We start from the raw sequence: 72,089 nt of genomic DNA, 5'->3' as shown, positions 1-72,089 counted from the left end.
CAAGTGTGATGAAGCTCCAGGAAGGGTCGGGGGTGCCCCTGTCGCAGGGTTTCTGTTCTCACACAGAACTGTGGACAGAGGATTGGAACCTCGGCGAATTAGGGTGCCCCAAAACTCACCTTAGTACTCAAAAACCCCTTAGCAAGCTAGGTACAGTGTCACATTGGAGATAACAAACTCTCAATGTTTAGACAATCCAGAATATGAACTTATAGTACCTCAGGATACGTGGAACTCATGAACAGTCGGTCGTTATATATTTCTTAGAAACCAGAACATGGAGTTAAGAAGAACACATGTGTATTTGAAATGTTGATTTACTAATGCCGTCTTCTCAGGCGTAGTATCTTAGATAATACAAGTACACATATTATCAGTAGCAAAATTACCAGCATAGTTACTAGTACATAAAAAGCGAATGGTGACAGTATGTTAACATGCTGTAAATGAATAAGAGTTATCAACACTTATAAGCAGCCACGGGCCGTGGAGGGAGTTACGGTGGGGCAGGGAGGCGGGGAGGGGGAGGGGCAGGGTGGAGAGGGCTCCACCCTGCCCCTCCCCCTCCCCGCCTCCCTGCCCCATCGTAACTCCCTCCACGGCCCGCGGCTGCTTATATCTCACCCTCCCTAATACACATATTATATTATTTGCTAAGAAGGTCTCTTTGTGTTGGTTTAGGGCGTGCCCATACTTTAGTGTCTTAGATTTGAAGGAATCACATCAGCATACACCAGCTCTCTCTTCATGTGAACCGCATCAAGTGTTGTGTATGTGTGTTCGGCAAAGCAATATAAAACCCGCCTCATGCCCAGAATTGGCAGAAGCTGCACTTATGTTATGAGTATGAAGTTGTGGAGATCAGACCTCATAACAATTCTGTATCGTGTTGTTCTTGAAACTTCAGCACTCGCTGTACAGATATAGTTTAACAAGTAAAGCAGATAGTAGAGCAATAACATATTATTCTCATGTAAATCACGATGAACTATTAGGTTGAAAGCTAAAGCAACAACTAAGTGTCGTGTGCAGAAGTTGCAAAAAAGGAAAAATGGCGTATAAACCGGTAATGAGCCCATGCTAACTTAACACGGTGTAAAGATATCCAGGACCTAGATGACACCTCCCCATGATCCGGAAACGAACTGAATAAGATAATAGAAGTGCCATCTCATGAGAGCAGATTGCAACTTTATATGTGGACGGTCCGCAAGGTAAAATATTAAAAACTAGGAAAATTTAATGCTAAAGAAAAATAAAACAGCCAAGTACTTTATCGAGTCTTAAGCCAATAGGCAAGCTAAATAATAAAAACTTGAAAATAAGTCAATGAATTGTCAATGAAATGCTAGTACTCAGCATATCAAAAATGAAAAAGGTCTATGACATAACTGTGTATGCAAAATAAGCTGCAACAGCCTCCAATAGGAAGTCACCGTCTTCATCCGAAAAGAGTTCAGCCATCCAATTTAAAAGCGGAAAAGAACATACGTGCTCTCCCAGCACCGGATCCTCTATCACCATCAGAGGACAGCTCGGTGGGTTTTCAAGAAAGCTCTGTTCCAAGAAAGACTGTGTTGCCGCCAGTAAATTCCAGGGACCAATTAGTCCATGCATCAATGCCACAGCCATAATCCTTTCGCCAGGACAAACCAACTCGTGAGTAATGATAGGAGTCATCAGCTGATTAAAGTCGACGTCAGGAGAAACCGGTCCGCAGAGACACAAATCAATGGCCCAATCGAAATCACAGGTCAGGCAGTGAAATACAGGCTGGACACAGGTGAAGTAGGAGAATCGAAAAGATAATGCATATGCCATGCTTAATATCGCCAACGGCATTGTGCCATAATATTCTAGCATGCGATTGCGGAACAGTGTCAGCAGCTGCAGGGCGGGAGGTTGCACAGGAGGGACATCCATATTTAAAAATGTAAAAAAGCACAAGAGGGTCCGCTGGTAATGCAAGTAAAAATGGCAATCCACGAAGCAGAGTGGAAAAAATAGAATGAAAGAAAGCAGGGATGACTCCAAAGATTTTCTCAAATGAAGTCACGAGACCACTGGTAACAACTTTAAAAAAGTGCGCCAGGGCCTTTGTGGAGGATGCGTTAAAGATAGTCCGAACCATGTCGCTGAAATGCAAAGGCGAATCAGTATTTAAAAGGGTCTGCACCTCTGTACGGGTGTTCGCTATGTGAAGCACGAAAGTTTCACGGGCCGAACTCAAGGCCACCTCTCTCTGAGACAAAAGAGCTCTTATTCTTGCCATGCCGTTGAAATCTGCTCCCAAGGTTGGTATTTGTGGCGAGATTGAAAACTCCCTATGTTCATGTGTGGGAGGAAATAGAACATTTCTGCAGCAAATAACCCGTTCACTTACTGTTACGATAAAAGGAATACTTTTAATTAACCCAGAACAATCTTCATTATTGAGCATCAAATAACTACCATTTTCCAACAACTTGAACGTGGGGATGATAGCAGGAACTGGCGTGCCTTGCAACACGCAAGCCATATTTGGTCGGTGTTTGTTGCATGAACCGTGTAACTGTATGTGCCTACACATTAGTGAATGATCTGGCGTCTCAGTGCATTCCTCTCCATTCAGATAAACTTCTTGATCATCTTTGAAACATCTGTATGTGTATGGAAGCGACCAGACCTCATGAAGAAAAGCACTACCTAAAGGTTCATAACGACCTATTGGTATATATTTCATACAATTTGAAAACTTATATAAAGCAAAAGGCAGCGTTATTAAACCGTGGATAAGGCACGTTGCCAAAAAACCCGCAATCCTCTGCTGATGATGTCACTGAGCATGTCATGAATGATGTAATATGTGACATCATCAGCAGTGGATTACGGGTAATAGTATCTCTAGTTTACTCCCCTATAGCTGTCTTTCTTTTAACATAAGTGTCTGTTTCGTTCCCTTATACTTACTGGTTTTGGTTCGCTTCCGGTTCGCGTACCGGCGAGCGAACTGGGAAGCGAACTAAGAGAAATAGAGGTTGGCACAGTTCCAAATATTGTACCAATTTTTTAATAACGGGGAGGTAGTTCTGAAAAGAACTTTTTTTTTTATTGTTTTTGTTGTTTTATATTTTTTTTATTATTTTTCTGAACATTTTTTTACTTTTTTTGAATTTTTCTGAACAGTTTTATATTTTTTTGGGTTTTTCTTGGAGGGGGCAATGAAAACGATTCATTGTAAAGGGCTCAACAGGAGCAACAAAACAAAAAAAAAGTATTTATTATTTTGGGCGTTTCGTACAAACTTGCATATGATAGTCAATAGCTCTGTTGATCAGAGTGATGCTTCTTTCTCCGTAGCAAATGAATCCATCGCAATGTACGCAGACGTGTTTTACTTCACAAAATCTCATTTGTATATTTGGCACTATCTCCCTGCCCTCTGGTCCCGTTACTTCCGGTACAACAGATCTTCTGGCCATAATAGGGAGATTATCTAGGTCGTTCCGAAACTGTGCAGCACTGTAGTTGTTAGGATGCCACCTAGTCATATGGCGATGCATTGTGTAGTTTCCGAAACTGTATTTTTTCTCGGTCCCTCTGGACAGTCTATCTTGACATATAAGGCAAGTTACGTATCTTGCATTTACTTTTTTCTGACCTTTGGGAATTTTAAAAAATTGCCAAATGAAGTTTTCTTTCCGGTGAGACGTCCTGGGCTCCTCAGGCAAAAACTGCCTCTCTTCGTGCTCGTCGTCCTGTTCCTCTTCTTCCTCTTCTTGTTGAATTATAACTTGAGCAGGTGGTCCACTCTTCCTTGGATGTGGTGGAGGTGGTGGGGAAGCACCAGCTGAAGCTACTAAAGAAGCCATTGCTCAGTGATCACAAAGGGTCTTTCTCTCACAATGATGAAAGTCAGAGTGAGGAAAGAAGGAGGGATTTTCATCATTTGGGAAAAACAAGAGTTCTCAACCAATGAAAAGTGTTCATTTTAGATTATATGACCTAGTCTTACATCATTAGGAAACCAAAAGTGAAATGAACCAATGAAAAGTGTTATTACCAAGTCACATGACCTGCTGTGTTTACGTTAAGCGCTTTGCAGGGCCTCCCGGTTTGCTTCCAGAAACCTGCGCTTTGCGACTCGCTTCGCGTACCAGTTCGCTAACGTAGCACGTCATATGACGTATCACGCGACAACGTGAAACGTCATGCGGACGGGAGGCGTCACGATGTTGTTTTCTAACGCGGCAGTTGCGGTAAAGAAACGTTTACCGGCTCGCGGTCTATTTCACGGCATCAAGGTCAGCTAACGGGAAGCTTCCCGATTCGCGAAGCGGGAACGAAGAAAAAAAAATATTTTAAAAAAAAATTATTCATAAACATATAAAATATATTTTGGGATTTAAAGAAGAATACATTTTACAGCTACAGATATTAGCTGTTAAAAAACCAATGAAATTCACTGAAAAAACCATAGGTTATAGACCATATATAGTTAGGAATTAGCATTTACAAAACCTTGAAAATTCACTGAAAAAACCATAGGTTATAGACCATATATAGTTAGGAATTAGCATTTACAAAACCTTATTTTACTCACACAAAACCATTGAAATTCCATATATAGTTAGTTGCACTAACTATATATCGCGCACCCGCAATCCACTGCTGATGATGTCACATATTACATCATTCATGACATGGTCAGTGACATCACTGATGACATCACTGATGACATCTCAAATGACATCACTGATGACATCACTGATGACATCTGATTTGACATCAATGACCACATCACTGATGATATCATTCATGTGACAATACAATGCATCTCCTCACATTTTAATATAACCTCTGTTTCACCCAGTGTTAAATACAGAGTATAATTTTTGAAACCATTGACACACCAATACTAGTTACTACATACGCACTCACTGATTCCTATGTCTACACACACATTCACTCATTCACCCATACAATCATTCATACATACAATCACTCATCTTTACAACACTATCATATGCACTCATACACCCATACAGACACTCACAGTCTGCCACTCATCCATGGAGTTACTCACACACGTAGTCAGTCCTGTTAAAGAATCAATGACACTTCCATTTTCTTGTCTATACAGTTAAACATAGAGTAGCTTACATTTTCAAACATATACTAACACATACTTACCTTCTTATAGAATCATTGATACAAGTACACATTGATCTGCACAGAGTCACACACCTCCCAGCCAGCCAGCCACACACACACTCAGTCTCCCATACAAATACTTGGACAATCAATCAGTAACCCATATAGTTAATCATATAGCTACTGATCAACACATGCAGCAGTTTACAGAACAACAGACATAATGATGCTCAAATTAAGATAGTTTAGTCACTAACCCATGCACTCAGTGAGACACATTTAATCACTCACTCATACATTCAGTCATGCACCTACTAAATCCTTTGTCCAGACACTTATACTTCCACTCATTCTTCAATATGTAAGACACATTTTAACTTTACAGAAACACACAGTCACTGGATGATGTCATCAGTGATGTCATCAGTGATGTCATTTGAGATGTCATCAGTGATGTCATCAGTGATGTCATTTGAGATGTTATCAGTGATGTCATTTGAGATGTCGTCAGTGATGTCATCAGTGATGTCATTTGAGATGTCATCAGTGATGTCATCAGTGATGTCACTGACCATGTCATGAATGATGTAATATGTGACATCATCAGCAGTGGATTGCGGGTGCGCGATATATAGTTAGTGCAACTAACTATATATGGAATTTCAATGGTTTTGTGTGAGTAAAATAAGGTTTTGTAAATGCTAATTCCTAACTATATATGGTCTATAACCTATGGTTTTTTCAGTGAATATATATATATATTCACTGAAAATACCATAGGTTATAGACCATATATAGTTAGGAATTTGCATTTACAAAACCTTGAAAATTCACTGAAAAAACCATAGGTTAGAGACCATATATAGTTAGCTGGACATTTTATTGACATAAAACCAATGAAATTCCATATATAGTTAGTTGCACTAACTATATATCGCGCACCCGCAATCCACTGCTGATGATGTCACATATTACATCATTCATGACATGGTCAGTGACATCACTGATGACATCACTGATGACATCTCAAATGACATCACTGATGACATCACTGATGACATCTCAAATGACATCACTGATGACATCATCTAGTGTCTGTGTGTTTTTGTAAAGTTTAAATATGTTTTACATATTGAAGAATGAGTGGATGTATGGAAGACTGAGTGTGTGTGTGGCTGGCTGGGAGGTGTGTGACTCTGTGCATATCAATGTGTACTTGTATCAGTGATTGTATAAGAGAGTAAGTATGTGTTAGTATATGTGTGAAAAGTATGGTGTTCTGTGTTTAACTGTATAGATGAGGAAATCGAAGTGTGATTGATTCTTCACAGGACTGACTAGGTGTATGAGTGCATATGATAGTGTTGTAATAATGAGTGACTGTATGTATGAGTGATTGTATGGGTGAATGAGTGAATGTGTGTGTAGACGTAGGAATCAGTGAGTGCGTATGTAGTAACTGGTATTGGTGTGTCATGATGTCATCAGTGATGTCATTTGAGATGTCATCAGTGATGTCATTTGAGATGTCATCAGTGATGTCATCAGTGATGTCACTGAAGTATGGTGTTCTGTGTTTAACTGTATAGATGAGGAAATGGAAGTGTGATTGATTCTTTACAGGACTGACTAGGTGTGTGAGTAACTCCATGGATGAGTGGCAGTGTGTGAGTGTCTGCATAGGTGTATGAGTGCATATGATAGTGTTGTAATAATGAGTGACTGTATGTATGAGTGATTGTATGGGTGAATGAGTGAATGTGTGTGTAGACGTAGGAATCAGTGAGTGCGTATGTAGTAACTGGTATTGGTGTGTCATGATGTCATCAGTGATGTCATTTGAGATGTCATCAGTGATGTCATCAGTGATGTCATTTGAGATGTCATCAGTGATGTCATCAGTGATGTCACTGACCATGTCATGAATGATGTAATATGTGACATCATCAGCAGTGGATTGCGGGTGCGCGATATATAGTTAGTGCAACTAACTATATATGGAATTTCATTGGTTTTATGTCAATAAAATGTCCAGCTAACTATATATGGTCTCTAACCTATGGTTTTTTCAGTGAATTTTCAAGGTTTTGTAAATGCAAATTCCTAACTATATATGGTCTATAACCTATGGTTTTTTCAGTGAATTTCATTGGTTTTTTAAAAGCTAATATCTATAGCTGTAAAATATATTCTTTATTACGTGACGTATCACGTAGCGACGTGAGACGCCTCATGACGCGTCGCATAACCGTGACGTATCGGCTCTGCAGCGCAAACAAAACCCGTAACGTAAGCGTGCCGGAGCACGCTTACAGATATATATATTTTTTTTAACCTTAATTAGACAAAATCCACACGTGCACATATCTTGAGGCCTTGCAAAGGCACATCAAACAAACAGTCCCTACAATTTTGCCAAGTTTGCTGGAAATCTATTCCCTTAATTTTTTTTTTACTGTTTCTCTTGGTTTTCCCCTTGTTACGCTTACCGGGACGCTACCCGGTACGCGAACCGGACGCTCCAAAAACACAAGATGGCGGACTCCCGTTACGCTGCCGGTTAGCTGCCCGGTTCGCGTACCGGGAAGCGCCTCTACCGCGAAAAATCGCGGGGGACTTTAATATCCCCCTCATCAATCCTAGGGGGTCCGGAGGGGTTTACCTTGCCCCCTTTCCTTCATTTCCCCCTTCTTTTTTCACCACATCTTGTCTCTCGAACCTACCGAGAGACAAGAATGCGGCCGCTCCGGACTGTTTACAATGTTGACAGCTACGCTGCCGGTTAGCTGCCCGGTTAGCTGCCCGGTGAGCTGCCCGGTGAGCTGCCCGGTTCGCGTACCGGGACGCGCCTCTACGGCGTAAAATCGCAAAAAAAATGTTTTTTTTATTTTTTGCCCCGCGGGGCACTTTAATATCCCCCTCATCAATCCTAGGGGGTCAGGAGTGGTCTACCTTGCCCCCTTTCCTTCATTTCCCCCTTCGTTTTTCACCACATCTTGTCTCTCGATCGTACCGAGAGACAAGATGGCGGCCGCTCCGGACTGTTTAGAATGTTGACAGACACCGGAGAGCCAATCAGCTTCGTTTCGCGAAGTTCCGTTACGCGTCAGGTACGCGAACCGGGGCGCTAACCGGAGCGCTGTCACAGATATATATATTTTTTTAAACGTTAATTTCTCAAAATCCACTGGAGCACATATATTGAGACATAGCAAAGGCACGTCGGGCAAACCATATCTACAATTTTGCAAAGTTTCATGTAAATCTATAAAGCCGTTCGAGCTAAAAGTGAGTCCAACCGCCCTATGGAAAAATGTATGGGAAAAACGTGTTTTGGGACCCCCCTTTTTTCTCGGCCCCCCCTTGACGAAACCCCTTCCAAATTTTCAGGGGCTGCTCAGAAACAAAATGTGCCATTTTCCTGAAAATTTCAGCCAATTCCGTCCACAAACGCCAAAGTTATTAGACATAGAATTTTCAGCAATCCCATAGAGAAAAAATCCTACCTATATATACCCACTGGCTATCGCCAGTAGGTAATATACATATATAAACATATATAATCTGCATATCTATATAAATATAAATGCATGCATACATATACATATATGCATACATATGCATGTTATTTACATGAAAGTTTTAAAAACACTAATAAAAGCAAAGCTAAAAAGCCACCTCATTACAAACAGAATGGCTTTAACTTAAACGAGGGCGAGATCTATTGCATTTTCAATGCTTGTTTACTTTGGTTCTATCAAGAAGGCATTCAGATGTGTCACACATTTGCCATAAATTCTGAATGTTAGCACTCTAGTTGCTCATTAGATCACTGTAGTAAAGCTAGTGCTCACCAGGGAAGTCTGCTGCTAATCATGGTTTGCAGCCATTTTCCCGCATTTTTTATCCCGCAGACTTTCAGTCCGCATACCATTATCCCGCAAGGTCATTGACCTCGCATACCATAATCCCGCATTTTTTCAAAACGCATGTGCATTTATCGCGCATGCCTTTACAAAGAATTACGTTTTAAAGGCATGTATGGTAAATGCATTTGCGTTGTGAAAACCACGATGACGAGAGAGGTAAGTGGGTTTGTGTTAATTTTTTCGTGGGTTAGTGATTGTGTAGTGTAGTGTAGTGTTGTGTAGTGTAGTGTTGTGTTAGTGTAGTGTAGAGTTGTGGTGGTTGTTTAGTGTAGGGTCATGCTGGGGGTAGTGTTTTAGGGTTTAGGGTTGTGTTGTAGTGTTTGCGTAGTGTAGGGTCATGCTGGGGGTAGTGTTTTAGGGTTTAGGGTAGTTTTGTAGTGTTTGCGTAGTGTAGGGTCATGCTGGGGGTAGTGTTTTAGGGTTTAGGGTTGTGTTGTAGTGTTTGCGTAGTGTAGGGTCATGCTGGGGCTAGTGTTTTAGGGTTTAAGGTAGTGTTGTAGTGTTTGCGTAGTGTAGGGTCATGCTGGGCGTAGTGTTTTAGGGTTTAGGATAGTGTTGTAGTGTTTGCGTAGTGTAGGGTCATGCTGGGGGTAGTGTTTTAGGGTTTAGGGTAGTGTTGTAGTGTTTGCGTAGTGTAGGGTCATGTTGGGGGTAGTGTTTTAGGGTTTAGGGTAGAGTTGTAGTGTTTGCGTAGTGTAGGGTCATGCTGGGGGTAGTGATTTAGGGTTTAGGGTAGTGTTGTAGTGTTTGCGTAGTGTAGGGTCATGCTGGGGGTAGTGTTTTAGGGTTTAGGGTAGTGTTGTAGTGTTTGCGTAGTGTAGGGTCATGCTGGGGGTAGTGTTTTAGGGTTTTGGGTAGTGTTGTAGTGTTTGCGTAGTGTAGGGTCATGCTGGGGTGTAGTGTTTTAGGGTTTTGGGTAGTGTTGTAGTGTTTGCGTAGTGTAGGGTCATGCTGGGGGTAGTGTTTTAGGGTTTAGGGTAGTGTTGTAGTGTTTGCGTAGTGTAGGGTCATGCTGGGGTGTAGTGTTTTAGGGTTTTGGGTAGTGTTGTAGTGTTTGCGTAGTGTAGGGTCATGCTGGGGGTAGTGTTTTAGGGTTTAGGGTAGTGTTGTAGTGTTTGCGTAGTGTAGGGTCATGCTGGGGGTAGTGTTTAGGGTTGTGTTGTGGTGTTTGCGTAGTGTAGGGTCATGCTGGGGGCAGTGTTTTAGGGTTTAGGGTTGTGTTGTAGTGTTTGTGTAGTGTAGGGTCATGCTGGGGGTAGTGTTTTAGGGTTTAGGGTAGTGTTGTAGTGTTTGCGTAGTGTAGGGTCATGCTGGGGTGTAGTGTTTTAGGGTTTGGGGTAGTGTTGTAGTGTTTGCATAGTGTAGGGTCATGCTGGGGGTAGTGTTTTAGGGATTAGGGTAGTGTTGTAGTGTTTGCGTAGTGTAGGGTCATGCTGGGGGTAGTGTTTAGGGTTGTGTTGTAGTGTTTGCGTAGTGTAGGGTCATGCTGGGGGCAGTGTTTTAGGGTTTAGGGTTGTGTTGTAGTGTTTGCGTAGTATAGGGTCATGCTGGGGTGTAGTGTTTTAGGGTTTTGGGTAGTGTTGTAGTGTTTGTGTAGTGTAGGGTCATGCTGGGGGTAGTGTTTTAGGATTTTGGGTAGTGTTGTAGTGTTTGCGTAGTGTAGGGTCATGCTGGGGGGTAGTGTTTTAGGGTGTTGGGTAGTGTTGTAGTGTTTGCGTAGTGTAGGGTCATGCTGGGGGTAGTGTTTTAGGGTTTTGGGTAGTGTTGTAGTGTTTGCGTAGTGTAGGGTCATGCTGGGGGTAGTGTTTTAGGGTTTAGGGTAGTGTTGTAGTGTTTGCGTAGTGTAGGGTCATGCTGGGGGTAGTGTTTTAGGGTTTAGGGTAGAGTTGTAGTGTTTGCGTAGTGTAGGGTCATGCTGGGGGTAGTGTTTTAGGGTTTAGGGTAGTGTTGTAGTGTTTGCGTAGTGTAGGGTCATGCTGGGGGTAGTGTTTTAGGGTTTAGGGTAGTGTTGTAGTGTTTGCGTAGTGTAGGGTCATGCTGGGGGTAGTGTTTTAGGGTTTTGGGTAGTGTTGTTGTGTTTGCGTAGTGTAGGGTCATGCTGGGGTGTAGTGTTTTAGGGTTTAGGGATGTGTTGTAGTGTTTGCGTAGTGTAGGGTCATGCTGGGGTGTAGTGTTTTAGGGTTTTGGGTAGTGTTGTAGTGTTTGCGTAGTGTAGGGTCATGCTGGGGTAGTGTTTTAGGGTTTAGGGTAGTGTTGTAGTGTTTGCGTAGTGTAGGGTCATGCTGGGGGTAGTGTTTAGGGTTGTGTTGTAGTGTTTGCGTAGTGTAGGGTCATGCTGGGGGCAGTGTTTTAGGGTTTAGGGTTGTGTTGTAGTGTTTGTGTAGTGTAGGGTCATGCTGGGGGTAGTGTTTTAGGGTTTAGGGTAGTGTTGTAGTGTTTGCGTAGTGTAGGGTCATGCTGGGGTGTAGTGTTTTAGGGTTTTGGGTAGTGTTGTAGTGTTTGCGTAGTGTAGGGTCATGCTGGGGGTAGTGTTTTAGGGATTAGGGTAGTGTTGTAGTGTTTGCGTAGTGTAGGGTCATGCTGGGGGTAGTGTTTAGGGTTGTGTTGTAGTGTTTGCGTAGTGTAGGGTCATGCTGGGGGCAGTGTTTTAGGGTTTAGGGTTGTGTTGTAGTGTTTGCGTAGTGTAGGGTCATGCTGGGGTGTAGTGTTTTAGGGTTTTGGGTAGTGTTGTAGTGTTTGCGTAGTGTAGGGTCATGCTGGGGGTAGTGTTTTAGGGTTTAGGGTAGTGTTGTAGTGTTTGCGTAGTGTAGGGTCATGCTGGGGGTAGTGTTTAGGGTTGTGTTGTAGTGTTTGCGTAGTGTAGGGTCATGCTGGGGGCAGTGTTTTAGGGTTTAGGGTTGTGTTGTAGTGTTTGCGTAGTGTAGGGTCATGCTGGGGTGTAGTGTTTTAGGGTTTTGGGTAGTGTTGTAGTGTTTGCGTAGTGTAGGGTCATGCTGGGGGTAGTGTTTTAGGATTTTAGGTAGTGTTGTAGTGTTTGCGTAGTGTAGGGTCATGCTGGGGGGTAGTGTTTTAGGGTGTTGGGTAGTGTTGTAGTGTTTGCGTAGTGTAGGGTCATGCTGGGGGTAGTGTTTTAGGGTTTTGGGTAGTGTTGTAGTGTTTGCGTAGTGTAGGGTCATGCTGGGGGTAGTGTTTTAGGGTTTAGGGTAGTGTTGTAGTGTTTGCGTAGTGTAGGGTCATGCTGGGGGTAGTGTTTTAGGGTTTAGGGTAGAGTTGTAGTGTTTGCGTAGTGTAGGGTCATGCTGGGGGTAGTGTTTTAGGGTTTAGGGTAGTGTTGTAGTGTTTGCGTAGTGTAGGGTCATGCTGGGGGTAGTGTTTTAGGGTTTAGGGTAGTGTTGTCGTGTTTGCGTAGTGTAGGGTCATGCTGGGGGTAGTGTTTTAGGGTTTTGGGTAGTGTTGTAGTGTTTGCGTAGTGTAGGGTCATGCTGGGGTGTAGTGTTTTAGGGTTTTGGGTAGTGTTGTAGTGTTTGCGTAGTGTAGGGTCATGCTGGGGGTAGTGTTTTAGGGTTTAGGGTAGTGTTGTAGTGTTTGCGTAGTGTAGGGTCATGCTGGGGTGTAGTGTTTTAGGGTTTTGGGTAGTGTTGTAGTGTTTGCGTAGTGTAGGGTCATGCTGGGGGTAGTGTTTTAGGGTTTAGGGTAGTGTAGTAGTGTTTGCGTAGTGTAGGGTCATGCTGGGGGTAGTGTTTAGGGTTGTGTTGTGGTGTTTGCGTAGTGTAGGGTCATGCTGGGGGCAGTGTTTTAGGGTTTAGGGTTGTGTTGTAGTGTTTGTGTAGTGTAGGGTCATGCTGGGGGTAGTGTTTTAGGGTTTAGGGTAGTGTTGTAGTGTTTGCGTAGTGTAGGGTCATGCTGGGGTGTAGTGTTTTAGGGTTTTGGGTAGTGTTGTAGTGTTTGCGTAGTGTAGGGTCATGCTGGGGGTAGTGTTTTAGGGATTAGGGTAGTGTTGTAGTGTTTGCGTAGTGTAGGGTCATGCTGGGGGTAGTGTTTAGGGTTGTGTTGTAGTGTTTGCGTAGTGTAGGGTCATGCTGGGGGCAGTGTTTTAGGGTTTAGGGTTGTGTTGTAGTGTTTGCGTAGTGTAGGGTCATGCTGGGGTGTAGTGTTTTAGGGTTTTGGGTAGTGTTGTAGTGTTTGTGTAGTGTAGGGTCATGCTGGGGGTAGTGTTTTAGGATTTTGGGTAGTGTTGTAGTGTTTGCGTAGTGTAGGGTCATGCTGGGGGGTAGTGTTTTAGGGTGTTGGGTAGTGTTGTAGTGTTTGCGTAGTGTAGGGTCATGCTGGGGGTAGTGTTTTAGGGTTTTGGGTAGTGTTGTAGTGTTTGCGTAGTGTAGGGTCATGCTGGGGGTAGTGTTTTAGGGTTTAGGGTAGTGTTGTAGTGTTTGCGTAGTGTAGGGTCATGCTGGGGGTAGTGTTTTAGGGTTTAGGGTAGAGTTGTAGTGTTTGCGTAGTGTAGGGTCATGCTGGGGGTAGTGTTTTAGGGTTTAGGGTAGTGTTGTAGTGTTTGCGTAGTGTAGGGTCATGCTGGGGGTAGTGTTTTAGGGTTTAGGGTAGTGTTGTAGTGTTTGCGTAGTGTAGGGTCATGCTGGGGGTAGTGTTTTAGGGTTTTGGGTAGTGTTGTAGTGTTTGCGTAGTGTAGGGTCATGCTGGGGTGTAGTGTTTTAGGGTTTTGGGTAGTGTTGTAGTGTTTGCGTAGTGTAGGGTCATGCTGGGGGTAGTGTTTTAGGGTTTAGGGTAGTGTTGTAGTGTTTGCGTAGTGTAGGGTCATGCTGGGGTGTAGTGTTTTAGGGTTTTGGGTAGTGTTGTAGTGTTTGCGTAGTGTAGGGTCATGCTGGGGGTAGTGTTTTAGGGATTAGGGTAGTGTTGTAGTGTTTGCGTAGTGTAGGGTCATGCTGGGGGTAGTGTTTAGGGTTGTGTTGTAGTGTTTGCGTAGTGTAGGGTCATGCTGGGGGCAGTGTTTTAGGGTTTAGGGTTGTGTTGTAGTGTTTGCGTAGTGTAGGGTCATGCTGGGGTGTAGTGTTTTAGGGTTTTGGGTAGTGTTGTAGTGTTTGCGTAGTGTAGGGTCATGCTGGGGGTAGTGTTTTAGGGTTTAGGGTAGTGTTGTAGTGTTTGCGTAGTGTAGGGTCATGCTGGGGGTAGTGTTTAGGGTTGTGTTGTAGGGTTTGCGTAGTGTAGGGTCATGCTGGGGGCAGTGTTTTAGGGTTTAGGGTTGTGTTGTAGTGTTTGCGTAGTGTAGGGTCATGCTGGGGTGTAGTGTTTTAGGGTTTTGGGTAGTGTTGTAGTGTTTGCATAGTGTAGGGTCATGCTGGGGGTAGTGTTTTAGGGTTTAGGGTAGTGTTGTAGTGTTTGTGTAGTGTAGGGTCATGCTGGGGGTAGTGTTTTAGGGTTTAGGGTAGTGTTGTACTGTTTGTGTAGTGTAGGGTCATGCTGGGGGTAGTGTTTTAGGGTTTAGGGTAGTTTAGTTGTTTAGTGTATGCTAAAGTCATATTCGTTCTAAAAGTTTTCGTTATTTTAATTTGCGGCCAATAGTACATGCGGGATTTTTTTTGCGGACTGATGGTATGCGGGATTTCGTCATATATTCGCTAATCATACTTTCTATGGCAAAATGAACCCCCTCATTTTGTTCCTTTTTAAATTAAATGTTTTAAGAGTTACCACTTTATTCCAATCAAGATGGCTTCAGGTGTGCCATACCTTTGTAATAAGTAGGACTGTTAGCACTCTAGTTGTTCTTTAGAACACTCTGGGACATTCTGTCATTGGGCTATAGTTGGGCTACATCTGGCTGATATTTGGGCTACATTTGTTTTTTTTGTCTCTGGTGGCCATCTTTGGGCTACATTGGGCTACATTGGGCTACATTGGGCTACATTTGGGCTCCAACATATATATAGCCCAATGTAGCCCAATATATATTTTTCAAAGTTAATGTTCGTAAAAACCACTGGAGCCTATATCTTGAGACCTAGCAAAGGCACATCGGGCTACCAGTCCCTACAATTTTGCCAAGTTTGGTGTAAATCCATTCAGCCGTTCAGGCTAAAAGTGAGGCCAACCGCCCTATGGAAAATTGCATGGGAAAAACACGTTTTGGGACCCCCCTTTTTTCTCGGCCCCCCCTTGACGAAACTCCCCCAAATTTTCAGGGGCTGCTCAGAAACAAAATGTTCCATTTTCCTGCAAATTTCAGCCAATTCTGTCCTCAAACGCCAAAGTTATTCGACATTGAATTTTCAAAAATCCCATAGGAAAAAAATCCTAACTATATATACCTACTGGCTATCGCCAGTAGGTAATTTATATATATATATATATTTATATATATATATATATATATATATATATATATATATATATATATATATATATATATATATATATATATATATATATTTATATATATATATATATATATATATATATATATATATATATATATATATATATATATATATATATGTATATATATGTATATATATATATATATATATATATATATATATATATATATATATATATATATATTTATTTATATATATATATATATATATTTATATATATATATCGCCAGTAGGTATATATAGTTAGGATTTTTTCTCGATGGGATTTTTGAAAATTCTATGTCTAATAACTTTGGCGTTTGTGGACGGAATTGGCAGGAAAATGGAACATTTTGTTTCTGAGCAGCCCCTGAAAATTTGGGGGGGGTTCGTCAAGGGGGGGCCGAGAAAAAAGGGGGGTCCCAAAACGTGTTTTTAACATTGAGTTTTCCATAGGGCGGTTGGCCTCACTTTTAGCCCGAACGGCTGAATGGATTTGCACGAAACTTGGCAAAATTGTAGGGACTGGTAGCCCGATGTGCCTTTGCTAGGTCTCAATATATGTGTTCCAGTGGATTTTGAGAAATTAACGTTCAAAAAAAGATATATATCTGTAACAGCGGACCAGGCAGCGCTCCGGTTCGCGGACTTTACGCGTTACGGAGCTTTGTGAAGCGAAGCTGATTGGTTCTCCGGCGTCTGTAAACATTCCAAACAGTCCGTAGCGGCCGCCATCTTGTCTCTCGGTAGGATCGAGAGACAAGAGGAGGCCAAAGCGAAGGGGCAAATGACCATAAGGGGGCATAGTAGATCCTCCCTGACCCTCTAGGTTTGATGTGGAGGTTTTAAAAGGGCCCCGCGGGGCAAAAAAAATAATAATAATAATAATCGAACGGCTGAATGGATTTGCACGAAACTTGGCAAAATTGTAGGGACTGGTAGCCCGATGTGCCTTTGCTAGGTCTCAATATATGTGCTCCAGTGGATTTTGAGAAATTAACGTTCAAAAAAAGATATATATCTGTAACAGCGCTCCGCTTCGCGTACTTTTCGCGTTACGGAGCTTTGCGAAGCTGATTGGTTCTCCGGCGTCTGTAAACATTCCAAACAGTCCGTAGCGGCCGCCATCTTGTCTCTCGGTAGGATCGAGAGACAAGAGGAGGCCAAAGCGAAGGGGCAAATGACCATAAGGGGGCATAGTAGATCCTCCCTGACCTCTTAGGTTTGATGTACCATTTTGCCAAGTTTGGTGTAATTCCGTTCAGCCATTCAGGCTGTAGACGTATCTAAATGTCCTATGGAAAATTGCATGGGGAAAACACATTTGAAAGTGTTGAAATTTAGAACCAATTAAAATGTTACTTTGGTTTTGTATTTGTGTGTGATGAAAGTTAATTGGTTATGTATATATCTAAAATGAGAGGAAACCACAGCCATTTTGTGATACTACTGTCTGAGGTACATTTGTGAGGAATTTTTGGTGGTCAATTTCTGGTGTTTGATTTACACAGTACTAACACTTCTCCTACTTTTAAAAAGGTGAGTTGTTAATTTGTAAGGGGAACTATGTTGTACACTTGAAGATAATTTGAAAAATGTTTTCTGTTATTTATTTACAGTCCTTCTGTTATACTAAATACTTGATAAAGTTAGTTTTATATTATGTATTACTAAAAACGATAAATGAAAGTGATTATTTTTTTCTGCAATTTACAGTAAGCAATTTCAAAATAAAATGGCTCACAATGAAGAGACCGTGGCAATTTCTTTTGAATTATCCACTACATGTATTGAAATTGAGAGCACCAATAATGAAATATTGTCACAAGGAGGAGATGACTTGAATGATTTTTTGGATCAATCTGTTGATGGCGAATTTATCGAATGTTTGGAGACCATAGAGTTAGAAGAATCATCATTGCAGACTTTTCATGAGGAGATTCCAGATAAGATGATTGAAGAGGAAATTCCTGATGAGGACATGTTACTAGTTCTTTCAAATTTTGAAAATTCAGAAGAATAAATTTATATTTAGAAATCAAAAATTGTTTGAGACATTATTCATTTTTATTTTTAATTTATGAGGTTGTAGCGAAGTGATTGTAGTATAAAATGAGACTTATTTTTTATGTTACATGGTAAGTTTACTCATATTTACTTTCCTTCTCCCACTATATTATCTCCAATGTGTATTTGACATCTCTTCTTCATCTCCGGCCTCCTTTCTCTCACTGTCTGTCTCTGATGCATCTTATCGCTGCCATTTTGTGTAATTACAGAAGAGAGTAAAAAAAATAGTTCGGAACGTGAAAAGGGGGCAAAGTAGAGTACCCCTCACCTCCTAGGCCTTCTCAGGCGGTCCCAAAAGGATCAGTTTCTGCTTTCCTGAGAGATTATGGTATGAGTTCCATATACCACAATAACTTGCATTACAACATGCAAGATATCTATCTCCTATTACCAACTTTTGGAGATATTCGCGCTAAGCGCGAATATCTCCAAAAACTAACACGTGCCCTGAGCAGTTCTTAGCCATGTTATCCAATGGGAGGTGGATAACATGGGTAAGAGCATTAGCTCGGTAATGCATGAATATCGCTGACTTTTTAGCGATATTCATGCATTGCGGCCGTTTTTTATCGCATTTGCGATAAACCTTGATAATAGCAAGGTTTATCTTCGATAATTTCTGACGATGCTTAGCGGTAAAAAATTCGTTGCTAAGCATCGTTAGCGATAAATATCGCTTAACTTTGGTAATATGCACCAACGTCTGTTAACGTTCGATTCGAAGGAAATGAGGAAGTGTTGAAAAACATTGTCTGCGCCATCTTGCCTTTTTTGAAATGCCACACTTTTGTCGTGCACGGCAGCCATTTTAGATGCCTTGACCAGACCCACTCTCTGCACGCTGTCGATCCTTAGCATGGCTCCCCACCTTCGCAAGCATCTTCCCCAGGCACTGGTGACCCCCGCTCTCTGTGTTATGCATGGGCAATAAACCTCCCCCCATCTGTGCTGCTCCTCCTTGAGAATCACACTCTGTGCCTGCCCGACACCTCCCTTTCGCCCTATTCACTACCGCACCCTCTGACACTCCTCTTCCTCTGTGTCCGATTGTCCAGGCTATCAGCTAGCCCTGCAGATGTAGTTTATGGCCCCAGCTGTAAAGAATCACCCCTCTTCAAAGGAGTTATAGTAGATCAAGGCCCACACCCGATGAGATCCGTCACACCACACGTGTTCCTACTATCTGAAAACCATCCTGTATTGTGATTGGGGAGGGGACCGAGCCTGAAGCGGAAGATTCCAGGGATGACTCTTTGTACATCAAAGTTTTTACAATTATGTGTCATATTAAAAATATATAGCACTCCAACAAAGTAGTAGGATTATAAAACTTTAATAACTTATAAATATATACAACAAAACAAAAACAGTAAAAACATTTAAACAACGAAGAGACCGTGGCAATTTCTTTTGAATTATCCAATACATTTATTGAAATTGACAGCACCAATAATGAAATATTCTCACAAGGAGGAGATGACTTGAATGATTTTTTTGATCAATCTCTTGATGGCGAATTTATCGAATGTTTGGAGACCATAGAGTTACAAGAATCATCATTGCAGACTTTTCATGAGGAAATTCCTGATGAGGACATGTTACTAGTTCTTTCAAATTATGAAAATTCAGAAGATGTTGCCTGGGTGCCGCACTGATTTGGGTATCCGGCGTGGGGCGTCCCGGGGGGTGGATTGTCAGTAGCGGTCTGTTGTGCGAATAGTTCCAAGGCAGCAGAAAGCGATGAAATCTGGATGTCACGAAGGTGATGTCTAGTAAGTTGCCGCCCAGCAAATAACGGCGTGGGGCGCCGCGGGGGTGAGTGAGTCCAGTAGGCACCACAGCTATACTTATCGGCATTGCAGAATTACTGCTGGGGACAATGCCTGTGCTGTAGCAGGGTCACAGCAGAAACAAAAAGGATTCTGTTGAAGATGTTGTTGGTTTTCAATTTGAAAACAGTTCTGGTGTCAACTGCTATGCTAATGTAGTGGTTAATGTTTTGTTTTCTCTAGAAAATGTAAAAGAGGGGGGGGCAGTCCATAGTTCCGGTAAAAGGGCAAAGGAAAGGATCGGTGGTTTGAACTATCAGTCAAAAAGGGGAGGGGGTGCAACAATTTTTCCTACCGGGTCACACTGTGCTTTCACCGGAACTGAGGTCTGCAGGATTCTAGTCATTCAAACTGAGGCTGGTGGCAGCATGGGAGCGCCGACGTCCCGCGGCTACAGTTTCGTCACTCCACGGGCGATCATGGCAGTCATTCCCCATCGGGGGTGTCTGCGGGGGTCGGAGACTCCCGCGGCTCCTCTAGAATCTTCAAGGTCATGGAGGACTACGGTGGTGGAGTCAACCAGTGATCGGGCCATTTCTTTATGCTGGGCCCGCTCTTGCCAGGTCGACCGCCATTTTGAGAGTTCGGTAGCTACTGGCGATCGCGGGGTCAAATGAGCGGACGGGCTCCACCCTGCCGGGCGAGACGTTGCAGCATCGCCACAGTGGAAGAACCCTTTTCCGGGCGCCTGGAGCGCTGAGGGTGCAGCTGGGAAGCCTTCACCTGGGGAGGCGGGAGAGGCCTGTTCGCATCGTCTCTCCCTCCCAGTGCACCCCACGGCGTCTCGCTTGACATTTGTTATGGCCGGACCAGGCGATGAGGATGAGGGGGGGGTCGGAGGCATGTGCAAGACATCCCCCCCCAGTGTTGTCGCAGCCATTATAAAAGAAAGAAGAAATGTCCCGTCCGTTTTTGGGCCGCACCTCCGGTGGATGGCGGCCGGACGCCCTTTGCTCTGGCCCCATGAACGGGTTCCTTGGCTCATCGGCTGCAGCCGGATCCCGTCGGCCCCAGCCCCCGGCCGTTGGTGGCCGGACCGGGAGAGAGTGTGGAGGGACAACCTGCAACTCTCAAGGGCCACCGCGGCCGGACTGGGAGAGAGAGGGGAGGGTCGAGGACAGGGACATTCCCCCCCCTGAAACTCTCCAGTGTTGTCAATCCCCCTGGCCGGGTCCCGCTGGCCTCGGCCTCTCCTCCGGCTACACCCTACGTGATGATCTCCTGGCCGAGGCGTGGCAGCAGGACCCGCCTTATATGTGTTGCTTCCGGCTGGGCGTAGCCGAAAACCTGTTGCCCTTTGGAAGTTTCTAGAATGGGGCGGATGTCTGCTGACTTCTATCTTTCCCAGTTTGCCGTTATTTGGCCGTGGCAGGCGGTGGGACAGACACGTTTTGGGGCAGTGAGGGGCGATGTTTTCAGGTTTCTTATTACGGGCTTACTTCTAACGTTTCTTGTTTCTAGGACAATAATAGGTTTTATCATTACGTATTGTTATCGTTTCTTTGTTTGTTATTTAATAAAAAGTTCATCAGTGGCCTACTGATTTTCGTTTTCCTATTCTTTTCTTTCCAGGTTGTTTCATGCTAAAGTTTCTGTTAACAGGATACAGTGATCACTTCGTTATTATTGCATATGTCCTTTTCACTAGGGGTGCTCTCTGGTCGGGCCAGATGACCTATCTCTAGTAAATGGTCTGGGTGAAACAGGTGCATCAATCAGTGGGGAGTAGATAGGCATGACAGATTACAACGGGGGAGAAAGGTCCGCATTACGTACCCTTTCACTACTTGCAAAGATTTTCCTACGTTTATTTGCAAACAGGGAATACCTCCAAAAAGAACTAATTCCCAAACAGTCAATGTTCGGACAATCAATCAATCAATGAGGAATGAAATAGGTACGACGTGTTAAAGGCTTGCGTTACCTACCCTTCACTATCTGCAAAGGGAGAGAGAATATTCCTATTCTTCCTCGTTTGCAGGCAGAGAAGATCCTTAAGAGAACCAACTTCGAACAATTTAATGCTCGATTCAAACAATCAACAAGGGGTACTGTGAACAGAAATGAACGCCGCTTATGTACATACACATTGCTATTTTCAACAGGTTGTTCCTAATGTTTCTATTTTAGCGAGGTCAAAAAGAGATCCCATTAGTGGCCTACTGATTTTGCTCGATTCCTTTTGTTTTTTTACACGATTTTTCGCTATCTGCAAAGACTAAACAGAGTATTGCGACTCTGTGCTTGTTTGTAAATAGAGAATGAACCAAAGAGAACAATCAATCAAATGGAGAGAGAAGCAGGCACGACGGATTACAACGGGGGCAAAGGCCTGCATTAACTACCCTTCACTATCTGCAAAGAGAGAGTACTCCTAATAGAAATGAGGGGTGGGGGGCAGCATTGAAAGCAGATCAGTGTGCATAAACACGAAAATGTTTTTACTTACCACGTACTTGACATTCGACAGTGTATGATATTTGCTATTAAAAAACCATTGAAATTCACTGAAAAAACCATAGGTTATAGACCATATATAGTTAGGAATTAGCATTTACAAAACCTTGAAAATTCACTGAAAAAACCATAGGTTATAGACCATATATAGTTAGGAATTAGCATTTACAAAACCTTGAAAATTCACTGAAAAAACCATGGGTTATAGACCATATATAGTTAGGAATTAGCATTTACAAAACCTTGAAAATTCACTGAAAAAATAATAGGTTATAGACCATATATAGTTAGGAATTAGCATTTAAAAAACCTTATTTTACTCACACAAAACCATTGAAATTCCATATATAGTTAGTTGCACTAACTATATATCGCGCACCCGCAATCCACTGCTGATCATGTCACATATTACATCATTCATGACATGGTCAGTGACATCACTGATGACATCACTGATGACATCTCAAATGACATCACTAATGACATCAATGATGACATCTCATTTGACATCATTCTTGTGCTAATACGATAAACCTCTTCAGACTCTAATATAACCTTAGATACACTCAGTGTATACAGACACTCACACACTGTCACTCATCCATGGAGTTACTCACACACCTAGTCAGTCATGCAAATAAACAATCTCACCTCCATTTCTTCAACTATACAGTTATACACACCTTACTTATTCAAACATATACTAACACATATTTACTCTCTTATACAATCCCTGATACAAGTTCACAATGATCCATACAACCACTCACACATTCAGTGGCTCTCATGCACAGTTATTTATATATGCCAACTCTCACATGTACTGTGTTTTACATATGTACTTACTATGACATGTAGCATTGAGATATCCATTCACTCATCAATACACTCATGCACACAGTCAACTGCCCATGTAGCTGTTTCCACATGCACTCTTGAACTCATACACCTAGTGAATCAACTGCTCACACATCTATGCACAGAGTCACACACCTCCCAGCCACCCCTACACAAACTCAATCTCCCATACAAATATTTGGGCAACCAATCAATAACACATATAGCCTCTCGTATAGCTAATGATCAACACATGCAGCAGTTTACATCACAACAGACATTATGATGCACAAATTAAGACAGTTTAGTCACTAACCCATGCATTCAGTGAGACACATTTAATCACTCACTCATACAGTCAGTCACGCACCTACTAAATCCTTCATCCAGACACTTATACATCCACTCATTCTTCAATATGTAAGACATATTTTAACTTTACAGAAACATACAGTCACTGGATGTTGTCATCAGTGATGTCATCAGTGATGTCATTTGAGATGTCATCAGTGATGTCATCAGTGATGTCACTGACCATGTCATGAATGATGTAATATGTGACATGATCAGCAGTGGATTGCGGGTGCGCGATATATAGTTAGTGCAACTAACTATATATGGAATTTCAATGGTTTTGTGTGAGTAAAATAAGGTTTTTTAAATGCTAATTCCTAACTATATATGGTCTATAACCTATGGTTTTTTCAGTGAATTTTCAAGGTTTTGTAAATGCTAATTCCTAACTATATATGGTCTATAACCTATGGTTTTTTCAGTGAATTTTCAAGGTTTTGTAAATGCTAATTCCTAACTATATATGGTCTATAACCCATGGTTTTTTCAGTGAATATATATATATATATATATATATATATATATATATATATATATATATATATATATATATATATATATATCTCCTCACCAAATGTTGCTCTCTGGGTTGCAGTGGCCCCGAGGGAGGTGGCGTGTACACAGGCCGAGCACGCCGGTAATCTGATAGATCCAAAAGTTCCAACGTAATACCACACGCTCTCAGAGAAACAAAGCACAACACGAAGCCAGCAAAGTCCAAGGGTGTTTATTAACACCTACAACATGTTTCGGCTTCCACGAAGCCTTGATCACGTAAGTGCCATATGGTGCAAGCAAGTTTTAATAAATTTTCAAACAGTGACATAGACACAAAAAGCGGACTGTGATCACAGTCAAATTCATGGCAGCCATCTTGGAACAGTCAGGTAACACAAACAAATGAAAGTTACTACCTATAATGAGTGCAAAACCAACATAAAGTTAATGTTTTGTAACCACAACACATTACAGAGGTGCAAATAAATACTTCGTAAATGGCAGTGTCTGTTCTCACGACCAGGTGTAGTTCGAGCACAAATTCCAGAGCTCGTTGAATTGTAAAGACAAAACAAGGATGACTGCTCCGTGAAAATAGGTCAGTTGTCATGGTAACAGACAAGACATTGCAGTAACTCGCATAACTTTGAAATGGTCGGCTCAATGATGTGGATGGTACTATGTTTGCGCTCAAACATCAGTGTAACAATGTCTGCATGCAAGGGGGGAGAAACAGTGCTCCACGGAACAAGACAAACAGCACCAAAGTGAAGTGGGGATTTTGTTGGTATTCTCCACCAACGAGTAAATACAGCGTGACCAATCTAGATCAAATCTAATGCCTGCCTAGGAATAGGCGGAGCCAGGCAAACGCATGAATGTCTGAAAATGCCTGCGCGTGCCCCAGTGTCCAAAAATAAGGTTACCAGGTAAAATACCCTGGAGCCCTCGGATCAGAGCCTCTGGAAAAAGTATAAAGGCAAAATGACATACGCTGGTGAGAATGTGTCCCGGATGGCGAGATGGCAGTCCTGGAGGCTCGTCTGAAACCCAATGCCCGCTGTAGTGTCTTGATGCTCATGGTGATGCCCAGAATGGGCGTGCTCTTAATGTGCTATCAGGAACATGATTGACGTAGGGCCTGGTGCAAAGTGCAGAGTGCACTGTTGTACTCCTGTGAATTAAAAGAACAAAATTTAAAATCAAACATGACAACATCGTACGTATACAATTAATAAACAAGCTCATAATGCATGGAAAGAAGGGTGGCCTACAAACAGATCATGGCTAATTGGCAGAATAATATGAATTAAGAGTAATCGTCTTTTAAGTGAACTGCCAGTTCTTCATCGTGGTTCAAGCCCCCCGGATCCTTGGTTTGGAAATTAATGATGTACTTAGATTTCATTTGTCTCATCTTGAGCACTCTGTTCCCACCCCTAGGGTTCCTGTTGGTCTGCTCTAGTATGAAAAATCTCATGAGTGCTGGATTGGAAAAGTGATGATCACTAAAGTGCCTTGCCACGGGATATTTGGCATCCCTGTGGACAATGGCACGATAATGCTCCAGTATGCGTTTCTTGGCATGGGCGGTTGTACTGCCGATATACCATAACCCACAGGGGCAAACTATCACACAAACCACGAACATGGTGCTGCAGGTAAGAAATTGGGTGATCTATTTGGCTATGCCGTTGTATTCAACTCTCTTGACCAGGGTACTGTGTTTACAGGCTTTGCAGTGGCCACACGGAAAAAACCCTTTCAATCCGAGGCCTCGGTTGTCGGAGTAATCCGTGATGTCACTGTGAACGCAAAGATCTCTTATGTTCCTGCCCTTCCTGTATGTGATGCTCGGTCTGTCAGGGATCAGATTCCCTATAATGCAATCACTTTTTAGGATATTCCAGTTTCTGGCTACAATCTTCTGTATCTGCCTAGACTCCTTGTTGTATGTCAAGATGAGTCGTGTATTGTTGTCACCTGATGTGGTGTCATCAGGGGTCTTCTCAACCAGAGTGGCATTGCGCATGACAGCGTCTGCCTTGGCTTTGGCTTTTTTCAACACCCATGCCGGATAATCTCTTTGTTTGAAATGATCAAGCATTTCCAAAGCGGCCTGCTGATAACTGGCCTCCGTGTTGCAGTTTCTCTTTGCCCTCAGCAGTTCACCGTAGGGAATGTTCCACTTGAGCGGTTCCGGATGACTGCTGAGGGCATGGAGAATGCTGTTGCCGGCAGTCTCTTTCCTAAAAAGAGAGGTGTAAATCCTGTTGTCTATGATATCAATCCTGACATCAAGATACTCAGCCCTGATTTTGCTGATGGTGCTGGTGAGTATGATGTTGCTGTCATTGATGTTGAGAAGATCGATGAAGCGGGAAGCTTCCTCCTCCGTTCCTCTCCACACCAGGAAGAGATCATCAATGTACCTCAACCAAGTGGCGATGTGACTCACCTGGTCTGCCAGCGATGGGTCCGTGAAGATCTTCTGCTCCCAGTACCCCATAAAGAGGTTCGCAAAGCTTGGGGCAAAACACGAACCCATCGCCGTCCCTGTCTCCTGTTTGTAAATGATGCCATCGAAGAGAAAGAAATTGTTTAGGAGGCAAAATTCCATCATTTCAAGGAGCATTTTGCTGTGCTCTCTGAAACGCAGTGGACGTCTGTCCAAGAAATGTTTGCATGCTTCCAGGCCCTGTTTGTGATTAATGATGGTATAAAGGGCCTGGACATCCATGGTGATGAGAAAACAGTCCTCATCCCATGTGAGGTTCTGTAGTTTGGACAAAAAGTCTTTTGTGTCCTTGACATAACTGGCTAAACCCTGGACCCACTCCCGTAGATAATGATCTACGTACTTGGATACATGTTCCGCCACACTGCCTCTCGAAGAAACGATGGGTCTCCCAGGGTTTTGTTTCCTACTCTTATGGATTTTCGGTAAGAGATATAGGACTGGGAGGGTAGGGTTGTCGTTCTTCAAGAACCTGTACTACTCCCATTCCAGAATACCCTTCTCCCTCCAAACCCTCAGTTTTTCCCATAACTCGACAACACTGTTATTGTATAGCTCAAAAGTGCTAGTTGTCATCAGAAAGTTGTCTAATGGCTTCAGCTACATATTGGTCTCTGTCAAGGATGATGATATTGCCCCCTTTGTCGGCGGGACGTATGTCAATTGTATTGTCATCCATGAGAGATTTGAGTGCGTTTCTCTGAGTCATGAACAGGTTGTCACGCCTGGATCTATACTTCTTTTTCTTATCCCTATAGGTACTGAATTGTTTACTGACACATTCATGAAACGTGTCAATCGCATTGTGCGCCATGGTAGGGATGAAAGTAGATTTGGGCTTGAAACCTGAGGCTGTGCTACTGTCAGTGTCAAAACCTGCTTCGCAGAGAAGCTGTGTGTTGTTGCTGTCTGCTTCTACACCCTCCACAGGAGAAGACCCTGTCATAGGCCGTTCCCTGTCACTTTTTTGTTCAAGTTGAACAATATTGATAAGGGCGTCTACATCACTGATCCTGAAGGTGTCAACTTCATTGACCAGTGACGCTGTGGTGTTCTGTCCCCCTCGACCTCTCAGTTTATACCATTTCTTCAGTTTTAATTTCCGAACATATTTAAAAAGATCAATTCTAGATTCACTATAATTGAAGGACATCGAGGGACAAAATGATAACCCCAAACTGAGAGTGTTTTTTTCAATGTCAGTGATTGTCATTTTGGATAGATTGATGATAGTTTTATTTACCAGCGTGGGATCCATTATTGTCCTTTGTTGGAGCGAGTGTTCATATTTCCCATATTGCCCCTTGCATTGCCTCTTTTTCCACCTCTGAAGGAGCCTCTTCCCCTGGTTCCTGCGTTTCCTCGTCCTCTCGGTCGTCCTCGTCCTCTCGGTACATTGGGTGAAGGTGCCGGAGTCTCCTTGTTCGTCCGTCTGCTCCGGCGCAGGTGACGATATTCGTCTAAAAAATTAGCCTTGCGGGGGGTTTTATCCATTTGATTGGTTTCTTCTGTGGACACATTAGACACATCTGACTCTGTCTCGCTTAGTACCAGTGAGTTCTCGGGGGGTGAAATTTATTAAGACATGCAAGCAAATAACATGTTATTTGCCTGCATGTCTTAATAAATTTCACGCTGCAAAAAGGAATTACTGGGCTCAAGCGATTCTTTGTGCATTATTGGAGGAATCTGAGTTGGATATATATATCATAAGATCATGATAGAGTGACACCACATGGTTGCATATGGTTTGTAAATGTATGGACAAATGGAGGATACAATGAAGAATTGTCGTCCTTCAATTGGCCATTCAGGGCTTAATTTTAATATGGCAATCACCTATTGCTTCCTCTGATAAGATTATGACACAATGATATAAATTTGTTATATATTGTTTGTAAATATGTGGAACCGCTTTTCGGCCAATTTTTGTCTGTGCATATGTATTTAACAAAGTATTTATGGGTTTTCATAAAAAAGAACGTTATAAGATGGCCGCTGTGAAAAATTTGAAATTGAAAGTTATATGGCCATCTTTGCTGTTTATGAACTTTCTTAACTGCACTGTGCACTTTAAATATGGTGGAATGTTTACAAACAGCTGATACCGAGGAAGGCGGTAACGCCGAAACGCGTTTTTCAGCAAGGGGGAGAGGGTTCCTGCACCTGAATTAAAAACACCTTTATAAAGAATTCCCGCGAGTACCATCTAAATGTTTGAGCCAGGATTGCTTTAACAGTGTGGACATATATATATATATATATATACATATGATCATGTACTGAGAAAGAAATGATTACAACTAAAGATTTATAATTAAACAACTTTTTATTCTTGCTGTTCGTTCTGTTTTCTAAACTGGCTTGGCTGTATTTCTTTTTTTCTGTTAAAGTGACTTGGCTGTATTTCTTTGTTTCTGTTAAAGAAGATTATGTATCAAGTTGATGATTGAAAACAACGTTGACCAATTCAATTGAATGTTTAGAAAATGGAATGAATTACAAGAATAAAAAAGCATTTGCAATGCAATCAGTGTCGCCTTTGGGACCTTATATGTATTTAGCTATGCAGCACATTAGCCTGGGTGCTGAAGCATCTTCTGTTCTTTAACATGGATTGAAATTAAGCACAGACTTGGTGATACGCCTGTCATGGGAACACATGGAGAGAAATATTGCCTTTCAGAGGGAAATGGTATATTCCAACGCTCTGTTTTTAATAAAAAATCAGGGCCTTCAGTGGTCATATCACTGAAAATACAAGATTTGAAAAAAATAGTATTGTCTATGGGTGCTTGTGGAAGACAATTTCTATGGACTGGAATCTAGAGAATGCTAAAGTGATTCTGATATTTTACTGACCTCAGCTGGTCGTTTTCTATCAAGAAAGTTAAATAGAGGCAGTTACCAGAAATATTTAAAAAAAGGAAAGTATCTCAGCAGAAAGCAATTCGGGTATTTTTCTGACCTCTGCTATCCGTTGTTCATCAAGACAGTTAAATAGAGGCAGTTGACCAGAAATACAAGTCCCTAAGCAGAAGCAGACAAGTACTAGGACTGATCTCCAGATCCCACCAAGTACATACACATATAAGTATATACTAAATTATATAGGTCAATACTAAAGTATATGCAAGAGGTCTCGAATGCTCAAACCAAAAATTATTTCATGGACAAGTTTAAGTTGTAATCGTATCTTTCCCAACATTATCTTATGTACTTCCCTGAAAGGAAAACGGGGAACTGAGAAGTAGCGCTGGGCAACTTTTCTCTATTTTTCCTTTGCTTGCACCAATATATATATATATATATATATATATATATATATATATATATATATTACCTACTGGCGGTCGCCAGTAGGTATATATAGTTAGGATTTTTTCTCTATGGGATTTTTGAAAATTCTATGTCTAATAACTTTGGCGTTTGTGGACGGAATTGGCTGAAATTTTCAGGAAAATGGCACATTTTGTTTCTGAGCAGCCCCTGAAAATTTTGGGGGGGTTCGTCAAGGGGGGGCCGAGAAAAAAGGGGGTCCCAAAACGCGTTTTTCCCATGTTAATTTCCATAGGGCGGTTGGCCTCACTTTTAGCCCGAACGGCTGAATGGATTTGCACGAAACTTGGCAAAATTGTAGGGACTGGTAGCCCGATGTGCCTTTTGTAGGTCTCAATATATGTGCTCCAGTGGATTTTGAGAAATTAACGTTTAAAAAAAGATATATATCTGTAACAGCGGACTGGGCAGCGGCCCAGGACGCGTACTTGTCGCGCAACGGAGCTTTGTGAAGCGAAGCTGATTGGTTCTCCGGCGTCTGTCAACATTCCAAACAGTCCGTAGCGGCCGCCATCTTGTCTCTCGGTAGGATCGAGAGACAAGAGGAGGTCAAAACAAAGGGGGAAATAACTATAAGGGGGCATAGTAGATCCTCGCTGACCCCCTAGGTTTGATGTGGAGGTTTTAAAAGGGCCCCGCGGGGCAAAAAATAATAATAATAATAATAATCGAACGGCTGAATGGATTTGCACGAAACTTGGCAAAATATTAGGGACTGGTAGCCCGATGTGCCTTTGCTAGGTCTCAATATATGTGCTCCAGTGGATTTTAAGAAATTAACGTTCAAAAAAAGATATATATCTGTAACAGCGCTCCGCTTCGCGTAACGGAGGTTTGCGAAGCTGATTGGTCATTCTGTCACTGGGCTATAGTTGGGCTACATCTGGCTGATATTTGGGCTACATTTGTTTTTTTGTGTGTCTGGCGGCCATCTTTGGGCTACATTGGGCTACATTGGGCTACATTTGGGCTCCAACATATATATAGGCCAATGTAGCCCAATATATATTTTTCAAAGTTAATTTTCGTAAAAACCACTGGAGCATATATCTTGAGACATAGCAAAGGCACATCGGGCTACCAGTCCCTACAATTTTGCCAAGTTTCGTGGAAATCCATTCAGCCGTTCGAGCTAAAAGTGAGTCCAACCGCCCTATGGAAATGAAGGAAATGAATGGGTAATTTGTAATTAGCAAATAGCTCATCGCAAACTAGGAATGGTAAAGAATCGCTATTTATTCCTTAAAGTTCGCTATTTAGGAAATGCAAAAAACTTTGATGATACATATGGCGGTTCATCTCTAACAAGATAAGAAGCATAGGGATACATTTATGATGACTGGCGCATCACCAGGGATGTGTTAGTCATTCTGTGCCGCTGTTCCGTCACCTATGGTGTGCTGCATTTACAATGCGGCGCATCATGGGGCAAAAACAGCACAGATGCGTGATGTATCTGTGCCGTAAAGGTGGCGCATTGCTGGAGTTGTATCGCAAGTGTGATGAAGCTCCAGCAAGGGTCGGGGGTGCCCCTGTCGCAGGGTTTCTGTTCTCACACAGAACTGTGGACAGAGGATTGGAACCTCGGCGAATTAGGGTGTCCCAAAACTCACGTTAGTAATCAAAAACTCCTTAGCAAGCTAGGTACAGTGTCACATTGGATATAACAAACTCTCAATGTTTAGACAATCCAGAATATGAACTTATAGTACCTCAGGATACGTGGAACTCATGAACAGTCGGTCGTTATATATTTCTTAGAAACCAGAACATGGAGTTAAGAAGAACACATGTGTATTTGAAATGTTTATTTACTAATGCCGTCTTCACAGGCGTAGTATCTTAGATAATACAAGTACACATATTATCAGTAGCAAAATTACCAGCATAGTTACTAGTACATAAAAAGCGAATGGTGATAGTATGTTAACATGCTGTAAATGAATAAGAGTTAGCAACACTTATAAGCAGCCGCGGGCCGTGGAGGGAGTTACGGTGGGGCAGGGAGGCGGGGAGGGGGAGGGGCAAGGTAGAGAGGGCTCCACCCTGCTTCTCCCCCTCCCCGCCTCCCTGCCTCACCGTAACTCCCTCCACGGCCCGCGGCTGCTTATATCTCACCCTCCCTAATACACATATTATATTATTTGCTAAGAAGGTCTCTTTGTGTTGGTTTAGGGCGTGCCCATACTTTAGTGTCTTAGATTTGAAGGAATCACATCAGCATACACCAGCTCTCTCTTCATGTGAGCCGCATCAACTGTTGTGTATGTGTGTTCGGCAAAGCAATATAAAACCCGCCTCATGCCCAGAATTGGCAGAAGTTGCACTTATGTTATGAGTATGAAGTCGTGGAGATAAGACCTCATAACAATTCTGTATCGTGTTGTTCTTGAAACTTTAGCACTCGCTGTACAGATATAGTTTAACAAGCAAAGCAGATAGTAGAGCAATAACATATTATTCTCATGTAAACCACGATGAACTACTAGGTGGAAAGCTAAGGCAACAACTAAGTGTCGTGTGCAGAAGTTGCAAAAAAGGAAAAATGGCGTTTAAACCGGTAATGAGCCCATGCTAACTTAACACGGTGTAAAGATATCCAGGACCTAGATGACACCTCCCCATGATCCGGAAACGAACTGAATAAGATAATAGAAGTGCCATCTCATGAGAGCAGATTGCAAGTTTATATGTGGACGGTCCGCAAGGTAAAGCATTAAAAACTAGGAAAATTTAATGCTAAAGAAAAATAAAACAGCCAAGTACTTTATCGAGTCTTAAGCCAATAGGCAAGGTAAATAATAAAAACTTGACAAATAAGTCAATGAATTGTCAATGAAATGCTAGTACTCAGCATATCAAACATGAAAAAGGTCTATGACATAACTGTGTATGCAAAATAAGCTGCAACAGCCTCCAATAGGAAGTCACCGTCTTCATCCGAAAACAGTTCAGCCATCCAATTTAAAAGCGGAAAAGAACATACGTGCTCTCCCAGCACCGGATCCTCTATCACCATCAGAGGACAGCTCGGTGGGTTTTCAAGAAAGCTCTGTTCCAAGAAAGACTGTGCTGCCGCCAGTAAATTCCAGGGACCAAGTAGTCCATGCATCAATGCCAGAGCCATAATCCTTTCGCCAGGACAAACCAACTCGTGAGTAATGATAGGAGTCATCAGCTGATTAAAGTCGACGTCAGGAGAAACCGGTCCGCAGAGACACAAATCAATGGCCCAATCGAAATCACAGGTCAGGCAGTGAAATACAGGCTGGACACAGGTGAAGTAGGAGAATCGAAAAGATAATCCATATGCCGTGCTTAATATCGCCAACGGCATTGTGCCATAATATTCTAGCATGCGATTGCGGAACAGTGTCAGCAGCTGCAGGGTGGGAGGTTGCATAGGAGGGACATCCATATTTAAAAATGTAAAAAAGCACAAGAGCGTCCGCTGGTAATGCAAGTAAAAATGCCAATCCACGAACCAGAGTGGAGAAAATAGAATGAAAGGAAGCAGGGATGAGTCCAAAGATTTTCTCAAATGAAGTCACGAGACCACTGGTAACAACTTTAAAAAAGTGCACCAGGGACTTTGCGGAGGATGCGTTAAAGATAGTCGGAACCATCTTGCTGAATTTGAAAGGCAAATCTGAATTGAAAAGTGTGTGCACCTCTGTACGGGTGTTCGCTATGTGAAGCACGAAAGTTTCACGGGCCGAACTCAAGGCCACCTCTCTCTGAGACAAAAGAGCTCTTATTCTTGCCATGCCGTTGAAATCTGTCCCAAGGTTGGTATTTGTGGCCAGATTGAAAACTCCCTATGTTCATGTGTGGGAGGAAATAGAACATTTCTGCAGCAAATAACCCGTTCACTTACTGTTACGATAAAAGGAATACTTTTAATTAACTCAGAACAATCTTCATTATTGAGCATCAAATAACTACCATTTTCCAACAACTTGAACGTGGGGATGATAGCAGGAACTGGCGTGCCTTGCAACACGCAAGCCATATTTGGTCGGTGTTTGTTGCATGAACCGTGTAACTGTATGTGCCTACACATTAGTGAATGATCTGGCGTCTCAGTGCATTCCTCTCCATTCAGATAAACTTCTTGATCATCTTTGAAACATCTGTATGTGTATGGAAGCGACCAGACCTCATGAAGAAAAGCACTACCTAAAGGTTCATAACGACCTATTGGTATATATTTCATACAATTTGAAAACTTATATAAAGCAAAAGGCAGCGTTATTAAACCGTGGATAAGGCACGTTGCCAAAAAACCCGCAATCCTCTGCTGATGATGTCACTGAGCATGTCATGAATGATGTAATATGTGACATCATCAGCAGTGGATTACGGGTAATAGTATCTCTAGTTTACTCCCCTATAGCTGTCTTTCTTTTAACATAAGTGTCTGTTTCCTTCCCTTATACTTACTGTTTTTGGTTCGCTTCCGGTTCGCGTACCGGGGAGTGAACTGGGAAGCGAACTAAGAGAAATAGAGGTTGGCACAGTTCCAAATATTGTACCAATTTTGTAATAACGGGGAGGTAGTTCTGAAAAGAACTTTTTTTTTTATTTTTCAGAACATTTTTTTACTTTTTTTGAATTTTTCTGAACAGTTTTATATTTTTTGGGGTTTTTCTTGGAGGGGGCAATGAAAACGATTCATTGTAAAGGGCTCAACAGGAGCAACAAAACAAAAAAAAGAAGTATTTATTATTTTGGGCGTTTCGTACAAACTTGCATATGATAGTCAATAGCTCTGTTGATCAGAGTGATGCTTTTTTCTCCGTAGGAAATGAATCCATCGCAAAATACGCAGATGTGTTTTACATCACCAAATCTCATTTGTATATTTGGCACCATCTCCCTGCCCTCTGGTCCCGTTACTTCCGGTACAACAGATCTTCTGGCCATAATAGGGAGATTATCTAGGTCTTTCCGAAACTGTGCAGCACTGTAGTTGTTAGGATGCCACCTAGTCATATGGCGATGCATTGTGTAGTTTCCGAAACTGTATTTTTTGTCGGTCCCTCTGGACAGTCTATCTTGACATATAAGGCAAGTTACGTATCTTGCATTTACTTTTTTCTGACCTTTGGGAATTTTAAAAAATTGCCAAATGAAGTTTTCTTTCCGGTGAGACGTCCTGGGCTGCTCAGGCAAAAACTGCCTCTCTTCGTGCTCGTCCTCCTGTTCCTCTTCTTCCTCTCCTTGTTGAATTATAACTTGAGCAGGTGGTCCACTCTTCCTTGGATGTGGTGGAGGTGGTGGGGAAGCACCAGCTGAAGCTACTAAAGAAGCCATTGCTCAGTGATCACAAAGGGTCTTTCTCTCACAATGATGAAAGTCAGAGTGAGGAAAGAAGGAGGGATTTTCATCATTTGGGAAAAACAAGAGTTCTCAACCAATCAAAAGTGTTCATTTTAGATTATATGACCTAGTCTTACATCATTAGGAAACCAAAAGTGAAATGAACCAATGAAAAGTGTTATTACCAAGTCACATGACTTGCTGTGTTTACGTTAAGCGCTTTGCAGGGCCTCCCGGTTTGCTTCCAGAAACCTGCGCTTTGCGACTCGCTTCGCGTACCAGTTCGCTAACGTTGTACGTCATATGACGTATCACGCGACAACGTGAAACGTCATGCGGACGGGAGGCGTCACGATGTTGTTTTCTAACGCGGCACTTGCGGTAAAGAAACGTTTACCGGCTCGCGGTCTATTTCGCGGCATCAAGGTCAGCTAACGGGAAGCTTCCCGATTCGCGAAGCGGGAACGAAGAAAAAAAAATATTAAAAAAAAAAATTATTCATAAACATATAAAATATATTTTTGGATTTAAAGAAGAATACATTTTACAGCTACAGATATTAGCTGTTAAAAAACCAATGAAATTCACAGAAAAAACCATAGGTTATAGACCATATATAGTTAGGAATTAGCATTTACAAAACCTTGAAAATTCACAGAAAAAACCATAGGTTATAGACCATATATAGTTAGGAATTAGCATTTAGAAAACCTTATTTTACTCACACAAAACCATTGAAATTCCATATATAGTTAGTTGCACTAACTATATATCGCGCACCCGCAATCCACTGCTGATGATGTCACATATTACATCATTCATGACATGGTCAGTGACATCATATGGTCTATAACCTATGGTTTTTTCTGTGAATATATATATATATATAAATATATATATATATATATATATATATATATATATATATATATATATTTATATATATATATATATATACACACCCTCCTCCTCTCAAAGAAGCAGAGGCCACAACAGGGGACAGTGAGGAAGCAACTTTAATAAAACCATGGCGAATGCATTTCGGCATAAAATGCCTTCCTCAGCGCCCAAGACTTCAGGAGGCTTCCTTCAAACTGCCATCACAGTCCTGCAGCCTTAACTAATACAGTGATTATAGGCTCCGCCCTACACGATGTTCTCACACCTGTTGCTGTTCTCGATGATGTCGCGAACTGCAACACCCAGAATGCAGTGTTCTGCTGCCATGTGAGTGCTGTGTGGAAGAGCTGATACAGCAATTTGTCGGGTGGTTCGCAGGGCTGGAATGTTGTATATATATATATATGCCAAACCTCCATTTCCCTCGCGCTGCCGCCTCACACACAGCCTCATTCAGGAACCAGGCACGAACCAATTTTTAAAATGCAGGCAGCCGCGGGCGGTGGAGGGAGTTACGGTGGGGCAGGGAGGCGGGGAGGGGGAGGGGCAGGGTGGAGGGACCTAAAAACTGGCATATGGATAATTGCAGGTAAGTACACAATTTAATTAATAAACTGAAATTCGTAGCGCGCACAGCATCGCATTTTGCGATGCAGTGTGCGCTACGAAATTCGTTTTATTAATTAAATTGTGTACTTACCTGCAATTATCCAGATGCGAGTTTTTAGCTCCCTCCACCCTGCCCCTCCCCCTCCCCGCCTCCCTGCCCCACCGTAACTCCCTCCACGGGCCGCGGCTGGATGCAGGTATTATTTTATTGCTGTCGCCGTAACGTTTCACTCTCACGAGCTTTGATCACATGACAGCGTGTCATAAAGGTGAATGTGCTTTTAAAGTGCAAATGCTACAATCTCATTGGGTCACAGTTTAGTAGACATGGTAAACAGACCTAATACATGATCATTATAAAATAAACAATATGTACAAGTTAAAACCACACGTCAAAATGCAGGTAAAATACCAACACTGAATTACTAATGTTGCACAACCTTAGCAAAAAAATATATAATAATAATCCTTGTTATACACTTGTGCTTTTTATCGCATTGTAACTCAAGTGCGTCACATATATATTTTTGTCAAGAAAATAATGGGTTAAATCCCCTAAGGTGAAAGTGCAAAGTGCAGTCATATGTTTAAACTATACAAGATATTCACAATTGACCCATATCAAATGTGCTAGAAAAATATAAAAGTGCAGAGTGCATTGTGCAAAGACATGTTAAACATACAGCTATCATATTTAATTGGCGTGTGTTCAGACAGACTGAGCCCAGCCTGTCTATACCAATAGATTTTGTGCTGCCATATATGCTCCCTTTATGAATCATCAAGGATTATCACAGTTAAGTACCAAAGAATACATCATTTAAGAAATAGGCTAAGATATGGAGGTAGATAAATTCACTGTAGATAGTATTCAGAGGAATATTTTGGTCAATTACTACTAATAACTCAGATGGTACGGGGAAAGTAGTGCAAACTGCGCAATAAATAATTGATTAATTATACTACAAGTGGATTAACACGTGGTGCAATAGAAAATAGTTAAAATAGATGTCATATTAAAACAATAAATAGTAATCAATCCCATAAAACACTGTTTAAAAGAACTAGATTCACTCTAGCACCTTACATTTACTGAAATAATCCAATTGCTGTCCTACAGAGCATAGTGTAGACACGTGTATAAATCCTCCGTGAGGTTTAGCCCCCCAGGCTGCTTGGTGTTGAGCTGTAGGATGTACTTTGTTTCTAATTTGCGCAATTTAGACTCTCTATTTCCCCCACGTCTACTCGCCAGAACTGTGTCCACAACATAGTATTTGAGTCCCTTATTATTACTTTGATGATGTTGTTTAAAATGTCGTGCAACTGGATAGGTATTGTCTTGGGAAGTGATGGCTCTGAGGTGCTGTAATATACGTTTATGAACGGGGAGCTTAGTGCTCCCCACATAACGTAATGTACAGGGGCATTCAAGGATGTAAACCGCAAATTCGGTTTTACAAGTTAAAATTTTCTAATCTGATGTTCCTGATTGCTAAAACCATCCTTGTAGGTCAATCTATTAATGCCCTGTGTGGCTACATTGGGCTACATTGGGCTACATTGGGCTACATTGGGCTACATTGGGCTACATCTGGGCTCTTAACATATATATAGCCCAATGTAGCCCAATATATATTTTTTTAAGTTAATTTTCGTAAAAACCACTGGAGCATATATCTTGAGACATAGCAAAGGCACATCGGGGTACCAGTCCCTACAATTTTGCCAAGTTTGGTGGAAATCCATTCAGCCGTTCGGGCTAAAAGTGAGTCCAACCGCCCTATGGAAAATTGCATGGGGAAAACACGTTTTGGGACCCCCCTTTTATCTCGGACCCCGCTTGACGAATCCCCCCCAATATATATATATATATATATATATATATATATATATATATATATATATATATATATATATATATTATATATATTACCTACTGGCGGTCGCCAGTAGGTAGTTATAGTTAGGACCTAGTTTCCATAGGAAATCCTCAACATTCTATTTGGATTAACTTTGGCCCTGGTGGATGAATCTTTGCGAATTTCTCAAAGAAGATGGCTCGGTCCGCTGCGCTCCTTCCCTGAAAATTTGGGGGGGATTGGTGAAGTGGGGGCTGAGATAAAAGGGGGGTCCCAAAACGTGTTTTCTCCATGTTATTTTCCATAGGACGTTTAGACACGGCTACAGGTCGAACGGCTGAATGGGTTTATAAGAAATTTGGCAAAACTGTAGAGTCCGGCTTGCAGATTACGCTTTTTTTGGAATGGTGTAAATCTGTTCAGTAGTTGCTGAGAAAATTAAAGTTAAAGTCAATTATATATCTATAAGCGCGCACGGGTGCGCGTACTCAAGCGGCTGCGCGCGAGCGGAATTTTTTTTTTGCTGCGTGACGTCTGTTAACGTTCGATTCGAAGGAAATCAGGAAGTGTTGACCGCCATTTTGTCACTGCGAGTAAATATATTGTCATTTCAAAGCATTGGAACATGGAAAGGGGAGAAGGTAGAGATTGTTTTGCTGCGTAGGTTTTCTCAGGGTGTGCATTAAGGACCTTAAACGCGAAAATATATATATTTTTATTTTTTCGAAAAAAGTTGCGGGGTGCGCGCGAGTAAATATATTCTCATTTCAAAGCGTTGGAACATGGAAAGGGGTGAAGGTAGAGATTGTTTTGCTGCGTAGGTTTTCTCAGGGTGTGCAGTAAGGACCTTAAACGCGAAAATATATATATTTTTTTTCCGAAAAAAGGTGCGGGGTGCGCGCACTCGGGCGCGCACAACTATTTACAAAAGTGTGAAAATGGAGATAAATCAGAAGTTTGAGTGCTTTGATATAAGGTGGCTCTGAAAAGAGCCCTTGTGTTAATTGAGTTGTTTCTGCATTTATAAGTAAGTACCGATGCAGAGTCTGATATAATATTGTTGGCAGCATTTTGAAAGGAAAGACAGGGGCCCATTTTCTGGTTAACAGGCGACCAGGCCAACTTTTCACGCCAGGCCCATTCCTGCAAAGTCGACTGCCATTTTTAGGAGATCTGCAACCACCGGCAGTCACTGGGTTGCAGGAGCAGATGGACTCAAGCCTGTCGGGCGAAGCATCGTTGCACCGCCACAGTGGACGAGACCCTGCTGGGTGAGTGGAGCGTCGCTGTACCGCAACAGTGGGAGAGTCCTTTGCTGGGCTCGTGGAGCGTCCCTATACCGCCACAGTATGCAAACCCTTTCCTGGGCTCGTGGAGCGTCCCTATATCGCCACAGTGGACGAACCCTTTGCCGGGTGCGTGGATCGTTGGGGGTGCAGCTGAGGGGCCTCCACCTGGGGAGGCGGGAGAGGCTCGTCCGCGCCGCCTCTCCCTCCCAGTGCACCCCACGGCGTCTTGCTGACATTTGTTATGGCCGGACCAGGCGATGAAGAGGGGGGGGTCGGAGGCATATGCAAGACATTCCCCCCTCATGGCCTGCAAGGCGCTGAAAAAAGAAGAGAATGGGAAGACAACTACATCTCGGGTAGGGCCCATGCCTTCTCTGGCCGATGGCGGCCGGCCGCTCTTTGCCACGGCCCCAGGAACGGATCCCTTGGTTCATCCTGGGGACAGGCCTTGGCGAGTGGTGTCGCCTCCGGACTATTCACGTAATGGTTCTCCACCCCAGGCCGTTGCAGACGGCTTTTGTAGACTTTCTGACGCTCAAAAACCCTACTAGAAAGCAGCCCAAAAGTAGCCCAACATTGCTACTTTGGGGAAGGAGGGACAGGGACGGCGTCAAGTAGACGGCGAAATGCATTGTGGGTTTGTTGCTGCGGCCGTTTGTCATGTAAATAGTTGTTTTAATATATTTTTGTTCAAGAATAAAAACGTTTTAACCTGTTATTTTGCTGTTGTGTGGTATATTTCTAATATTTGTCGCTCTGATGTCGTTTCCCCTCCCAAATGTAACATGTGATTGTGATCTACAGCCGGACATTCCGACAGGACATGAGAGCAAAAGGGGGGGGGTCAGATCTGAAGTTATTACGCTTTTTGTGGAATGGTGTAAATCCGTTCAGTAGTTGTTGAGAAAATTAAAGTTAAAGTCAATTATATATCTATAAGCGCGGACGGGTGCGCGCACTCAAGCGGCTGCGCGCGCGCAGATTTTTTTTTGCTGCGTGACGTCTGTTAACGTTCGGTTCGAAGGAAATCAGGAAGTGTTGACCGCCATTTTGTCACTGCGAGTAAATATATTGTCATTTCAAAGCGTTGGAACATGGAAAGGGGAGAAGGTAGAGATTGTTTTGCTGCGTAGGTTTTCTCAGGGTGTGCAGTAAGGACCTTAAACGCGAAAATATATCTATTTTTTTTTCGAAAAAAGTTGCGGGGTGCGCGCGAGTAAATATATTCTCGTTTCAAAGCGTTGGAACATGGAAAGGGGTGAAGGTAGAGATTGTTTTGCTGCGTAGGTTTTCTCAGGGTGTGCAGTAAGGAGCTTAAACGCGAAAATATATATATTTTTTTCCGAAAAAAGTTGCGGGGTGCGCGCACTCGGGCGCGCACAACTATTTACAAAAGTGTGAAAATGGAGATAAATCAGAAAGTTGAGTGCTTTGATATAAGGTGGCTCTGAAAAGAGCCCTTGTGTTAATTGAGTTGTTTCTGCATTTATAAGTAAGTACCGATGCAGAGTCTGATATAATATTGTTGGCAGCATTTTGAAAGGAAAGACAGGGGCCCATTTTCTGGTTAACAGGCGACCAGGCCAACTTTTCACGCCAGGCCCATTCCTGCAAAGTGGACCGCCATTGTTAGGAGATCTGCAACCACCGGCAGTCACTGGGTTGCAGGAGCAGATGGACTCAAGCCTGTCGGGCGAAGCATCGTTGCACCGCCACAGTGGACGAGACCCTGCTGGGTGAGTGGAGCGTCGCTGTACCGCAACAGTGGGCGAATCCTTTGCTGGGTGAGTGGAGCGTCCCTATACCGCCACAGTATGCGAACCCTTTGCTGGGCTCGTGGAGCGTCCCTATATCGCCACAGTGGACGAACCCTTTGCCGGGTGCGTGGATCGTTGGGGGTGCAGCTGAGGGGCCTCCACCTGGGGAGGCGGGAAAGGCTCGTCCGCGCCGCCTCTCCCTCCCAGTGCACCCCACGGCGTCTTGCTGACATTTGTTATGGCCGGACCAGGCGATGAAGAGAGGGGGGGGGGTCGGAGGCATATGCAAAAAATTCCCCCCTCGTGGCCTGCAAGGCGCTGAAAAAAGAAGAGAATGGGAAGACAACTACATCTTGGGTAGGGCTCATGCCTTCTCTGGCCGATGGCGGCCGGCCGCTCTTTGCCACGGCCCCAGGAACAGATCCCTTGGTTCATCCTGGGGACAGGCCTTGGCGAGTGGTGTCGCCTCCGGACTATTCACGTAATGGTTCTCCATCCCAGGCCGTTGCCGACGGCTTTTGTAGACTTTCTGATGCTCAAAAACCCTACTAGAAAGCAGCCCAAAAGTAGCCCAACATTGCTACTTTGGGGAAGGAGGGACAGGGACGGCGTCAAGTAGACGGCGAAATGCATTGTGGGTTTGTTGCTGCGGCCGTTTGTCATGTAAATAGTTGTTTTAATATATTTTTGTTCAAGAATAAAAACGTTTTAACCTGTTATTTTGCTGTTGTGTGGTATATTTCTAATATTTGTCGCTCTGATGTCGTTTCCCCTCCCAAATGTAACATGTGATTGTAATCTACAGCCGGACATTCCGACAGGACATGAGAGCAAAAGGGGGGGGGTCAGATCTGAAGTTGGGCAGGCGATAAGATCACGTTTTGCTATGTGGGGCTATCTATGTTCGTGATGGGGCCAAAAAGGGGGCAAGATGGCGGGGCCACTGTGCCGTGACTTTCGCTTTAACTCCAACAGTGGTGAGGGTGAACACAAATGAACGCCGCTTATGTACATATACATTTTCATTTTCTACACCACATGAAACCTGTGTCAGGTTTCATATAGGCGTTTTGTTGCAGGTGGGCATTCATTTGCATGAAAGCCCTGTAAAACTAACACAGTGAAATTTAGAAGATTTCACTGAGTCAGCTTTATAGCATTCCTGAATCAAATACTTACGCCTGTTTGAAACAGGCATAAGGAGTGATGCACCATGCAATGTGTGGCTTGCTCCTGTGCATTGGAGTAGACATGTCGTGCTTACGACGTGATTCATGCAATGTGCTGCTTTTGCGGCACAGGTGCGTGACGCATCTGTGTTGTTTTTGCTCAATGGTGCTCCACATTGTAAATGCGGCACACCATGGGTGGCAGAGCAGCGGTGCACATTAACTGGTGCATCTCTGGGGATGCGCCAGTTAACATAAATCTGCCCCTTTACATTTAAGTATGAGCAGGGGACACAGTTTTGGTGAGGCTTATCCAAGGTTAAAAAGAGATGAGTCCTGTTCACTGAAAACTTGGACATAGGACTCACCTCCTCAGCATCGCTGGACATGGCTAAATAATAGCTGCAAAATGTTACTCTTGTTAAAAAAATTTACTATTATAGTCTCTGAGATTTGTCTCTTACTCTGCAACATCTCATTGTTGTTCTCTTTCTTTAAAGATAACGACAACATTAACCATGAGTGATAATAAGCAATCCGTTGATCTCGATCTTATCGTTGAACTTGTCATTGAAACATCAGTGGAAGTGGATCCCTTAGATGAATTAAATCCTGAGGATGATGAAGAACATGATGAGGATGCCGATTTGTCAGAATTGTATGACATAGGGTGGGAAGCTGACGTGCTTCAGCATATGGAACTATAAACATTTATTTTTAAAATGTACTGGAAATAAAAAGTGAAAATGTAAACCGTTTCATTTAAAATTAAACATAACTTGAAAAACAGGTTATGTGTAGTGTTTTTAATAAAATAGTCAAATATGCTCATAAAAATATTTCTAAACCAATGAAAAGCTTTATTAACAAGTCATATGACCTGTTATGCTTACGTTACGCGCTCCGCGCCGCGCCCCGGATTGTTGGTCATTCAAACTGAGGCTGGCGTCAGCATGAGAGCGCCAACGTCTCGTGGCTACGCCATTCAGAAAATATTGTTGGCAGCATTTTGAAAGGAAAGATCTGCAACCACCGGCAGTCACTGGGTTGCAGGAGCTGATGGACTCAAGCCTGTCGGGCGAAGCATCGTTGCACCGCCACAGTGGACGAGTCCTTTGCCGGGTGCATGGAGCGTCGCTGCACCGCAAGAGTGGACGAGTCCTTTGACGGGTGCGTGGAGCGTCGCTGCACCGCAAGAGTGGACGAGTCCTTTGACGGGTGCGTGGAGCGTTGGGGGTGCAGCTGAGGGGCCTCCACGTGGGGAGGCGGGAGAGGCTCGTCCGCGCCGCCTCTCCCTCCCAGTGCACCCCACGGCGTCTTGCTGACATTTGTTATGGCCGGACCAGGCGATGAAGAGAGGGGGGTCGGAGGCATATGCAAGACATCCCCCCCTCGTGGCCTGCAAGGTGCCGAAAGAGGATCGTCCGCGCCGCCTCTCCCTCCCAGTGCACCCCACGGCGTCTTGCTGACATTTGTTATGGCCGGACCAGGCGATGAAGAGAGGGGGGGGGGGGTCCGAGGCATATGCAAGACATCCCCCCCGCGTGGCCTGCAAGGCGCCGAAAGAGGAAGAGAATGGGACCACAACTACATCTCGGGTCGGGCCCATGCCTTCTCCGGCTGATGGCGGCCGGCTGCTCTTTGCCACGGCCCCAGGAACGGATCCCTTGGTTCATCCTGGGGACAGGCCTTGGCGCGTGGTGTCGCCTCCGGACTATTCGCGTAATGGTTCTCCATAGTTGTTTTAATATATTTTTGTTCAAGAATAAAAACGTTTTAACCTGTTATTTTGCTGTTGTGTGGTATATTTCTAATATTTGTCGCTCTGATGTCGTTTCCCCTCCCAAATGTAACATGTGATTGTAATCTACAGCCGGACATTCCGACAGGACATGAGAGCAAAAGGGGGGGGGGTCAGATCTGAAGTTGGGCAGGCGATAAGATCATGTTTTGCTATGTGGGGCTATCTATGTTCGTGATGGGGCCTAAAAGGGGGCAAGATGGCGTCGAGCTCGGTTTCTCTCACTAGTTTCATATTTCTCATGAGGGGTTGTTCCTAATGTTTCTATTTTAGCAAGGTCAAAAAGAGATCCTATCAGTGGCCTACTGATTTTGTTCGATTCCTTTTGTTTTCTCTAACGATTTTTAAGTTAAAGTTTGCTAGTACCATACAGCGGCTAGTCCGCATTTTATATATATGTCTTTTTTATTAGGGGTGTCCTCCGGTGGAGTCGGACGATCTACCTCTAATAAACGGTAAGTGTTCCTCTGAAGGAATGCGTCTTGAAAGTGGCTGACTGTAATGTATGATATTTCACTCAGTGACTTTCAGGCCCATGCTGTTTCAAAACTGTGCATGTGTTTGATGCAGGCGTAGGTATTGACGCAGCATAGAAACTTCTAGGAACCAATTGGAAGTGTTGTTTTCAAGTCACATGACTTCACATGCGCGTCTCAGGACGTGTACGCGGTGATAGTATCTGGTTGGAAGTAGCGGTCTACTTCAGGGAAGTTGCAAAACGTGAAAAGGAGTAAATCTAAACACATCCGGATTGAATATATCTTCTGAGTAGTATAAGTTCTATGATGGGTCTATGAAGAAATTTAATAAGTTACAATCGCGAAGTTTTCCCGAAATATATGGGCGGGTGCGCGCACACGGTCGCGCACGATCGAAAGCCAAAAACGGGGAGATAAACGCCCTTTATAATATGCTCCTGGAGCTGTTTTTGGTACAATGAGTTAGTTCTGAAAATAACTTTTTTTTTTTTTTTTTAAACAACTGTTATGTTGTTTTTTAAATGAAATGAAGAAATTTATCTTTTCTCGGGGCATTTATGACTCTCAATTTTTAGTTTAGTAAGAATGAGGCTCTGCTCTCCGTACAGAAGAATTTCTCCACACTCGTTGCATTTCATGTGCACCTTTGCAAGATATGGTCTCAAGTCCATCACAGCACTCGATGGAGATACAGGTCGTCCAGCAGAAGATGTGCTGGCCACCTCTGATGGTAATAGCGTGGCCAGGGCTCTTGTCGATGCCTTTGCAAATTCCACAGGGTGCACTTGTTTGACATGCCGCATCATGGTATGTATGGAAAAGGAATATGTTTTTCTTGGATTTCCTCTTGAGAGAACCGAATTGCATATCGTGCAGGTAACTTTTGGCGCATTTACTTTCTTTAATTCTTCAGGATAAGTAAAAAATTTCCAAATAAAAGATTCCTTTTTTCTTTTTAAAGGTAGTCGCTCATTTCCTTCAGATTCGGAAGATGAATGCGGGGCGGCAGCCATTTCAGCAAAGTCTTCCGAAGGGTGTTGAACGTTGTTCTCTTTTGAGAGTACAAAAGATAGTGAGGGAAGTGGGCGGAGTCCTCCGTGTAAATTGCAGAATAGAAACTACTAAGAACCAATTGGAAGTGTTGTTTTCAAGTCACATGACTTCACATGCGCGTCTCAGGACGTGTACACGGTGATAGTATCTAGTCACGTACGTCATTTGGAAGTAGCGGTCTAATTCAGCGAAGTTTCAAAACGTGAAAAGAAGTAAATTCAAACATATTCGGATTTAATATATCTTTTGAGCTCGATTCAAGCATACAATTGTTAAAGTATAAAACCTTTTATATATTTTTTTAAAATACCAAGGTGTGTACATTCGGTCACACACGAAAGTTTAAAAAGACATTCGGCTCCATTTAATGAAAATTTTCATAATATTAAAAAAGAAGCCTAGGTTTAGTCTGTTTGACGTATTATAAGTTCTTTGATGGGTCTATGAAGAAATTCAATAAGTTCAGATTGCAAAGTTTTCACGAAATATATAGGTGGGTGTGTGCACATGGTCGCGCACGAAAGCCTGGAAATGCGCTATCCATTTTATTGAGAACTGTTGCCGAGAGTGCGCACACCGGGTCGCGCACGAAAGTTTAGAAAGGCTATTTTTATTTACAGACAAATTTTAATGCGTTGAAAAAAAGGCAAGGTACAGACTTTCTAATTCTGTATCGCTTTACAAGGAGTCTCTATGCAACTTGAACAGTGAAGAAAACGGCTTGTTTCCGAAAAAAATATTGCCAGAACTTTATGGACAAAAGTATAGGTTGTATACACGAGATATTTCTGAATTAGCATTTTAAAAACCAATGAAATTCACTGAAAAAACCGTAGGTTTTACACACGTTATAGTTAGGAAGTAGCATTTACAAAACCTATGAAATTCACTGAAAAAACCATAGGTTTGACACCAGTTATAGTTAGCTGGAAATTTTACTGATATAAAACCAATGAAATTCCACGTTATAGTTAGTTGGACTCACTATAACTTGCGCGTGTAATGCACTGCTGATGACGTCACATATTACATCACTCATGACATCACTGATAACACCATCCTTGTGACACAGTGACAGACCTCCTTTCACTGTAATCTAACCCTTGAAACGCATATTCAAAAATAGAAACTAAAATGTTCAAAAAAATGGAGATACTCATACCAGTTACAACAACCAATTCAATAATTCCACCATCTATATACACATGCACTAATTCACCAACAGTTCTATATAGTCACTCATACATATATTCACTAATCATATGTAGTGATACACCTACACATCCTGTTACACACCGACAGTCATCCAAAAGTTATTCACACACATACTCACACATGCAAATAAACTATTGAACATCCATTTATTTGCATAAACAGCTATACACACACTACCACTTTACTTCTAAGGAAACTTACACATACTTACTCTCTTAAAAATCACTTATAGAAACACATACTAATTTAAACAGGAACTCTTACAATACCTCACTCTCACATATAGTCACTTATATACATCAATATTCACATATACTACATTAAAACATATGTAGTTACTGATAAAGACACTAATAAGACAGTCATTCACTCACTAACACAGACATATGCACACTAATCCACCCATACAGTCCTGCACATATGCTGTCTTCAAAACACGTACAAACAGAGACTCAGTCATTCTTGCATCTATGTACTAAGTAATACTCCCACCAAAGCATGCAAACACTCATACTGATACTAAGAAAAACATCTAATAACCTATATACATACACATGTATTTACTCATCAACCCATGCAGCCACTTATACACAAAGTGAAACACTAATACATATATTTAAATATTTAAGCATTACTCAGTAATATATGTATTCACTAAGATATTCAATAATATATACATATGTAACACATATTTATTTTTCAGAAAGACACACATTCACTGGATGGTGTCATCAGTGATGTCATGAGTGATGTAATATGTGACGTCATCAGCAGTGCATTACACGCGCAAGTTATAGTGAGTCCAACTATCTATAACGTGGAATTTCATTGGTTTTATATCAGTAAAATTTCCAGCTAACTATAACTGGTGTCAAACCTATGGTTTTTTCAGTGAATTTCATAGGTTTTGTAAATGCTACTTCCTAACTATAACGTGTGTAAAACCTATGGTTTTTTCAGTGAATATATATATATATATATACACACCCTCCTCCTCTCAAAGAAGCAGAGGCCACAACGGGGGACAGTGAGGAAGCAACTTTAATAAAACCATGGCGAATGCATTTCGGCATAAAATGCCTTCCTCAGCGCCCAAGACTTCAGGAGGCTTCCTTCAAACTGCCATCACAGTCCTGCAGCCTTAACTAATACAGTGATTATAGGCTCCGCCCTACACGATGTTCTCACACCTGTTGCTGTTCTCGATGATGTCGCAAACTGCAACACCCAGAATGCAGTGTTCTGCTGCCATGTGAGTGCTGTGTGGAAGAGCTGATACAGAAATTTGTCAGGTTGTTCGCAGGGCTGGAATGTTGTATATATATATATATATATATGCCAAACCTCCATTTCCCTCGCGCTGCCGCCTCACACACAGCCTCATTCAGGAACCAGGCATGAACCAATTTTTAAGATGCAGGTATTATTTTATTGCTGTCGCCATAACGTTTCACTCTCACGAGCTTTGATCACATGACAGCGTGTCATAAAGGTGAATGTGCTTTTAAAGTGCAAATGCTACAATCTCATTGGGTCACAGTTTAGTAGACATGGTAAACAGACCTAATACATGATCATTATAAAATAAACAATATGTACAAGTTAAAACCACACGTCAAAATGCAGGTAAAATACCAACACTGAATTACTAATGTTGCACAACCTTAGCAAAAAAATATATAATAATAATCCTTGTTATACACTTGTGCTTTTTATCGCATTGTAACTCAAGTGCGTCACATATATATTTTTGTCAAGAAAATAATGGGTTAAATCCCCTAAGGTGAAAGTGCAAAGTGCAGTCATATGTTTAAACTATACAAGATATTCACAATTGACCAATATCAAATGTGCTAGAAAAATATAAAAGTGCAGAGTGCATTGTGCAAAGACATGTTAAACATACAGCTATCATATTTAATTGGCGTGTGTTCAGACAGACTGAGCCCAGCCTGTCTATACCAATAGATTTTGTGCTGCCATATATGCTCCCTTTATGAATCATCAAGGAGCATCACAGTTAAGTACCAAAGAATACATCATTTAAGAAATAGGCTAAGATATGGAGGTAGATAAATTCACTGTAGATAGTATTCAGAGGAATATTTTGGTCAATTACTACTAATAACTCAGATGGTACAGGGAAAGTAGTGCAAACTGCGCAATAAATAATTGATTAATTATACTACAAGTGGATTAACACGTGGTGCAATAGAAAATAGTTCAAATAGATGTCATATTAAAACAATAAATAGTAATCAATCCCATAAAACACTGTTTAAAAGAACTAGATTAACTCTAGCACCTTACATTTACTGAAATAATCCAATTGCTGTCCTACAGAGCATAGTGTAGACACGTGTATAAATCCTCCGTGAGGTTTAGCCCCCCAGGCTGCTTGGTGTTGAGCTGTAGGATGTACTTTGTTTCTAATTTGCGCAATTTAGACTCTCTATTTCCCCCACGTCTACTCGCCAGAACTGTGTCCACAACATAGTATTTGAGTCCCTTATTATTACTTTGATGATGTTGTTTAAAATGTCGTGCAACTGGATAGGTATTGTCTTGGGAAGTGATGGCTCTGAGGTGCTGTAATATACGTTTATGAACGGGGAGCTTAGTGCTCCCCACATAACGTAATGTACAGGGGCATTCAAGGATGTAAACCGCAAATTCGGTTTTACAAGTTAAAATTTTCTAATCTGATGTTCCTGATTGCTAAAACCATCCTTGTAGGTCAATCTATTAATGCCCTGTGTGCAGGCTTTGCAGGTTTTACATTTGAAAAAAACCTCTATTGCTCTGTAGCCAGGATGTTTTTTCCAGTACCTCAGGGCCGGTGTCAACCAACCTATCCTTCATATTCGGGGCTCTACTGTAAGTTATGGATGCCTGCTTGGGTAGTAGATGACCAATTGCAGGGTCATTGAGTATGATAGGCCAGTTCTTTTTGACCATTTTCCGTATGTCTCTGTGTTGGTTACAATAACCAATGATGAACCGAAAAGGATCGATAACATCAATGTTACCTACATTGTTCGACAACTTCTGTCCTGATGCCTCAGCCGAGGTATCATATTTGGATAACAAGGTAGAGCGACTGATCATCATAGATTTCTGTTTGGCTTTGTCAATGGTCTTGCGTTTGTAGCCTCTTTCAAAGAACCTTTCTGTACTAGCTGCCTGTGCTTATTGTAAATATATATATATATATATATATATATATATATATATATATATATATATATATATATATATATATATATATATATATATATATTCACTGAAACAACCATAGGTTTCAGGCCTGATATAGTTAGGAATTAGCATTTAAAAAACCTTAGGAATTCACTGAAAAAACTGTAGGTTTTAGGGGTGTTATAGTTAGCTTGACATTTCACTCGTACACAACCATCGAAATTCCTCCGCTATAGTTAAGTGTACTAACTATATCTCGCGCGCCCGCAATCCACTGCTGATGATGTCACATATTACATCATTCATGACATGGTCAGTGACATCACTGACGACATCTCAAATGACATCACTGATGCTAATTCCTAACTATATCAGGCCTGAAACCTTTGGTTTTTTCAGTGAATTTCGAAGGTTTTGTAAATGACAATATTTAAATGTATTAATTGTTATTTTTTTATACTAATTTCCTACATTTTTTAAACTATTTATTTTTAGATATTTTATTTTTTAAATTACTTTGTAATTACAATATACATTACATTACAAAATATACTTTCTCAGAATGAATTAATTTAGTTTAAATACTATGCAAATAGGCAATAGACTTTTAAGTACAGTAGTTACAGTTGTTGCAATGGGCAACACAATTTCAAACACAAAGCCTCAATGTGTTTTTCTAGTTAAATTCAATTAGTTACTTTATGGATTACTTTGCTAACCACAGGACTGGATCCTAGATTCAGTTCTTGGACATCTCCTGTAAACAGTTGAGTAAAAGTGTTTTAGTGATTTTTAAGGAATATTATTGTATAATAAAAGTTGACACAGACATTTTTTCACATAGAATCACCAATGTTATCCTATGGGAGGAAATTCACTTAGCAGGTAAGTAGTGTTATCTTTACTTTTTCTTACTCAGTGGTGGATCCTGGTTCCAGCACTGGTGCATCTCCAGTAAACAGTTGAACGAATGTGTTTAAGTCATACAGGTGATTTTTTAGGAATATTTTTAGTTTGTGAAAATAGACACAAACTTTTCTGGTGAAAACCAGACAATAGATTCCTATGGAGGGAAATTCAAGTTACTGGTAAGTATGGTTAGAATTACTTTTCAGGATCAGTACTGGGCTCAAAGATGCAGCACTGAGGTCTCTCCTGATAACAGGTGAGTAAATCGGAATTTGTAGTTCGGCTGATTTTAGAGGAATTTTTTTAAGTTCCAAAACTCCACACTTAGAAAGATTTCCAAGTGAAACCAGTCAATGTTAGCCTATGAAGGAAATTCAAGTTACTGTAACTACGATTAGAATTACTTTTCAGATCTGAAATAATGCACAAAAAGATTATATCATAAACGCTCCATCAGTTCCAGTGCACTCACATAGCCACATCAAAAGTATTTAGTATATATGTTGCCATCAACACTGCATCATCTGCAATAGCGACTCAATCTGAATTGTGATCCCGCAATTTAAAAAAATATATATTTGTTTGGGCCTTGGGGGTCCTTGTGGGAGCCCCTAAGCAGGCCTAGGGGGTCAGGGTGTTTCTACCCTGCCCCTTTGCGTGTTTTGCACGTTTATTTCACTGCTTTCTTGTGTCTCGGTTCTACCGAGGCACAAGATGGCTGCCAACACATCCTGGTTTGGAGTGTTGACAGACAGTTGACATCCAATCAGCATGCAGCCCGTGCTCGGGAAGGCACAGAGTACAGTACAGAGTACGGTACTTCGTCTCTAGATATCACTATGATTTTACTTTTGATTTTCCTAGGAACTACTGAACGGATTTACACCATTTAACAAAAAGCACAATCTGCGAACCGAACTCTACCTCTTTGCCTAATTTGGTGTAATTCCGTTCAGCCGTTAGGGCTGTAGCCCTGGCTAAAGGTCCTATGTAAACCTGCATGGGGAAAACATGTTTTGGGACCCCCCTTTTTTTCAGCCCCCACTTGACTAATCACCCCCAAACTTTCAGGGAAGGAGCGGAGCTGAGCAGGCCATTTTCGTGTATTCGTCCACCGGCGCCAAAGTTATTACAAATAGAATGTTGCGGATTTCCGATGGAAACTTGGTCCTAACCATATCTACCTTCTGGCGACCGCCAGTAGGTAATATATATATATTAATATATTATATATATATATTATATATATATATTCAATCACTCGGTTCCTCTCACGCCCGGGCAATGCAGCGCTCTCAGCGTTGGTTCGTGTTCCCTGCGGCAGAACCACGCCGCTTTCAATGTAGACTCAATTCACCCCAGACAGGGTGAAAAATAGGACGAACTTTCGTGCACTGGCGATTTTGCTATTTTTTATTTCGTTAAGGGAGAAGGCCCCCGAAACGCGTTGATCTCTGTTGTTTGTACTTTGCCATAATATCTATCTGAAGGTGAAAACCAAATAATAAAAAATAGCTAAATCGCCAGTGCACGAGAGTTCGTCCTATTTTTCACCCTGTCCGGGGTGAATTGCGTCTATATGTATATATATATATATATATATATATATGTGACGCTCACAGAGACCTTATCATTACGATAAGATGAAAGCAGCACTCCGGCAGTTTGCTAGACACAGCGTTTATTAACAGCAAAACAAACAAACGTTTCGGCGGTTGCCTTCCTCGGTGTATATATATTTTTTAGAAGCATAATCCTCAATGAAGAAGACGCCGCGCACCTCTTTCAAGATGGTTTTAGTGCTTTATTTTCTGTAGGTTTTCTCCCACCCTACGCGTTTCGGACTTTCCCAGTCCTTGGTCACGGTATACAAACAGTAGTCCCTTGTTTGTTTTGCAATTTTATACACAAACACCCAATTGGCCTATTATGATGCATTGTAGGTGTTGTAGGCAGTTGCAGTTTGTTCATTATCAACCATTTACCAAATGCTTCGGGTCTATCTGGATTTCATCCATGATGTTTCACGGGCTAGTAAAGGTAACATTACTACCAATACCAATATTAATTCATACATTTATGAAAAAATTTCCATGAGTGACAATATGCTATTGCTTCATATATTATCCCATGTTTGAGTTGAGTAGAGGCTAAGTGCCATATTCAAAAAATGCCCAAGCATCAGATTATCCTTCAGGCCTTTAGTATTTGGAAAAAAAAAACCTCTCAAAATTCTGCTTATCTACCACATTCAATTTTAACTATACATGAAGAATACATTTTTAATGAAGTCCATAATGTTTTAAATATTGTCCAGAAAGTTCGCTACATGTCTTGTATCAATCAGTTTTTAGATTTAAAGATGCACATACATCTCATCATCCCCATTTAATCCCATAGGGGTCTTTGTTTTAAATCTTATTATAAGTTTCGATTCAAGACGTCGTAGCCTTGTGATTCGATCCCCACCTCTCTCGTCATCATTGATCAAAGCTATGCCAGAGTAGGTTATATTTTTCCATGTTTTGCCAGGGTGTGTTTTCAGATGTTTGGCTATTGCATAGTTATAGTCATTGTTTGTTATTGCGCGAATGTGTTCCAAAATTCGCTTTTTCAATGCACATGTTGTTGACCCAATATATTTTTTACCGCAAAAACACTGTAGTTGGTATACTACGAATTGAGAGTCACACTTGATTTTGTTTCTTATCTCAAATTTTCGGCCTTTCGGATCTGTTAAATTCTTCAGATTTCTTCCAATTTTACATGCCTTGCATGTTAGGCATTTTGAAAATCCCAACTGTTTTTTTTCTAGCCATGACAGAGGCTTGATTATCTGAAAATGGCTATTTACTACTGTGTCTTTTATGGACGGCGCTTTTCTGAAGGTTATTTGAGGTCTTTCTCCTATTAACGTTCCAATGTCAATATCCTTTTTAAGCACATTCCAATATTTTGTTAAGATCTATCTTATTCTGAAACTTTCTTTTGAATATGTCAAAATCATCTGTGGTTTCTCCTCATTCATTGGGCTTTCTCTGAGTTGCGGTATCAAAGTCTCTGTTCTTGTTTTGTTTCTTGCTCTTTGTTCACCTTGTCTAATGTCAGTGTGTTTGTATCCACGATCACTGAAGCGTTTTCTAGTTTCATCAAATTTAGACTCCATTTCGAGCTCCTCCGAACAGTTTCGTCTCATTCGGAGAAATTCTCCATAGGGAATGCTTCGCTTTAATGACAGAGGGTGAAAGCTCGTACCAAAAAGGACACTGTTGGTGGAGGTCTTTTTTCTAAAGACTGTCGTTTCCAGTTTATTATCTTTTACATAGACCTTAGTATCCAAAAAATATACTAAGGTCTATGTAAAAGATAATAAACTGGAAACGACAGTCTTTAGAAAAAAGACCTCCACCAACAGTGTCATTAAAACGAAGCATTCCCTATGGAGAATTTCTCCGAATGAGACGAAACTGTTCGGAGGAGCTCGAAATGGAGTCTAAATTTGATGAAAGTAGAAAACGCTTCAGTGATCGTGGATACAAACACACTGACATTAGACAAGGTGAACAAAGAGCAAGAAACAAAACAAGAACAGAGACTTTGATACCGCAACTCAGAGAAAGCCCAATGAATGAGGAGAAACCACGGATGATTTTGACATATTCAAAAGAAAGTTTCAGAATAAGATAGATCTTAACAAAATATTGGAATGTGCTTAAAAAGGATATTGACATTGGAACATTCATAGGAGAAAGACCTCAAATAACCTTCAGAAAAGCGCCGCCCATAAAAGACACAGTAGTAAATAGCCATTTTCAGATAATCAAGCCTCTGTCATGGCTAGAAAAAAAACAGTTGGGATTTTCAAAATGCCTAACATGCAAGGCATGTAAAATTGGAAGAAATCTGAAGAATTTAACAGATCCGAAAGGCCGAAAATTTGAGATAAGAAACAAAATCACGTGTGACTCTCAATTCGTAGTATACCAACGACAATGTTTTTGCGGTAAAAAATATATTGGGTCAACAACATGTGCATTGAAAAAGCGAATTTTGGAACACATTCGCGCAATAACAAACAATGACTATAACTATGCAATAGCCAAACATCTGAAAACACATCCTGGCAAAACATGGAAAAATATAACCTACTCTGGCATAGCTTTGATCAATGAGGACGAGAGAGGTGGGGATCGAATCACAAGGCTACGACGTCTTGAATCGAAACTTATAATAAGATTTAAAACAAAGACCCCTATGGGATTAAATGGGGATGATGAGATGTATGTGCATCTTTAAATCAAAAAACTGATTGATACAAGACATGTAGCGAACTTTCTGGACAATATTTAAAACATTATGGACTTCATTAAAAATGTATTCTTCATGTATAGTTAAAATTGAATGTGGTAGATAAGCAGAATTTTGAGAGTTTTTTTTTTTCCAAATACTAAAGGTCTGAAGGATAATCTGATGCTTGGGCATTTTTTGAATATGGCACTTAGCCTCTACTCAACTCAAACATGGGATAATATATGAAGCAATAGCATACTGTCACTCATGGAAATTTTTTCATAAATGTATGAATTAATATTGGTATTGGTAGTAATGTTACCTTTACTAGCCCGTGAAACATCGTGGATGAAATCCAGATAGACCCGAAGCATTTGGTAAATGGTTGATAATGAACAAACTGCAACTGCCTACAACACCCACAATGCATCATAATAGGCCAATTGGGTGTTTGTGTATAAAATTGCAAAACAAACAAGGGACTACTGTTTGTATACCGTGACCAAGGACTGGGAAAGTCCGAAACGCGTAGGGTGGGAGAAAACCTACAGAAAATAAAGCACTAAAACCATCTTGAAAGTGGTGCGTGGCGTCTTCTTCATTGAGGATTTTGCTTCTAAAAATACAGGGAGACTGTCCCATTCCTCGCCGCCAGCGCCAGCTATTGATTGCTCCCCCCGCTTGGGACATTTGCTTGTGTGATATATATATATATATATATACATATATATATATATATATATATATATATATATATATATATATATATATATATATATATATATATATTCAAATCAAGACAGAAAATTCAACCAATTGATTGCCATATTGCAAAAGGAAGAATTGATAATTCGAAATTCGGATAAGGGCGTACATAACGTCCTATGGCCATTGTCTGATTATTTAAAGGAAGCATATGGACAACTAAATGATATCCAATGTTACAGAAAGAGCATTCCCTTGAAATATAAAGGATACACTGTTCGAAAGTCTGTTGGCATGGAAAGGTTTGGGCTTCCTAAGCGGGGATAAATACAAATTCATCAAAAAGGAACATCCCTGGTACCCTATATTTATTTTATATCAAAGGTCCATAAGAACTGACAACGCCGCCAGGTAGAGAGATTATTGCAGCGTGTGAAGGACCCTTGGAAGACCTTTCAAAATACATTGATTACTTTTTACAGACACACATGAAGAAACTGGAGTCCTATGTCCAGTACACCAGTGACTTCATTAGTAAAATTGAGAAGATCAAGTTGAGGCCCGATTTGTTGTTGGTGACATTGGATGTGAGCTCCTTGTATACCTGTATAAAGCATAGGGATGGCCTTCGGGTGTGTGAATACTTTTTAAGCACAAGACCAATGGAATTTGCACATCATACTAAAATGTTGTTGGAAATGCTGTCCTTTTGTTTAGAAAATAATGATTTTCTTTTCGATGGCCAATTTTACCAACAGATACAGGGTGTAGCCATGGGGGCCAATTTCTCCCCCAGTTACGCTTGCCTTTTTATGGGCTGGTGGGAGGAACTGGTCCTCAGACGTGAATTCGAACACAACTGTACATCCAATATAATTTCTTGGTTGCGTTTCATCGATGATTTGTTTTTTGTTTGGTGTGGTACAGAAGAGAGTGTATTGAAGTTCATAGATGAAATTAATGTGAATGATCTTAATTTAAATTTTACATCTAATATTAATAAACACTCGGTGACATTTTTAGATGTGCAGGTTTTTTTAAATAATAACATCTTAACAATGACCCTTTTTAGAAAACCCACGGCAGGCAATACATTACTCCATGCTACAAGTGCTCATCCCCCACATTTGATAAAAAGCATACCATATGGGGAGATGCTTCGCATCCGCCATATATGCAGTGACCCCAATGATGCGAGGGAAAAGCAGCTGGAGAGTTGAGCCAGATTTATAGAGAGAGCTACAGTCACAAAGTGGTTGATACTGCAATGAAGAAATCACAACTGAAGCCTAGAGAGGAACTCCTTGAGTATAAATCTAAAAGTAGACATGAAGAAGCAAAAAACAAAAAACTGATCCTGTTCGACTAATTTTAACATACTCCAGACAAGAAAAGGAACTGAGGAGCATTATCAGACATAATTGGCACTTAATTCAGGATGATCCTGTAATTGGTGATCTAATGCCCTCAAACCCAGCAATAGCTTTTCGAAAAACCAGGAGTATGAGTAACATGTTGGCAAAAAACAGTCAGGAAAGCTTCAGAAAAGATAATTGGCTACCAACCAGAAAGGGTTTCATATAGATGCTCGACCTGCAAGGCCTGTCAGTTAGGTACTAACACTAAAGACTATATAACAGCATTTTCCAGGACTAGAAGAGATATAAAACAACATCTAACCTGCAAGACAGAATACTGTGTCTATGTCCTGGAATGCGAGGGTCATCTTAAATATATAGACAGTACCAAGCTGCAGGGACACAAACGTATCTTGCAACATTTAAGGACAATCACTAACAAAGATCGGAACTACCCTGTTGCAAGACACTTTGAGGCTGTCCACAACAGCAACCCCAAATGTCTCAGATATTATGCAATAGAATCTATTCCTTTGACAAAAAGAGGAGGAGACAGGGAAGCCTGTCTTAGACGAACTGAAACCAAATATATCTTGGAGTTCGATTCTAAATGGCCAGGGGGGTTGAATGCAACGGAAGATCTCCATACATTCATGTGATTGATCTAAAACCCTAGCAAAAAACTTTAGTCTGCATGTTTACTGAATTTGAAAATATGAGACTCACTGAGTAAAAATTAGCTATAACCTCTGAAACCTAATTACATCCTCTCTTGCTTTAAAACAATTTGGGATATGTTTTTTATGATTGTTTTTAAGACATTATGGGTAGTTTTATCTATGTGTCTTTTAATCAATTGTTTTAGATATGTCACCAGGAGTTACTTATTGTAGGGTTTTAAAATAGGTTTTACTAATTTGTATATTTGATGTTTACAAACATTTTTTGACATGAAACTTTATATATATGAACATATCAAATCCTTTATCCTGATCTCTTTAGTTTACCTATTTTCTTCTTAAAACCTCTGAAATTGAATATCTATGCACTTTATTAGCACTAGTCACCTTACATGTTAGTACTGAGGCACAAATCACTTTCGGTTTATAGTACTGTAGCACTATGACACTTTCTTTATCTACAAAGATTTTTTTGAATTGAATACAAAATCTGAAGTGAGATATATAAATGTGTTTATGTAGGCAATGGATACAATTGCCTAACAGAAATGTGTCATGTTACAGGCAAAAAAATACTGAAGGATGGATCAAGTAACCAAAGAGAATTTCTCTTCTTTCTTCTTTTTTATAATATAACACGTATATGCATATAGTCTGTAAGGCAACCTGGTTTTCTATTTTACTTCACGTTTAGGTGAGCACCCAGAAGTAAAAGTTTATGTAGTTGCAGTAGCATGTCTGGAATAGTAGGGAAGTGCGGGTGATTTATGGTGTGGCCGTGGTTCGGACTGCCACCGGCCGTCCTCCGCACACGCGCTCGTAAGGGGTTAATGCAGATATAGATTGGAATGAATTTTGACTTATGTTCTTTGATGAATGTCCCAAATGAAATGTTTTAAGAAATAAGCATTCATGCTGTTATTTTTAATATTTGACATACTTATTTATGTGAAATTATGCCAAAAAAACATTTCCATATATGTATTTATACATGAAAGTATTTTCTTTATGTCTACTGCAATGGAGATGCACATGCACTTTAAAAATGGGGCTTGTCAGAATGCGTAGTCCTGCGATCAAGGCCGCTTGGACGGCCGAAACGCGTTGTGACATGTGAAATGAGAATAAAATAACACTGACACAACTGTTGGTCCACGCTCGTGATTCTGCTCTATAGTGGCGTTTTTCTGCGTGGTATTGCAGATATATATATATATTACCTACTGGCGATAGCCAGTAGGTATATATAGTTAGGATTTTTTTCCTATGGGATTTTTGAAAATTCTATGTCGAATAACTTTGGCGTTTGAGGACAGAATTGGCTGGAATTTTCAGGAAAATTGAACACTTTGTTTCTGAGCAGCCCCTGAAAATTTGGGGGGGTTTCGTCAAGGGGGGGCCGAGAAAAAAGGGGGGTCCCAAAACGTGTTTTTCCCATGCAATTTTCCATAGGGCGGTTGGCCTCACTTTTAGCCTGAACGGCTGAATGGATTTACACCAAACTTGGCAAAATTGTAGGGACTGGTAGCCCGATGTGCCTTTGCTATGTCTCAAGATATAGGCTCCAGTGATTTTTACGAAAATTAACTTTGAAAAATATATATTGGGCTACATTGGGCTATATATATGTTGGAGCCCAAATGTAGCCCAATGTAGCCCAATGTAGCCCAAAGATGGCCACCAGAGACAAAAAAAAACAAATGTAGCCCAAATATCAGCCAGATGTAGCCCAACTATAGCGCAATGACAGAATCTCCCAGAGTGTTCTAAAGAACAACTAGAGTGCTAACAGTCCTACTTATTACAAAGGTATGGCACACCTGAAGCCATCTTGATTGGAATAAAGTGGTAACTCTTAAAACATTTAATTTAAAAAGGAACAAAATGAGGGGGTTCATTTTGCCATAGAAAGTATGATTAGCGAATATATGACGAAATCCCGCATACCATCAGTCCGCAAAAAAAATCCCGCATGTACTATTAGGCCGCAAATTAAAATAACGAAAACCTTTAGAACGAATATGCCTTTAGCATACACTAAACAACTAAACTACCATAAACCCTAAAACACTACCCCCAGCATGACCCTACACTACACAAACAGTACAACACTACCCTAAACCCTAAAACACTACCCCCAGCATGACCCTACACTACACAAACACTACAACACTACCCTAAACCCTAAAACACTACCCCCAGCATGACCCTACACTACGCCAACACTACAACACTACCCAAAACCCTAAAACACTACACCCCAGCATGACCCTACACTACGCAAACACTACAACACTACCCTAAAACACTACCCCCAGCATGACCCTACACTACACAAACACTACAACACAACCCTCAACCCTAAAACACTACCCCCAGCATGACCCTACACTACGCAAACACTACAACACAACCCTAAACCCTAAAACACTACCCCCAGCATGACCCTACACTACGCAAACACTACAACACTACCCTAAACCACTACCCCCAGCATGACCCTACACTACGCAAACACTACAACACTACCCAAAACCCTAAAACACTACACCCCAGCATGACCCTACACTACGCAAACACTACAACACTACCCTAAACCCTAAAACACTACCCCCAGCATGACCCTACACTACGCAAACACTACAACACTACCCAAAACCCTAAAACACTACACCCCAGCATGACCCTACACTACGCAAACACTACAACACTACCCTAAACCCTAAAACACTACCCCCAGCATGACCCTACACTACGCAAACACTACAACACTACCCTAAACTCTAAAACACTACCCCCAGCATGACCCTACACTACGCAAACACTACAACACTACCCTAAACCCTAAAACACTACCCCCAGCATGACCCTACACTACGCAAACACTACAACACTACCCTAAACCCTAAAACACTACCCCCAGCATGACCCTACACTACGCAAACACTACAACACTACCCAAAACCCTAAAACACTACCCCCAGCATGACCCTACACTACGCAAACACTACAACACTACCCAAAACCCTAAAACACTACCCCCCAGCATGACCCTACACTACGCAAACACTACAACACTACCCAAAACCCTAAAACACTACCCCCAGCATGACCCTACACTACGCAAACACTACAACACTACCCAAAACCCTAAAACACTACCCCCAGCATGACCCTACACTACGCAAACACTACAACACTACCCAAAACCCTAAAACACTACACCCCAGCATGACCCTACACTACGCAAACACTACAACACTACCCAAAAACCTAAAACACTACACCCCAGCATGACCCTACACTACGCAAACACTACAACACTACCCAAAACCCTAAAACACTACCCCCAGCATGACCCTACACTACGCAAACACTACAACACTACCCAAAACCCTAAAACACTACCCCCAGCATGACCCTACACTACGCAAACACTACAACACTACGCTAAACCCTAAAATACTACACCCCAGCATGACCCTACACTACGCAAACACTACAACACTACCCAAAACCCTAAAACACTAGCCCCAGCATGACCCTACACTACGCAAACACTACAACACTATCCTAAACCCTAAAACACTACGCCCAGCATGACCCTACACTACGCAAACACTACAACACTACCCTAAACCCTAAAACACTAGCCCCAGCATGACCCTACACTACGCAAACACTACAACACAACCCTAAACCCTAAAACACTACCCCCAGCATGACCCTACACTACGCAAACACTACAACACTACCCTAAACCCTAAAACACTACCCCCAGCATGACCCTACACTACGCAAACACTACAACACAACCCTAAACCCTAAAACACTACCCCCAGCATGACCCTACACTAAACAACCACCACAACTCTACACTACACTAACACAACACTACACTACACAACACTACACTACACTACACAATCACTAACCCACAAAAAAATTAACACAAACCCACTTACCTCTCTCGTCATCGTGGTTTTCACAACGCAAATGCATTTACCATACATGCCTTTAAAACGTAATTCTTTGTAAAGGCATGCGCGATAAATGCACATGCGTTTTGAAAAAATGCGGGATAATGGTATGCGAGGTCAATGACCTTGCGGGATAATGGTATGCGGACTGAAAGTCTGCGGGATAAAAAATGCGGGAAAATGGCTGCAAACCATGATTAGCAGCAGACTTCCCTGGTGAGCACTAGCTTTACTACAGTGATCTAATGAGCAACTAGAGTGCTAACATTCAGAATTTATGGCAAATGTGTGACACATCTGAATGCCTTCTTGATAGAACCAAAGTAAACAAGCATTGAAAATGCAATAGATCTCGCCCTCGTTTAAGTTAAAGCCATTCTGTTTGTAATGAGGTGGCTTTTTAGCTTTGCTTTTATTAGTGTTTTTAAAACTTTCATGTAAATAACATGCATGTGTATGCATATATGTATATGTATGCATGCATTTATATTTATATAGATATGCAGATTATATATGTTTATATATGTATATTACCTACTGGCGATAGCCAGTGGGTATATATGGTTAGGATTTTTTCTCTATGGGATTTCTGAAAATTCTATGTCTAATAACTTTGGCGTTTGTGGACGGAATTGGCTGAAATTTCCAGGAAAATGGCACAATTTGTTTCTGAGCAGCCCCTGAAAATTTGGGGGGGTTTCGTCAAGGGGGGGCCGAGAAAAAAGGGGGGTCCCAAAACGCGTTTTTCCCATTCATTTTTCCATAGGGCGGTTGGACTCACTTTTAGCTCGAACGGCTGAATAGATTTACATGAAACTTGGCAAAATTGTTGATATGGTTTGCCCGACGTGCCTTTGCTATGTCTCAATATATGTGCTCCAGTGGATTTTGAGAAATTAACGTTTAAAAAAAAATATATATCTGTGACAGCGCTCCGGTTAGCGCCCCGGTTCGCGTACCTGGCGCGTAACGGAACTTCACGAAGCTGATTGGCTCTCCGGTGTCTGTCAACACTCTAAACAGTCCGGAGCGGCCGCCATCTTGTCTCTCGGTACGATCGAGAGACAAGATGTGGTGAAAAACGAAGGGGGAAATGAAGGAAAGGGGGCAAGGTAGACCACTCCTGACCCCCTAGGATTGATGAGGGGGATAATAAAGTGCCCCGCGGGGCAAAAAATAATTTTTTTTTTTTTTTGCAATTTTACGCCGTAGAGGTGCGTCCCGGTACGCGAACCGGGCAGCTCACCGGGCAGCTAACCGGGCAGCTAACCGGCAGCGTAGCTGTCAACATTGTAAACAGTCCGGAGCGGCCGCCATCTTGTCTCTCGGTAGGTTCGAGAGACAAAATGTGGTGAAAAAAGAAGGGGGAAATGAAGGAAAGGGGGCAAGGTAAACCCCTCCTGACCCCCTAGGATTGATGAGGGGGATATTAAAGTCCCCCGCGATTTTTCGCGGTAGAGGCGCTTCCCGGTACGCGAACCGGGCAGCTAACCGGCAGCGTAACGGGAGTCCGCCATCTTGTGTTTTTGGAGCGTCCGGTTCGCGTACCGGGTAGCGTCCCGGTAAGCGTAACAAGGGGAAAACCAAGAGAAACAGTAAAAAAAAAATTAAGGGAATAGATTTCCAGCAAACTTGGCAAAATTGTAGGGACTGTTTGTTTGATGTGCCTTTGCAAGGCCTCAAGATATGTGCACGTGTGGATTTTGTCTAATTAAGGTTAAAAAAAATATATATATCTGTAAGCGTGCTCCGGCACGCTTACGTTACGGGTTTTGTTTGCGCTGCAGAGCCGATACGTCACGGTTATGCGACGCGTCATGAGGCGTCTCACGTGGCTACGTGATACGTCACGTAATAAAGAATATATTTTACAGCTATAGATATTAGCTTTTAAAAAACCAATGAAATTCACTGAAAAAACCATAGGTTATAGACCATATATAGTTAGGAATTTGCATTTACAAAACCTTGAAAATTCACTTAAAAAACCATAGGTTAGAGACCATATATAGTTAGCTGGACATTTTATTTACATAAAACCAATGAAATTCCATATATAGTTAGTTGCACTAACTATATATCGCGCACCCGCAATCCACTGCTGATGATGTCACATATTACATCATTCATGACATGGTCAGTGACATCACTGATGACATCACTGATGACATCTCAGATGACATCACTGATGACATCATGACACACCAATACCAGTTACTACATACGCACTCACTGATTCCTACGTCTACACACACATTCACTCATTCACCCATACAATCACTCATACATACAGTCACTCATTATTACAACACTATCATATGCACTCATACACCTATGAAGACACTCACACACTGCCACTCATCCATGGAGTTACTCACACACCTAGTCAGTCCTGTAAGGAATCAATCACACTTCCATTTCCTCATCTATACAGTTAAACACAGAACACCATACTTCAGTGACATCACTGATGACATCACTGATGACATCTCAAATGACATCACTGATGACATCTCAAATGACATCACTGATGACATCATGACACACCAATACCAGTTACTACATACGCACTCACTGATTCCTACGTCTACACACACATTCACTCATTCACCCATACAATCACTCATACATACAGTCACTCATTATTACAACACTATCATATGCACTCATACACCTAGTCAGTCCTGTGAAGAATCAATCACACTTCGATTTCCTCATCTATACAGTTAAACACAGAACACCATACTTTTCACACATATACTAACACATACTTACTCTCTTATACAATCACTGATACAAGTACACATTGATATGCACAGAGTCACACACCTCCCAGCCAGCCACACACACACTCAGTCTTCCATACATCCACTTATTCTTCAATATGTAAAACATATTTAAACTTTACAAAAACACACAGACACTAGATGATGTCATCAGTGATGTCATTTGAGATGTCATCAGTGATGTCATCAGTGATGTCATTTGAGATGTCATCAGTGATGTCATCAGTGATGTCACTGACCATGTCATGAATGATGTAATATGTGACATCATCAGCAGTGGATTGCGGGTGCGCGATATATAGTTAGTGCAACTAACTATATATGGAATTTCATTGGTTTTATGTCAATAAAATGTCCAGCTAACTATATATGGTCTCTAACCTATGGTTTTTTAAGTGAATTTTCAAGGTTTTGTAAATGCAAATTCCTAACTATATATGGTCTATAACCTATGGTTTTTTCAGTGAATATATATATATATATATATATATATATATATATATATATTACCTACTGGCGGTCGCCAGTAGGTAGTTATAGTTAGGATTAATTTCCATAGGGAAATCGCAACATTCTATTTGGAATAACTTTGGCGCCGGTTGGGGAATCGGCCTGAATTTTTCAGCAACTTTGCCTCGCGGCGCTCCGCTCCTTCTCTGAAAGTTTGGGGGGGATTCGTCAAGTGGGGGCCGAGATAAAAGGGGGTCCCAAAACGTGTTTTCCCCATGTTAATTTCCATAGGGCGGTCGGTCGCACTTTTAGCTCGAACGGCTGAATGGATTTTCACCAAACTTGGCAAAATTGTAGGGACTGGTAGCCCGATGTGCCTTTGCAATGTCTCAAGATATGTGCTCCAGAGGATTTTGAGTAATTTAGGTTCAAAAAAATTTATATATCTATGGCAGCGCCCCGGTACGCGCACCGGGGAGCACTCCGGGCGCGCCACACGACTTGTTCACGGGAATCTGATTGGCTCTCGGGTGTCTGTGAACATTCGAAACAGTCCGGAGCGGCCGCCATCTTGTGTCTCGGTAGGACCGAGACACAAGAGGTGGCTAAAAACAAAAGGGGGAAATGACCAAAATGGGGCAGGGTACACCCCCCCTGACCCCCTAGGTTTGTTGTGGGGGCCATAAAAGGGTCCCGCGGGACAAAACAATTTTTTTTTATTTTTTTTCGATTTTCACGGGGGGAGCGCCCGGTACGCGCACCGGGGAGCGTACCGGGGAGCGTACTTTGGTGAAAAATAGTGAAAATAATAGTGTAAAATATTCATTTTGAGTGATTACAGGTAGGGTAGCTCTGAAAAGAGCTTTTGGGTTCTATGGCTGTTTTTGGTACCTACAAGTACGTCCCACACACACGCACACAACCCCACACCCCCACACCCACACACTCCCCACACACACCTCACACACGCACACCTCCACCCACACCCAAACACCCCACACCCCCACACCGACACCTTACACATCCACACCCACATCCCACACACCCACACTCACACACACCTCACCCCCCCACACACACGCACACACAGATACCTCACAGACACAGCCCACACATCCCACACACACACCTCCCCCCTCACACACACACACACACACACCTCACAGACACATCCACACATCCCACACATACATACGCATCCTACACACATACCCCCACACCCACACACAACCCACACACACCTCACACACCCACACTCCCACCTACACCCAAACACCCCACACACCCACACCCACACATACACCTTACACACCCACATCCCCACCCACACCCACATACCCCACACACCTATACACCTCATCCCCCCAGACACACACACACACACATACACACCTCACAGACACACCCCGCCCATCCCCCACACACACCTCCCCCCCACACATGGGGAAAACTCAGTGAAACACTAAAATAATAATTTAAAGTGCTTAGAGGTAGGGTATCTCTGAATAGAGTTGTTGTGTTGTGTGGGTGATTTAAGTACCAACATGTAGGTACCAATGCAGAGTCTTAAATTCAATGTACACAGTTTACTCTGTAGATAATTGGCATGTTGTTATAGAAGTTATTGTGGTATATGGAATCCATACCATAGTCTGTCAGGAAAGCAGAAAGAACATGGAGGCAGGAGATGAAAAAGAGATGTGAAATACACATTGGAGATAATATAGTGGGAGAAAGGAAGTATCTATGAGCAAAATTACTATGTAACACAAAAAAGTTGCACAGTATACTATAAGTCTGACTTTACATTATAATCAATTTGGTACTAGTTTAAGAATTTTAGAATTATTAAATATACATTTATTTTTCAGATTCTTTTTCTAAATTAAACATAACTTCTATCATTTGACTGTCAGAAACGTCCTCATATTGAATTAACAAATCCACAGATTATACACATTGTAGAAGTTCATGGTCCCGTGATTCATCCGTGAATTCCAAGTCATTGGGTTCAATGATTTCTTCATTGTTCATCTCTAGGACAATTTCAAAGGAAACGTTTTGTTCTCCTTCCATTTTTGTGCTGAAATTTGCATTAAAAAAATCTGTAGAAATATGGCACTGTTGGGTTTAAGTTCAGACAGGTAGTTTGGATTTTTTAACAGTGAATTTATCTTTGGGTAGTGTATGGTATCAGACTGGAAGTAGAAATATAAAAAAGTGTATGTGATGAAGCCTAAGTAAATTCATAATTATACAAGACAAGCCTAAATCCATCCATAACTATAACAGAGAAGTCTATCTAAATCTATAACTATTACAGAGGGATAGTATAAAACTATCAGAAAAAGTTTTCCAAATTAACTTAAAGTGCACAACATACTTCAGTTTTCAAAATAACAACTTACCTTTCAAAAAGCAGTTTAAGTTCTCAGTGAAAATTTTCTTGAAATCTACTTCAGGAGGTAGTAGTCAAAATGGCTGGGTTTTCCACTCTTTCTTTATATATATTCATGTACATAACCAATCAAATGTCAGGAAAAAAAGTAGAAAATGAAAGTAACATTTTAATTGGTTGTCAATTCTAACACTTCAGATGTGTTTTTGTGAAGTAATTTACCTCAGGATATTTAGACAATGCTACAGCTCAAATGGCTCAATGGAATTCCACCAAATGTGTGAAAATGGTAGGGACTGGTATGTAGTATGGCCTATTCTATATTTGGTGAAAGTGTCTCCAGTGGTTTTTATGTAAATTAACTTTTATTATTTTTTTGGGAGCGCTTCCCGGTGCGCGCCCCGGTACGCGTACCGGCAGCGCTACGGGAGTCCTCCATTTTGTGTTTTGGTAGATTTGAGTCAGAAAATGGCGGACAAACAACGTTGGGAATGGGTATAAGGGGGCACGGTAGGCACTCCCTGACCCTCTAGGTTTTCTGAGGGGGTCTTAGGAGGCCCATATAGGCCAAAAAAAAAAAATATTTTTAAATTTTCGCTGGGGGAGCGCCCGGTACGCGCACCGGAAAGCGTACCGGGGAGCGTACTTTGGTGAAAAATAGTGAAAAATGTTAGAAAAAGATAATCATTTGGAGTGATCAGAGGTAGGGTAGCTCTGAAAAGAGCTTTTGGGTTCTGTGGCTGATTTAGGTACCTACAAGTAGGTACCAATGCACAGTCTTAAATTCAGGAGGAATATTCTATTCCCCTCATCTGAAAAGTGCACACCATCTCCTCTGTAGATATCTTGCATGTTGTAACGCAAGTTGTTGTTGTATATTGAACCCATTCCATAGTCTCTCATGTACGCAGAAACAGATTTATTCACATGTTTCCGTGCTTTCTCAAATTGTGGACAAAATTGGTTGGACCAGTTCCATTTCTGCCTTTGGCATATATTGGAAAATACCAAGGCAGTTTCAGGAAAAAGTGCCATCAATTGTTCAAAGGTGTCCTTTAAAAGCATTTCCAGACCTACCCCAGTCAAAGTGCCTAAGTCATTTCCACCACAGTGCAGAATTATGAGGTTAGGGTGTGGCAAATGCAAAAAGGTTTTCACCGATGGTATCAATTGGTGACATTTCAATCCTCTCTGGCCAATCCATTTAATGTTCACATTTGGTAAATCAAGGTTGTGAAAATTTCTGGTAGCTGCATACCTTTGAGCCCAGTGGATATAGCTATGTCCAATAATCCAGACAGAATACATGGTAGAGGAGGTTCTGGTGCAGTCAGATGAAGTGTAGGAATAAAATGGCAGTTGGAACAGTAGGAGTTTGCAAAAAAAAACCTGTGGAGTTTCAGTGCTCTTGAGTCACAAGCAATGATTGGTAGATTGAGATAGTTGAAAACTGTATGTTAGGGTGCATGGTTGTGTTCTGTGTAAGAAGTAATTTGAATGGTTAAAATTAAGTCATTTAAAGAAATATTGCACCAGATAAGCTGGTGTATTCGCAGGTCAAACATCCTTGCTGAGGTGATTTTCAACATTGTAGAATAAACTTTTAAACCTTGGAGCTCAGTGAGGAGGGAGTTGCTATTGTAACAGGTAGAAAGGGCGGAGGGGGGAAGGGTGTTGGTTTGAAAATACAGAGGGAAGAGTTTTGATTGGTTACCATGAGCAATATGTGGGTAGATTTAGAGATTTTCTGTGCCATTAATGGTTGCAGTGGCTGGAGAACATACCTTTTGCTCTGCTAAAAAAATATTGGTGTGTGTATCTGACACTGTTGTGAATCTCCTAGAGCATTTGTAAAAGTGAGTTATGATTCATTTAATATACATAGAGACTCGTATACTCTATGGAGAAGATTTGGAAGCAAATTGTGGTTTTTTAATGTTGCTTTGTGTCATGCTTTTTGATAATGCTTGGTAAAAAGTTTTTACGGCATAGAGGAATTTTATTTTGTAAAATTGTGAAGTTTTAGTAGTGACATGGAATGCTTGTACATAGGACCTGTGCTGTGTTTCTTAAATGTGATGTCAAAAACGATTTTGGGAAAAATGAATGGCTTTTACATTTTTTAAAAGGAATAAAGAATGTGTGCATGTTTAAAGAAATACATTTGACTCTTTACAATGATGTTACCTGTGTTAACTCAGTGTAGGAAGCATTTTGAGTTTGTTTGCATAGAGTAATTGTATTTTGTAAAATAGTGAGGTTTCAGTAATGACATGGAATGCTTGTACATAGGACCTGTGCTGTGTTTACTAAATGTGATGTCAAACACGATTTTGAGGAAAATGAATGGCTTTTACATTTTTGAGTATAATGTGGCGCAGAGGTTTAAAAAGTGACACATCTACCTACATGCGTCACTTTTTAAATATGGCGGAAAAAGGTACATGTTTGGGCTTTCCTGGGGAGCGTAGGTGGTGAGGCTTGTGTCTAAGAGTGCAGTGGACTAGGCTTCATGAAGCCTATCCCCGACTGCACTCTTAGACACAGGCGTCAATTTGACTCTTTACTATGATGTTACCTGTGTTAACTCAGTGTAGGAAGCATATTGAGTTTGTTTGCATAGAGGAATTGTATTTTCAAAAATAATGAGGTTTCAGTAATGACATGGAATGCTTGTACATAGGACCTGTGCTGTGTTTCCTAAATGTGATGTCAAAAACGATTTTGGGGAAAATGAATGGCTTTTACATTTTTGTGTATAATGTGGCGCAGAGGTTTAAAAAGTGACGCATCTACCTACATGCGTCATTTTTTAAATATGGCGCAAAAAGTTACATGTTTTATGCCGCCGATGCCTCACAAAAAGTGACGCATCAGCAGTGCAAAACTGACACAGGGCCTCATAAATGAGATTCTTTTTTTTTTGCACACTACTCCAGTTTAGTCCTGTCCACTGCACTCTTGGACACAAGCCTCACCTTTTGTGCTCCCCTGGACAGTCTTCATCTCATCTGCACTCCTTCTTAGGTGTCAGAATCCTATCACATGGGGAAAGCTCCATGTGAAAGCGTTTGCCTCAGTCTTATCCCTGCTGTGAGGCAGATGCTTGTACATAGGACCTGTGCTGTGTTTCCTAAATGTGATGTCAAAAACGATTTGCAGAGAGGATTAAAGGGAAGAGTTGTTTATTTGCCTCTTGATTTAAAAAAAAATATTGATACAATTGGTATAGAAAAAGTAGAAGAGGAACCTTTAGTTATTCTAGTTAATGGGGTTCCAACAAAGAGTAAGAAAATCTGGCAAGATTTTAGTGGATGTTAGGAAAGACAAAAAGGCAACGTTGTATTTAGTCAAAAACAATGAGTATTACATGTTTTATGTGTTGCAGCAGAGGAAACAGCTGCAGATGAAGACAGTGATTGGTCAGGCGGCCAAATTGAAAAAGTTGATGTGTCTAGAAGTGAAGAAATATATGAACATTATATTGTTCATCCTTTGCATTCCAAAGAAGTAATGGGGAATGCAATTGAATTGTTTAAAATGAAAGCAGCAAAAGGAAGTCCCATTAGTGTATGGGAAGAAAGTTTGGAAGCTCGTTGTTTTCCACAGCTATTTCCAACAGGTCGAGGTGGACGTTATGACGATCGTCCACTTCAAATTCCTGCACCTGAATATCGAACTGTAAGATTATATGCTGAAGATCCAAGGTTTCGTCAATGTATTCCCTATTTGTTTCATCACCTGTATGAAAGTGACTTGTCTGGGCTTTCTTATGCAGTAAACCATATACTGAAAAGTGGAGCACATCTGCAAAATGTTTCGGCGAGGGACTTTATGGAGAAAGTGAATCTGCAAGATAATATTTTGGAATCTCATCTAATCAATCTCATGGCATGTCAGCGTGGTACAAATGAATATTGGTACCGTCGTCATGGGGAATTGAAATGGATGCTAAGAAACTTAGGAACTCGTACATGGTTCCTTACTCTTAGCTGTGCCGAGAATGCATGGGACGACTTACTTGAATTTCTATGCGAGGCAAATGCAAATATACAAAATATATAATTCAAAACACCTGGAGAACTGTGTTCCTTGGATCCAGTGAATGTATGCAGATATTTCAAACATAGATTTGAAGCTATGATGTCTTTTATTACCAACAAAAAAATCCTCCCCTTGGAGAGGTTTTGGATTTCTTTTGGAGAAAGGAGTATCAAGCGAGAGGTGCTCCTCACATACATATGTTGTTGTGGATTAAAGATGCACCCAAATTTGGAACAGATTCGGATGAAACAGTGATGAGTTTCATTGAAGAGTATTCAACATGTGCTGTTCCGAAAACTACAGAGGAAAACAGTTTAAGGCAACAAGTTTTACGCTTTCAATCCCATCGTTGTGGGAAGTATTGTCGTCGAAAATTCAAAAACAAGGAAAAGTTCTACACAAAATGTCGTTTCAGCTTTCCACGACCAGTGATTTCTAAAGGAAGAGTAAATAATTTGATGTCTTCTCTACGACATACTGTGATGAGGAAATCACCCAAAAAT

Source organism: Lissotriton helveticus, chromosome 12 (assembly GCF_964261635.1).
Source record: "Lissotriton helveticus chromosome 12, aLisHel1.1, whole genome shotgun sequence".
Lineage (NCBI taxonomy): Eukaryota > Metazoa > Chordata > Amphibia > Caudata > Salamandridae > Lissotriton > Lissotriton helveticus.
This window is presented reverse-complemented; position numbering follows the sequence as displayed.